At 33.8% G+C, this 72,089-nt stretch overlaps 6 protein-coding genes and 2 long non-coding RNA genes across 9 annotated transcripts; 6 read left to right on the top strand and 2 right to left on the bottom strand.

Moving 5' to 3' along the window:
- The first annotated feature begins 4,327 nt into the window (after positions 1-4,327).
- Positions 4,328-26,269, top strand: LOC123715448 (TWiK family of potassium channels protein 9). Of its 2 annotated transcripts, XM_045670456.1 has the most exons (8): positions 4,328-4,438; positions 6,694-6,886; positions 12,432-12,605; positions 13,781-13,904; positions 14,679-14,837; positions 16,322-16,522; positions 17,163-17,380; positions 26,007-26,269. In XM_045670456.1, the coding sequence occupies exons 2-8, from the start codon at positions 6,740-6,742 to the stop codon at positions 26,169-26,171; spliced, it is 1,188 nt and encodes a 395-aa protein (XP_045526412.1). In that variant the 5' UTR covers positions 4,328-4,438; positions 6,694-6,739; the 3' UTR covers positions 26,172-26,269. The 2 variants fall into 2 exon arrangements, with proteins under 2 accessions (XP_045526412.1, XP_045526413.1); XM_045670457.1 differs by lacking the exon at positions 16,322-16,522.
- Positions 7,562-8,896, bottom strand: LOC123715450 (cAMP-dependent protein kinase catalytic subunit alpha-like). The gene has a single exon (XM_045670458.1). The coding sequence runs from the start codon at positions 8,792-8,794 to the stop codon at positions 7,712-7,714; it is 1,083 nt and encodes a 360-aa protein (XP_045526414.1). The 5' UTR covers positions 8,795-8,896; the 3' UTR covers positions 7,562-7,711.
- Positions 9,177-10,546, top strand: LOC123715451 (cAMP-dependent protein kinase catalytic subunit 1-like). The gene has a single exon (XM_045670459.1). It carries the CDS (start codon positions 9,243-9,245, stop codon positions 10,305-10,307), a length of 1,065 nt encoding a protein of 354 aa, XP_045526415.1. The 5' UTR covers positions 9,177-9,242; the 3' UTR covers positions 10,308-10,546.
- LOC123715452 (cAMP-dependent protein kinase catalytic subunit gamma-like) lies at positions 10,554-11,684 on the top strand. Its single transcript, XM_045670460.1, has one exon. It carries the CDS (start codon positions 10,605-10,607, stop codon positions 11,664-11,666), a length of 1,062 nt encoding a protein of 353 aa, XP_045526416.1. The 5' UTR covers positions 10,554-10,604; the 3' UTR covers positions 11,667-11,684.
- An 11,706-nt stretch (positions 26,270-37,975) lies between the features above and the next one.
- Positions 37,976-42,045, top strand: LOC123714801. Its single transcript, XR_006754362.1, has 3 exons — positions 37,976-38,051; positions 38,344-38,401; positions 41,981-42,045. It is a non-coding gene; the product is annotated as an uncharacterized LOC123714801 (long non-coding RNA).
- A 9,213-nt stretch (positions 42,046-51,258) lies between these two features.
- LOC123715589 lies at positions 51,259-52,263 on the top strand. The gene is made up of 2 exons (XR_006754451.1): positions 51,259-51,346; positions 52,024-52,263. It is a non-coding gene; the product is annotated as an uncharacterized LOC123715589 (long non-coding RNA).
- A 3,599-nt stretch (positions 52,264-55,862) lies between these two features.
- Positions 55,863-66,619, top strand: LOC123715073. Its single transcript, XM_045669891.1, has 10 exons — positions 55,863-56,022; positions 57,333-57,544; positions 58,471-58,662; positions 60,367-60,434; positions 61,777-61,954; positions 62,352-62,529; positions 63,177-63,378; positions 64,418-64,550; positions 66,181-66,361; positions 66,475-66,619. The coding sequence occupies exons 1-10, from the start codon at positions 55,892-55,894 to the stop codon at positions 66,617-66,619; spliced, it is 1,620 nt and encodes a 539-aa protein (XP_045525847.1). The 5' UTR covers positions 55,863-55,891.
- Positions 66,611-71,250, bottom strand: LOC123714896 (cytochrome P450 4g15). Its single transcript, XM_045669547.1, has 9 exons — positions 71,130-71,250; positions 70,508-70,734; positions 69,910-70,110; positions 69,262-69,441; positions 68,244-68,440; positions 67,820-68,110; positions 67,503-67,740; positions 67,210-67,395; positions 66,611-67,105 (listed from the first exon to the last, which is right to left on the bottom strand). Exons 2-9 carry the CDS (start codon positions 70,716-70,718, stop codon positions 66,927-66,929), a joined length of 1,683 nt encoding a protein of 560 aa, XP_045525503.1. The 5' UTR covers positions 70,719-70,734; positions 71,130-71,250; the 3' UTR covers positions 66,611-66,926.
- Positions 71,251-72,089: the final 839 nt, after the last annotated feature.

The following is a 72,089-nucleotide window of genomic DNA, read 5'->3' as shown; positions in this document are numbered from 1 at the left end:
GACTTAGACTTTGTCATCATAGCCTTATGTCAAAAACGATTTTAAATACAGGAGTACGTTAGTTAGGAGTTTGTTCGTAAGTCCTCTCTAAATATCCTCCTAAAACAAGGCAAACTAACTATTTCAATTCCTCGGTTTAATACGAACTATTTACGTAACACAGTCTTGTACTGTATTCCTTCAGATTATAACATAAATATTGAAATTAAAAAAAAAACGAAATGAAATCATTTCTTCATATAGGCAACACACTTATGTACGTTAAAAACCGAAATGTATATGAAATACTTCTAATTTTACATTTACTGCTAGCTCTCAAATCAAAGGCTTAGAACGGAAGAGAAGAACTGGCAATAAACTCTCCGCCACTCTTTCTAATCGCCAAGTTTTTTTATTTGATATATTTAATATACCAAAAAAATTATAAAAATCGCTCTGGTATCCTTTGTTTTATTCCTCTTTTATATTAAATATATTATAATGAGCAATCCGTCTTACAATTTATTACACATTTTTTTGTTGTATAAGTAGGTAATAATTAATTGATAACTCTGTCTCGTGCTTATGTTAAAATGTGTATTCCGCTTTTGGCTTTTGTGTATAATTTAATTGTTAGGATATTGTATAATAAGTAGCAGTAGGAATGCCGATGAGCAAAAAAAAATGTGTGCGTGTACTAGTGGCCACAAGTAAGAAGTGAAACTTCTTTATGACCTTATTTTTCGAAAAATTATCTACTTTGTGCAACTTTACAGAAATTGGTTAAATGAAGTTATATTAGATTAAGTTTAACAAAAGGCTTTTATTATCATAGACAAGAATACAATTATTTCAGTTTACCTTATTACTAATAAGATTATTACAGAATGTCATTAATTGTAATACAATTATTATTATCATTGTTATTACTTATTATATATTTTTATAAATGGCTTCGAATCAACCGTGGTAGGGACAAGAAAACGATGGCGCGTAACGGAAAAATGTGACGCGTAACCGAAAACCTAAACAAAAGCTTTGACCACGTAGGTGCCGTGATCTGTAATCCACTATTGATAATTTCTGATAAACGTTTTCACCAGGAAATAATTTAGATATGTCTTTAGTTAGATGGATTATCTAAAGACGGACTACTTGTTTTTGTCTCAAGTCCTCAAGACGTGACCTAAAACGCTATTTCATTTTTTAGATTATTGTCTCCCCGATATTGTATTGTACAAAAAACACAGAACTGATTAGGATGAGGTGCATGCACAACGATTCCTCAGGAATTATCTTGATATGAATAAGTACAAAACGCATGTGGCGTACTCACTGAACCTTTTGGTATAGGTGCTCTTGCAAGGTCATGTGACCAAGCGAACCTTATGCGCTTTTTGCTGCACAAAAATTTCTGGTATTTTATTATATATTTTTTTATATTTATTTACATTCATTATAGATAAAAGAGTTTCTAACATATACCGTAGATTTCGTACTATGTATAATGAGGTAAACTTTAATAAATAAATAAACGCCAAAGTGTTATTGACCCTATTAGGAGTTGAGCATGTATAGCGAAATTAAGCCAATAAATATTTTTTTTATGAGACAGAAGGCAAACGGCCAGGTTCAGCTGATGTTAAGTTATACCAGCGCCCATTGACACTTAAATTGTCAGAAGGCTCCCCGGTCTTTTAAGAATTGGTTCGATCTTTTCTTGAAGGACCCTAAGTCAAATTGGTTCGGAAATACTTCAGTGGGCAGCTGGTTCCACATAGTGGCACAATCTTCCTTAAGAAAGACTCAGTTGTAGAACGACGGACGTCGAGAGTGAAATAGATATTAAAGTTAGGTATGGGACCTTCCTTTAAATATTCAGTTATTATTTATATTTTTGTTGAACTTCATCCCACGAATATATCTGCTGCCTGACATACACTGATGGTTTGACATGTAACATAAAAGAAAGAAAAAGTTCTTAAGTACCCTGAAGGCGCTAAATATGTTAATCCGCTAATATAGTACGTTAATTTAGAACCTCTCTTCCAGCTAGAATTGATGCTACTTTCAGGCATGAGGAAGAGCATCTCCTTACTCCACAAAACGCACCACCGTTTGTAATCGGAAGTTTGACTACTAACTTTGTTACTATGAAATATAGTTTTTATTAATTTTTAACTATTACAAATTAATGAGCCTATATATATCTATCTATGTAGCTTGTAATATATATGTAGCTACATAGATATTTAGAGTATAACTGTACTATAGAGCCAATATCATTAAAAACTTTATTTGGGTAAGTAGTATTATAATAACGCCTGTCGAAGGCAAGCATTTTAACAACGTATAGTTAATCACAGAGAACGATCAGGCGTTTGCGTGATCTAATGAAATAACCTGCAAAGCTTGTATATGGCGTCAGCTGTATATTGGTTATTTATGCTGAATTATATAGGTTCTAATTATTCTTCGAAAATTGCAAGTGAAGATTGAACTTAAATTGTATCAATAATCTACTTAGTACTAGATGTTACGGGAACGATCGTTATGTGTATATAAAATTCTTGCCACATGGTTTAAAGAAACTCCTGCGAAAAGGCTTTTTATGAGTACATGAAAACTGCCAGATAGCTCGTAAATGCGTGGCCGGCCTATTAAAATGGGTGTGTCCTCCTTAAAGCAAATTGGTATGAAAATATCTTGGTCCGTACAACAGTGGTGAGCGATTACTATTTTATTCAAAATTCACTCGACTAAGCATTCCTCAAGATTTTTGTACAAAAAACTATCTTTATTGTTCTTATACATTCAACTCGTCATATACCAAAATCAAATGTAGCTAATTATGTACAAGTAGCTTACTTCTCTCTTCAGTGTCACACAAAACGACTAAATACGTATTTACTGCCAATTCTCCAATCAAAGGCCTAATGGACAAAAAGAGTTTTTTTTCTTTGTTGGCAAGAAACTCTTCATCACTCTTTTTAATTGCCAAGTACTTTGTTTTGCAATCATAACTCCTTGCTCCACATGACCTAGAAGGTTTGTTGTAATACTGATTATATACATTTGATGAATAATCGAATTTATTTATATAAATATTAAACGATTAGACAATTATAATTCTTAATAAAAATCAGGCTGTTAAAGTTAAGCTAAAACAATATTCTTATACCTTAGTTTAAATGATAAATTTCTATATTTGTATACGAAGTAAAAATATCTCAATAAAAGAAAAAAAATATTTGCCATTGAACTCCAGTTATGCAACAATAGTTTTGTTCCTGTAAGGCAATCAATACTCGGACGTTGTCACAAAATCATGACGAAACCGACGAGACTAACCCAAACTTCGACGACAACTGTCTGGCACAGAACTCATGAAAAAGCTTCAATGACAGATTCAAAAAACTATTTACTCAAAGTCCTACATTTGTGGCTTTATATATAATTTAATCTAGTCAATATTATAAAGCTTAATAAATCAATATGTTAATCTAATAAAGACGCAAAAAAGGCATCTTTGCACAAACACGCAGATGGTTTGGAGTTAATAATTTTAGTACCTGTGAGATTTATGTTTACTAAATATTTCTGATATTTTAACGAAAACACATTGGATTTTTTCGTTTTATGTTTAAATTAATTCATAACTTGTCTTTTATTATTTCTGGTCCGGTATCAAATTAGTAATATACTTTATTTTATGTGACTTTTATTTATAATTTTGGACCATGTTTAAACGTTGCTAGGTTTTGAAAAAAGCGTTCCCTAAATGATATTTAAGTCTTATTGACAAAAGTTAGATTCGTAAATAAGTTTTTGAGAGATCCCAAGCAAGAGAGAGCCAGTCCCGACCTAGTTAGAGATATAGAGAGATAGTCATTTTTTATATTTCCGAAATACTAAACCTAATAATACATAGCCTTGTGAGTCTAGGTGTTTTGATGTTTATTTATTTCATACATAAAAGAACAAATATTTCTTTATAATATTATGAATGTGTATAGTCGATAGCTACTTTGCATATCACGGATATAACAGACGTTAAATTTAATGTTTTAATGTTCCTTTTGTCGATAGAAATATCTATGTGTATTATTTTTATATGGGTTTATAGTTGTGACTGTGATACTCTAACTGAAAACCAGTATTGCTGACGCAATGGAACGCTGAGTTGGACCTTAAGTTAATGTTCAGTTAGTTACTAACATAATTTTAACGAAACTATTTTTTTAAATATGAGAACCCCATTAACCCAGTGAAATATATTGTTGGATTTGGTTCAGTTTAGTAAAAGGCTTATGCAAAGCTTTTCGTTGCCTGAAACGCTTTCAGTACAGCGCTTTCCACTGGCGAGATTGGATGTTCCCATTTATTCGGTGACCGATTTGTTGGTTCGTGATACGAGTTTTTAGAATTGTGTTTATAGTGAAGTGATTTACCTGCTACGGTAAGAGATTAAAGCTTCGTACAAAATACGTTTTTTTACCAATTCCTGATTTTATGTTTTGTATACGGTTTACCATTTTTTTGAGTATTTGATAAATATTCCCAAAATTTTATTTAGAAACACACATATATACATAGTGATTTTATAAAAGTGTATTTAATAATATATATTTATTATAAAAACATTCTGATGTTGGCTATTGATGTTGTTACGCGTACATGGATAAGCGTTTACGATGATAAATAGGCTTCCAATAAAACCCTCTATACCAATAATTTATTGAAATAATAGTTTTCTATAGGCGCTAAAAATACTTTTGGAACGATTTTATAATAAATTTATTGGCTATACTCAAAGTGATGCGTAGGCCTAGTGCGTTCAGCTTTCTCTTTAGGTCTCTAATCCCTGTGGTCGCAAGGTTCGAATGCGCTGTGCACCAAAAAACTTCGTATGTATGCACTCCCACGTTGAAGAAACACGACGTGAGGAAACCCACATGTCTTATATCCCGGTAGAGAGCGTGTATCAGGCACATACGGCTTGAACACTTCAGAAGCAAACCAATGATCACGAAACATGAGGCCTAAACCTAAAAGTTTGTAGCCTTGATTTTAATTTGTTACTTTTTATATGGATAGATTGAAAATATAACGTTTACATGAATTTTTCTTTAATATTAAAGATTATCTATACGGAAGAGTGTCTACGTAAATATTAATAATAATAATTTATTTGCAAGAATATTGTACAAAAATGTTATGGATGAAAGTTTGTATATTCTGGCTTTTCGTTAAAGTTTTCTTAAAATAAATATACATAGAAGTTACATTATGAGTCTTATCATTATAGTCAATTCTTATATTATTTGTAGTGATAAAATCTCACATGGTTAATATAAATTATTACGTTACATAAAGTCGATGTCGAAACTCTAGTAAGATCTTATAATGTTCATGTTAAATTATTATTGACCTTGATAGCCATACAAAAGGTGTTTTTCCTATACAATTCCAGATTAATTTTGACACTTCATATTTTCCCCATGTCTACTTCGACAGATGTCTATTCCCGTTTACATTACCAGAGAGAGACGTTAGTTTCATTTAGGTGAACTGTCTTATTGATTAAAAAGACATCCTAAAACAAATTTCTTAATAATGCTTACGGCATTGCGGTTATATTAAAATATAACCTACTTTTATATCTAAACAAAGAATTTCTAAGCTCAAACGAATATAGGTTATTTGTTGACCCTCAAATATACAATTACTTACTCTAAAGATAAATTCTTATTGAATAGTAAGAATACATTTATTTAAAAATCTTTTTGATGATTATTCTGCCTAGCTACTTATAAATTAATTGTAATTTCCTTTTACATTTTTATTTATTAACACTTCGTTTTACATAATATAAAAAGTAAAAATAATTAAATTAAAAGGAGGGCAACTATGTTACTTTTACTTTATTTTAGTTATAGTTAGTGTTATATGTTGTTTTATGTTCATTATTTACGCACTTCTTGTACCCTTTGTAGGCGTTTTTTTTAATAACTTATGTAATCTGTTTTAAATTATGATTTATTAATAATCCATTAGCGCGACAAGCCAGCTTTCTGTTTGTACTTTTGATGGTGATCAGCCGTCTATGTCCGACACATGTCGTTGAGAAATACTTTTTAAACGGATTAAAGCTATGCCTTATTATTATAAACTTATAATTATTTACATAATTTTATATGACCATCCTCAAATAAAGATTTGGAATACAGCTTTTAAACCCTCTACAGGGCCACACGCGTTTACTGTTTAGCCTGGTCCACGCTGCCTTGTTTCATTACCGCACGAGCCAAAATAATTCCAGGATTCGGACAAACCACCTCGATGGCTGAAAGTCTTCCACAGTCCGGTTAAACATTTCCTTATGCAAAACCGCGTGCTGTGGAATCAGTCTCCAGTGGTCTTTGCTGCGAGATGCGACCTCTACAGTTTAAAAAAGGGCATTCTCCTCTTTCAGACTGGCAACATAACTTGTGTATCCATATGCTGCGACTCCTTTCATGGCTGCTTCATAAGCTCGATTGCCCCCTATCTTAAATTATCAAATTTTAGTTTCCTAGAAATTTGTGGACAAATATAAAGTTATTATCCGTGAATATCTAAATCTAAACTTCGTACTGAAATAACGCAATTCTAATGTCACATAAGTGCATACACGTTAATATAATATTAATTTACCCAAAAAAATTGTTTCAGATATGGGTGTGATTCATTAGGAAATGAAGGATTTTGAACTCTGACAATGTGTAAGAAGGTTAGTTGGGAGACAGAGACTTTGATGGGGACAGCACCGCCTGCGTCGCGCTGGGAAAGATATATACCACGAGCTGCTATACCACACGTCGGTCTGTTTGTTGCCCTCATGCTTTATACTGCTGGTGGTGGGTTGGTGAGTTATCTACCTATTACTAAAAAAAAGCTAGTTGCGTTACAACCTTTCACCTGAGGTTTCTCGACTTTAAAGGTCGACTTTTTGTGTTTATGGCGGTTTCATGACGATGTATATTATTTGTATCCGATTAAGTAAAGATATATGTTAAGTCTACCTTTAATCTTATATGAAGTTTCAGACTCTGAATTGGCTTTTAAGCTATAAAAAATATAAACACGGATGGATAGGCTTATACATAATTCTAGTAAATGCTTTAGTTACATGTTTAATGTATATCCTTTTCTCATAAATTGAGTTATAGGAATTGTATATTACAAATATGATGTCAGCTAATGTATAACGTCATTGTCTTTTAAATAATTGATGTATTGCCAATTGGCTTCAACAATTTCTTAGAAATAATTTTCATATGTTTACATTGTAGTATTGTTCAGTAGTTTTATGTCGAAGAAAAAGTGTCAGCAAAAGATATTCACCAATGCAAGAACAAAGCACAATTTGCAAGAACAAAACACAATTTTTTTATCGCCAAACAAACGATTATTACTGATATTTCTTTACACGCATTAACATATGGGATGATAACTATGAATGTCTAGCAAAATAGGATCGATAACTTAGCTCATAAAAACAGTGCTCTGTGGCGAAATGTTGATAAATGTTTTGTTGTAATATTTATTTATTGTAAACTTGACAACAGTACGGCTTTAAATGCACTTTAACGTTAGCCTAAAGTAACCTTATTTTTGTTATAAGTGCTTGCTTAAACTAAACTTCTTCTTTAAGTAAATAAAATCTTTAAAGTCGATAAAACGTTAGTCGTTAAAAGTCGGCAAACTCCTCTTCATATAAGCACACAGGGCTTTCCTTAACTTTCTCGTCATCGTAATTTTCAAAGTATGATGTGTCCCCCGGTGACCTTATTTTGGGGACAAACGGTGCTTGAAGCCGGTTGTTTAGCAAACTATCCCAATCAACATCTTTAAACCACTTATGATTCTTAAAATCTAGAGCCCCATCCTTGAGGTTCCCATAGCGCTTCGTTATATCCACCTGCAGTATATGAGTAAGAATATCTTTTAGATCGGTCGTAAAATGGCTAGGACACCGGTATTTACCAGCTACAATCTTCTCATAAATCCTCATAGGATCCGACGCATAGAATGGTGGATATCCAGCGCTCATTTCAAACAGCAAAATACCGAGGGACCACCAGTCAACAGACATACCATAACCTTTACTTAGAATTACCTCTGGTGCGAGGTACTCCGGCGTCCCGCAAAGAGTCCATGTTCTGCCCCGTACGAGCTTGCAAAATCCGAAGTCAGTTATTTTAATATACCCCGTTCGTTCGATAAGGATATTTTCTGGTTTCAAATCGCGATAAACTAGTTCACAAGAGTGCAAATACTCTAAAGCCAACACCACCTGAGCGCCGTAAAATTTCGAAGTTGTCTCGTCAAACTTGCCCAATTTGCGTAAGTGGGAGAACATCTCGCCTCCAGCAACGAATGGAAGTACATAGTATAGATATACATTGTCTTTGAAAAAATATTTCATATATACTACAAATGGAAAATTGAGCGCGCACAGAATCTTCTTTTCATAGTAGCTATGTTCAATTTGTTTCATCTTGACAATTTTTTCCTTTTCCATAATCTTCATTGCGTAATATTTACCCGTTCTGGTGTATTTCGAGAGATATACAACGCCGAAAGCACCGGTGCCTAAAACTTTAATTTTTTCAAAATCACCTAAACTCGCGTTGCATTCAACTTTTTCGTTCCACGAGTCTATAAAATTATGTTGTAGTTTTCGAAGATATATCTTGTACTGTTCTTGGCGAGCCGGCGAGTATCCTTCAGGATGCGGCGAATAAATATGTCTTTTGGCATCATCTGCCATTTCTTCTATTTCCTCTATTGAAATCAGCTTGAAAAATTATTATCAAGTTAGTGAGATGAATTTGGATAGACTTTGTCTTTTATTTATGACAAAAACAGGATATAATAGTGCAACTTCAAACACCTTTCAATCTAAAAAGTATTTTTTTTTTAATTTAAGGCGACTCATATTTGTAACTGACACACATAAATTGAATATTTAATATATGTTCGAGAGTTGTTCATATTTATGTAAATTATTATATATTTTAAGTAAAATCAACATTGTATATAAAGAAATAGATAACTTCATTTCTCTGTTCAAATTTGTATCATCTGTGTCATCACCAAATTGCCAATGTCTATTTACAGTGACACGATGATTTATATTATGTATTTATATTTTGATGCTTTTAACTTTTCGTAAATATTGTTATTAATTATGTAGGTATAGTAAAAATATTTAGAGTATGCAAGGACGCAATACATACTGTCCAGGATATACAGAACAAAACCACAAGGACCACCTAAGATACTTAGATATGTTGTGTGAAGAATTTACAAAGAGATACGTAGACCCACCCGCTCACGATAAAAACTGTGATGATTTCGATAACGTTAAAGCTATTGGAAACGGTGCTTATGGTGAAGTGTTCTTAGTTCGAGATAAAGGAACGTTTACATACCACGCTATGAAAGTAGTAGATAAGAAAGTTGTCGTTGAAAGGAGGCACGTAAAACATTTAGTACTGGAAAAGAAAATATTAGATAGCGTTCATTTTCCGTTCGTTATATCATTGGATGCTGCGTTCAAAGATAATGTCTACCTTTATTTTATACTTCCCTATATTGCTGGAGGAGAACTTTTTACATATATCCAAAAATATGGTGGGTTTTCTGAAGTTCTGGCAAAGTTCTATGCCAGCCAAGTGACCCTAGCCTTGGAATATATGCATCATTGTGGTATTGTACACAGGGATATTAAGCCTGAAAATATTCTAGTAGACACTAATGGTTATATTAAGTTATGTGACTACGGATTCTGCAAAGTATTAAAAAAGAAAACTTGGACTTTATGTGGTACTCCAGAGTATTTGGCTCCAGAAGTCATATTGTCCAAAGGATATTCTTACGGTGTTGACTGGTGGGCTCTCGGTGTATTAGTTTTTGAGATGGGTTCTGGTCATCCACCATTTTTTGCCTCAGAACCGAGTAAGTTATATGAAAAAATTTTAGAAGGCCAATATAAATGCCCAGACTGTTTAGCGCCAGACTGTAAAAACTTAATAAAAGGTTTATTGCAAGTCGATCCCACGAAAAGATTAGGTGGCCTTAAGAATGGGGTATTTGACATTAAAAACCATCCATGGTTTTTCGATATCTGCTGGCAGTCGATACTTCACCAAAGATTACCGGCGCCGTTCGTTCCGATATGTCCTTCGCCGGGCGACACGAGCAACTTTCCTGAAATGGAACATACAAAATTAAAAAGAAGCTCCAAGTGTTTATATGAAAAAGAGTTTGAAGACTTCTAATAAAATTTGCGTTAAGTAAAACTATTTATTTGTAGTATCACTTGTCTTTGAATACGGAATTGAATAAAAATTATGGATTTATAAATATAACATTCTGTATACAATGGAACATAATGACACAATTCGGTAGCATCAATTTTAAATCTGTCACGGGATATGTCACACATAATCTGAAAGATTTATGTCACTTCATTTGCATATTTGTAATTTATAGGAAAGAGTAAACACAATACTACATACACAGTATTTTATTTATATGAATATGTTGCGTCGTTTAAATCCTATCAGCGTAAAGCGATGATATTTGCTCACCAAGAAGATAAAGTCGTTCCATATAGTCATGAACATCAGTATAGCCACAAAAGATATTTAGACCTATTAAAACAAGATTTTCTGCAGCGTTACGCAAATCCACCAGTACGAGAGCCTAAGACTGTGGATGATTTTGATCCAGTTACAACATTAGGTGTTGGTGCATTTGGTACCGTTTTATTAGTTCGTGATAAATCCACATTTGAGTATTACGCAATGAAGGTTTTAGAGAAAGCAAACGTTATTAAGAAGAAGAACGTAAAGCAGCTTTTACAGGAAAAGAAGATATTAGAAAGTGTCTCGTTTCCGTTCGTTCTTAATTTAGAGAATAGTTTCAAGGACAACGTGTACGTCTTTCTCATAACGCCCCATCTAGCTGGCGGGGAGATGTTTAGTATATTAAAGAAGTTGGGTAATTTATCAGAACCCTTATCGCAGTTTTATGCTGCACAAATGGTACTCGCGCTAGAGTATTTACATCACTGTAGTATAGTACACAGGGATATTAAACCTGAGAACATATTTCTAAACGAATCGGGTTATATAACGCTTGGTGATTTTGGTTTCTGCAAAATAATACGTAGTAGAACGTGGACAATTTGTGGTACGCCTGAATATATTGCTCCCGAAATAATTTTATCGAAAGGTTATACGTTCTCCGTCGATTGGTGGTCTTTAGGCATACTTATATATGAAATGATCGCTGGATATCCGCCATTTTATAGCTCAGATACGATGAAAATGTACGAGAAAATCTTGGGTGGTTCGTTCAAGTCACCCGAATGTATGACACCTACTTGTAAGTCATTAGTCAAGAGTCTTCTGGATGTAGATCCGATGAAGCGTTACGGGTCTTTGAAAGCTGGTGTATACGATATAAAAAAGCATGCCTGGTTTATGGATATCGATTGGCATACAGTGCTTCATCAGAAAATGTTCCCACCATTTATTCCAGTGAAGAAAAACGTTAGTGAATCAGGTTTGAGAGACGTTAAGCTTAAGAAGTCGCCAGAGTGCTTATTTGCGAGAGAATTTTCAAATTTTTAAGTTTGATTGTATTTTACATTATACATATATAATATACACATTGATTTATGATCTTGTATTACTTATTATTAGATTTAAATATTTGTGTGTGTCATGGAATATCACAATGTAATCAAGACATATTTAATCATAATAATTATCCAGCAAAGTCGATGTTTAATTATCTTTTCTATAACAAGGGACAATCGGGCAGTAGGCTGACCTAAGCGATATTCATGGCCTCTCTTAATGCTCGCAAATGCGTTGCCGGCCTTTAAAGTTTTATAGTAGGTTACGCCTGACAAGCCCCTGATTCAGAGTTATATACCTAATTGGTCTACTAGGCTAACTTTCTTTATATATATACGATATAAGTAATGTAGCTTCAGCATGCGACTCTCATCCCTGAGTTCGTAGGCTCGATCCTCGGCTGTGCACTAATGGACTTTCTGTCTGTATATGTGCGCGTTTAACATTGAACGGAAAAGGAAATTTATCATGAGGAACCGGCTTGCCTTAGACTCAAAAAGTCGACGGAGTGTGTCAGGCTCAGAAGGGTAAACAGCTTCTGGCATATTAGCTTGACAATTAATCATGAAATAGATACAGTAATCTGAGGCCCAGACCGAAAAGGTAGCCTCTGATACAATACAGACGAATAAATAAGTATTTTTATCAAATACTTTTAATAAAATCCCTCCAATACATTCTAATATTGATGTTATCGCAGATCTTATTACGTATACCTTCAAGGATAAAGCAATTCCATATATTTTTACTCACTAGGTATTTCGGGCGTTAGAATATCCAGCTGAGATGGCGAAACAAGAGTATCTAAGAGACCGTTTGCTCACGCAACGGTGGAATTTGATACGTGCGGTGTCAGATTACAATTTTAATGGCACTGAAGTTGTAAGCATGGAGAAGTTGCTCAGCGACCAGCTATCTATCTACGAAAAAGTAAGTGCAAATTTGTATTTCCCTTTTTCCCGTTCAGGTTTGTTAACCCTAAAAAATAGCCCATATTCGATTACAGTAAATAAGGATTACGTTCAGCTTATTTTATTATCTTTATTTATTAACTAAAGCACACCAAAACAGAAAACACTTCGTTACATTAAAGAAAGAAATAACATAATACATAAAAATTATACCCTGCAACGGGTGGCCTTATCGCTAACAAGTAAACTCTTCCAGGCAATGATGGATAGAAAAAACTATAAAAAATAATATGATGGGTAAGTGCAAGAAATGCCAAATCTTATAAATAAAATAATGACAGTATTATCGACCTTCGTGAATTATAACGGATTCATGAATTGCGATAAGAAATACATTTATGTATAATATTCGATCTCCAAAGCCTCTTTTAAATCAAAACACTTACTAGTACCGTTTACTTACGACTTTAGTTTACTATAGCAATCGCAGGCGGCAATCGAGCTGGAGGCTTATCTGTTTTTAAGTGATAGATGACACAACACAGCCGGAAAGCTCGAAAGTTGCCTTTACTTAATTACAATTTTTATTATTATTTCACTGGTTTGCGCGTAATAATCATTAGCAAGTCACCATTACCTTGTAACTTCCAACTAAGATTTGCAATTAGATATACATAGTTCTTAAGATATTTCACGTCTGGGTCAAATTCTCTAGTACCGGTGCTCGCAATGAATTTAGTTGCTATGTAGAATTGTTAAATAATATCTACCATTAGGGGTAAATACCTCGGCAGGACTAACAGTACGTTAGTTACTATATTGCTATTTATTTACATCAAATAATCATAAATTTGGCCTAATATTTGGGCTTTGACTTGCTTAAGCTATCGCGGAATATGTTGGAAAGGAGTATTAACAATATTCATAGCGCAAAATCCACTGCATCATGAGCATACCCCATATACACACCTTCACGTACTTACCCTCACTTTTACACCACCACACAACACAGCCCAATTAGGTATCACTTCGTAAAATGTATTGAATAGTTTTTATTGTTTTGTGTCCTTTTGTAATTTTTTTCGGTAAATAAATTATAAATAATTTTTGTTAGCTATGGGATTAATAAGTAAATCATTTACAGTAAATAAATACCTTTACGAAGTTTCATTTAATATGAAATAATGATAACAGGTTTTAGAGGAAGCTTCCGGTAGTGGCCTGTCGTTGGAAATTGAAAATAATTTCCCACCATTAGAGGAGAAATGGAGTATACTTCAAGCTGTTTTCTTTGCCTCCACTGTGCTCACCACAATAGGTGTGTAATACATGTAAGCATACTATGTCATTAATCTCTATATTTAAGCTGTAAGGATCGAACTATAAATCTATCAGCCACGGTATTCTGTTACCCCAACTAGTGATGTTTATTGTACTGCACGATTCCAAGATCTACTGCTTGAAAGAAATACATCATGTATAGAAACTTCGACACCGAACTCAAAATTACTTTATTCATATAGGTAAACAAGTACAATTATGATCGTCACAGAAAAGATGTTAAAATAATTCTAAATTTACATTACTACCAGTTCACAAGACAAGGGCGTAGAGCGGGCAAGAAGAACTGGCAAGAAACGCTCCGCCACTGTTTTTAATCGCCAAGTTTTGAGTCAAGAAGAGTTTTGAATTTATTCAGTGATAACACTATAATTTCGCTTGGGAGATTTTTGTCAAAACGAATACAATTTCCTTATAAGGAGTGGTTTACCTTCTGGAGCCTGGTTGGTCGTAAGCTTAAATTAGTTCTATTTCGCGTATTATACACGTGAAAATCACCATTTGTGTTAAAATCGTTTATATTTTTTTGTAAATACAACAAGGTTTCAAGAATATATTGACCAGATGACCATCAGTTTGAAAGTTACAGAGTACCAACGCAAAACAAAATCATTATAAAAGGACGAATTTAATACCTGTCACTTTACATATCTAAATAACATATTATTTACATACGTTGTAGTAGTATGCAAAGTAAACAAAGATATATACAGTTACTTATTTAGAGGTTAAATTGTGCAAATTATTTTAGGTTATGGCAACGTTGTACCAGAAACATTCTGGGGGAGGTTGTTCTGCATTATTTATGCACTAGTTGGTATTCCCTTAACGCTCACCGTTATTGCTGATTTGGGCAGAGTGTTTGCAACATGCGTGTCCGTTATAGCAAAACATTTGCCAGAGATGCCAAGTAAGTGCCGGAAATTTGAGATATACGAAATAAGTTTAAAGATTATCTGTACAACCAGTGAGTTGGCCTACTGGCTTCAGAGTTCGAATCTCATCAGAGGTCGTAGGTTCGATCCCCGGCTGTGCACTAATGGATTTTTTGCGCATTTAACATTCGTTCAAACGGTGAAGAAAAACATCTTGAGGAAACTACTTGCCTACTAAATTGACAAATGATTTATTTGTTAATTTATTTACACTTCGTTACATTTATACAAAAACAAATAAGATAATACATAAAAAATATAAGGGATGCAACCGGCGGCCTTGTCGCTATCAAGCAATCTCTTCCTGGCAACCTTACTAAGGAAAAAAAATAAAAAAATTTCATGTGTTAAGTGTAAAAAGTATATAACCTTTCAAAAAAAATTTTAGAACTTTTTACAGTAGTTAAATAAAAACAAATGATGATAATGAAACATATAGAGATGAAGCCCAGATTAAAAAAGGTTGTAGCGCCATTGGTGATTAACCTGTAAAACCAATTTTAATTATTGACTTAATAATAAATATGGCAACCCTAAATAAAAAAATAATTTCGATTATCGTAATATCCGTAGCGCCGATGGCGTAAACTTAGGTACAAAAACATAATATTAAAACTGTTTACGTCTGACTGGTTTTGGTGTTTACACATTTATAAATTTTGAAGAGTGCCTTTAACTGATTAATCAATGTAAAAGGTTACATTTAGTTGAAAACATCGTGCGGGCAAAGTGCTATGAATGACACAAATTAATGTTTAAAGAACTTTATTTTCTCATAACAAAATTGTATTTTATTTACATGAGAAACATTATGTATATACGTGCGAGATACACGTCCCAATTTCAGTCTAGTAGATTCACTCTGACATGTGCCGCATAATTTCCTCAATTGTTAATAATTTCTTGGTTATATATATTAATTTGTTTTGAATGTAGTGTAAAAATATTTTCTTTCAAGTGAAACTTTATTAACTTGAGCAAGCTATTAATAATCCAACGCCGATAAAGAAGTTTCACTTCAATAAATGAATAACAAGTCGCGATTGAGCTGTATAGGATATGCTTAAGACTTGTTTTGACTGACATTTATAGGAGGTTTTTAAAAAGACATTAGAGCAGAAGGAGGTAGGCAGTCGTATGTGATCAAAAGAATTCCACTTTTTGGAGGCGATCCTAAGTCCGAGTCTTCTCTTTGTTGATTCAGTTCTATCTTCGATTTATTACTGCTCACACTGAATTTTGAGGTGTTAAAAGTGATTCCAGACGTTCTTTGAAGAGTTACGCCATCTGGAGGTGGGTTCTTTTGAACAGGGATAAAATAAAATTATGCGCAACGATGTAGATTTACTACAATTATAAAGCAAACATCTTTAAAAAATAAATCGAAAAAAAGAATGTCTTTACCTCTGTCATGTAATGAAATGTCTGTAACAGTTTTAATTAGCATTTTCTGTTCCAGAATGGTGTAGCCGCGTATCTGAAGCTAACCCAGCAAGCCAAAAATCGCTGTACGCCTTCTGGGCCGTAGGATTCCTATTTGTTTATCTATCCGCTGGTGCTGGTTTATTCAAGATGTGGGAAGACGATTGGACGTTTTACGACGGATTTTATTTCTGCTTTATTACTATGACAACTATTGGTTTTGGCGATCTTGTTCCAAGTAAGATATTAATGATAATTGTAGATAGAATAGAAAAACAGACAAATTTAAAAAGTTTGATCGCTGTGGCAGTGTACCTTTAACGCTGGCAACATTTCCTCGCTGTATTGCGATACTTATTCGTTGAACGAAAGCACCAGCTCTGGGGTCACCGGAACTATCTACCAGGCGCTATCTTAAATCTTTAATTAACGCACTTGAAACCCTACGGCCTCTCGGTCTCCTCCTCCTACGGTCTCTACTCCAACAGGAACAAATTTAATATTAATTGAAGTTTAATAATTAATTAAATATTAAGTAGAAAAATTTATTATCTAACAGCGTATGGTAATCATAAGCTTCGACGTTGAATCTTGCCCAAAAAGTGCGCAAAGTTCTAACGAGAAATTGAAGTTTTGTTTGATCGATATCAGGTAACGTGGTGATGAACTGATCCGCAGAATATGTTTTCGTTTCTCCACGATATTTCTATCTCTTTATAAAAAAAAGTTATCGAGTCGCGCGCCGAATCGCTGCAATGAACCTCCTTCAAATCCTATTATAAGATCAAGATATACATGTTACTTTATACCTAAGGAAAGACGATGTCACCAACGCCTTTATGATTCTTAGGAATATGAAAATAGGGATTCTTTTTCAGAAAGGCCAAAATACATGTTGCTATGCACGTTATATATATTAATCGGTCTGGCACTAACGTCTACTATTATCGAGCTGGTCCGTAGACAATACGCTCGTTCCTGGCAGCAATTACGGGCTCTCTCAGGTCCTTTGGCAGACACATTGCGAAGACTTGGCGACGCCGGTCGTGGAGTCGACGTGTCTGCGCTACACGACCTACGGAAAGTCCTAACAGTTGTGAGTAGCAAAAACTAATTTACTCTCGCAACGTGACGCCAAAATTCATTAAATACGAGAAGTTGTCTAAGTGTTACTGTTTTGCATGTTATTGTTTAGAAGATATTTTCCTTATAACTTATTCCTTTTATCTGTTCAGTAATATAAAATGTTGTGACATTTCTATCACATTATTTGATATCTATTTTAACACGCAAAATGTCCATTAGATACGAGGTTTGATTAAGAGTTTATTTTTTAGAAGTTTTAGCCTAGAATGTTCAATCGTAATCGTTGACTAGGCATTTTTCTGATGTAACCATTTCTTTAGATACACCATTGAATACTAAACGTGAAGTTTCTAGATACTTATAATTAGTTTTTGATCGATGCAATATGTACAATATGTACGAGATATAAAATCACAAGTTCTCAGCAACTCATGTTTTATTCACAACACCAGAGCTACCAAATGTGGAGTTCAAAGAAGCGTCTGATTAATCAAGATAAGTCTGGCGGACAGATCATCGATTGATCTCTTGCAATATAAAGCTCTTTGAACATTATATTCCTGTTATTACGATATGATGTATATTAATATCGCTCTCTATATACTACTACGGTGCAATAAGCTTTTGGCAAAGTGTTTGGGGAAAAACTTTTAGGGTCAATTTTAGTGACAGTGAAATTAGAAAACGTATATAAAAATGTGTCCGTGTGCTAGTGTATACACGTAAGAAGTGAAACTTCTTTATGACCTTATATTTAGAAAAATCTATTTACTATATGCAACTTTACAGAAATTGGTTAAAGAAAAAATTATATAAGATTAAGTTTAACAAAAGGTTTTTATTATCATAGAATACAAATACTTCAATTATTTCATTTTACCTTATTACTACTAAGATTATTACAGAATTCCATTAATTGTAATAGAATTATTACTATCATTGTTATCGTTATTATATATTATTGTTATTAATGACTTCGAATCTCTTCGAATCAACCGTGGTAGGGACACGAACAACATGGCGCGTAACGGAAAAATGTGACGCGTAACCGAATAATGTGACGGTATTTTTTTCCAACGCCGATAAAGAAGTTTCACTTCAAAAATAAAACAAACAGGTTATGACTAAAAATAAATATACATATTATAGATATCCCACCACGTCAAAACAACAAATTTGCTGGTATCTTGATTTCTTTTATATTTAGAACAAATTTAAATAGTTGAAGCAATCGATTTTTGGATGTCGCAACACCGTTTTAGTTTTATTATCCTATAAATTCGCTCTTTCAACACATGGAATGTTTATAGGCTTATTTTGAGACTGTAATTATCACTGATAGATTTTCCCAAACATTTGTCCAACGTACACAGATGGATATTTTTATATGTTTCCGATCCGGCATCGTAAAAAAGTGCGTCAGTGTTGTGACCTTCAGTTTGAACGTGAATGATTATAGTATAAGACCGTAAAGTATAAACCTATCAGGTTTCACATATGTTTAATTTGATTCTAAATGAGAGGCTTGAAACATAGTATTAATTTCCCATCATGACTGGAATGATTACTCTTTTATTCATATATAGACATAACATTTATTACTAACAAATCACAAACACATAAAATAACAATAATCAAAGATAAAAAGGAATGAGAGATAACAATTTTTTTAAAGAAAAAGGTAGGTTTTAATTGTGTAATGCGTGTGTGCTGTAGTTGTATTTGGCCCTGGCTCAGCATTTTGCTGAGGAGCAGATTGTTCCACAGCGCTGGTCATTCTGCCAGAAGCTAGTTATATAGGCAACATATTATTATAGAATTATTATTTCTGAAATTAAAATAATATATTATCGTTTAATTACAATTTTTACACGATACGGACAAAGGTTTTGTTTAATATTAAATAATTTAAAATCACGGTTATACGAGTAAAATGTAAAGTAACATATACAAACAAGCGAACAGGGACACATGCAAGTTACTAGTTGTGTTTATTAATTACTAGTGTGCTAATGGATTTTTTTCTGCGGCTATTTTCAACCTGCCCTAAGGCTATGATCTGTTCTGTACTGTCATGTTTAATGACTTCCCATTGGTAGCATCTACTCATCTTCTGCCTCGAGCTACAGCTGATCTTCTAGCTCTAGAATATGGTGACGTTGTCAACTCACATACTGTCTGAGTTGGCGAGCAAGTTCGTTGGGGTCACAACTGAACCGCTCTTTGTTTAGCTTCCAGTCTCCTTTCCTCCTTGATAGTTCTCATTTTAAGGTGTTCGTGAACTTTTATCGTTTATTGTTGTTTATGTACCTTTGCAATTGCTCTTAGGATCTTGTTCTGTTGTCGCTCGAGAATTTTTATGTAGGTATCATTGGCGCTGCCCCAGTTAGAGGCCATATGTCCAAATAGGCTTTAGAATGACTTTATGTATAAGTTTGTTCTCTACAGAAAGTCATGAGTTTCTTCCTAGCATCCAATAAAGGCTGTTAAACTATTTTTTTTTACATTTGATGCTACTGTGTGCTGATAGTGATAGAAAACGAAATGAATTCGCTTGTATTTGGTTCGTTATAAAAATAAAACAAATAATTGTTATGAGCAAATGATTTTTAATTAAATACATGCATTTATTTACTTAAAGTAAGTGCCTTATGTAACATAATGATTATAAGTCAATAATATAGTAATATAATGCTTAATAAGTATCAGCAAACAAATGTTATTCATTTACGGCTTGTCCTTCGACATTTGAGGACATGCGTAAATAGGACCCATGTCCCATGGACCTTACGTTATAAACATATCTATGTTTCCTCTAAAAATATTGTCCGCGTGTTCGTGAAAACATGCGGCCTCTTTAATGGAATCCTGCTGTTACCCTAAAGGCACTGGACAGCTCTGCTCGTTCTGTTTTGCCGAGCGTACATTGCCGGAAATGGGCATTTTCCCACGACAAACAAGAGCATCTCCTGCAAGATTCTGACCTCAGCTTGGTCCGTCATGGGGTGGTCTATAAAGGGCAGGACGGAAGTGGAACCGGAGTGGGTGAAGTTCGAGAACCTTTCCCCTACCCTAATACTCTAATCTAAGAAGTGTAACGTTTTTTCATGATTTTCTTTGTTCAGATATTTTCATAATTATTAATAAACTTATTATTTATTAAACTTAAATAGGTGTATGTATTGTCCATATTATTCATGACCTTGTAAATAAACGCGTCAAATATATTCAGCGTAGCGAAGCGTAACGAAGTTTGTATAAATTACTTAAATCACAGTTATTTAAGGATTAATAGCGGAGCGGTTTTAATTGAATTTACCGAAGCGAAATTAGTATAAATCACACAACTTAGATTAAGCTTCTAGAAGATTTAACTCGGCTTTAATGTGATTTTATAACCAACCTTTATTTTAATAGGCCTGTGACATGCATTGTTTAACTACGGTTGCCTAGCAACCAAAATATCAGGTCAATTTCTTCCCGCAAACGATAAAACCGCAAAACCGCACTGTACATTTAAAAACCCCAAATCGTTATGAACTTTCAGATAAAAGTGTAGCGTTATAATTAATTTTATCGTTTTTCTTTATGCGTATTTAAGAAGATGTTTTTACGAGCAGTAATAGTTGCGCTATCGAAATGCGTTGAGCAGTGCATTTTTCTTTGAAAGTCCATTGGTGCACAGTTGGGGGTCGAACCAACCTACTAGCTAACTACTACTACTACTACTAACTACTACTACGATGAGAGTCACACGCTGAAGCCACTATGCCAACACTGCTCTCGCTAAACTTGTAAAGTAAAAGTTTAAATTTTTATCCATCCTTGACATGTCCAAATATTCTTGAAATATCTTTCTCGAATATAGCCAGTCTCCAGGTCTTTGTCATATGTTCTACGATATCACGTCAATGTCGTCTGCATCTTGTAAATTTTCAGAATTGATCGTTAAACTTAAAAGTCTTCATTATTATTGACAATAGTACAGTTTCGTGGATTGATACATTTATGTTTACCGTAATTGTCATGAATTTTAGAAAAGTTCATATACGGTAGTTATAATATTATATATGTTGTCTTGAACGTTATTTAATAAATATTGAAAAATAACATTAAATACTCCAAACCCCCTTTCTTCGTTGTACCAGGAAAACATAAAATTGTAGTAGTATAGAATACAATTTTGGACGGTACATGTGTGTTACACACACTTTTAATCAATTTAACAATTATATCTCGTATTATTTGTTTTCACTCCCGTTTACTGTATTTTATAACAAACAGTTATATATCTTACACCTATTCCTCTTATTATATGTGTAACACTAGGATGATGTGTGTAACGCGGATTTAAAAATTAACCAACCTGTTTTTAAACAGTTAAAACAGGGTGAACTAATTACGCTTTCTGGAAGCCTAAGTCAAACACAACTCAACTGTATGTTCTTGCTTAATATAAACAGCTTCTCAATTCCTGGAACATTATAGTGGCCAGTAAGGATTTTATAGGTTTTGCAATGAGATTACCTGCTATTAGCCTACTTCCTACATCGGTAAGAGTGCTTTTAGACGCTCATTATAAGGTTTGTTCTTAAATATCTTTAACGTTGGTATATACAATAAATAAAAGGTTTTCTATGAAATCGTTAAATATCACAATTCAGCCGCAATGCGGCCTACACATGATATGTCTTATAAGTTTATATGAGTTTGTATAACATCGCGCATCGCGTAATGGGTAATAGATTTCGCAAACGACTTCCGAATTTGGATATATCTATAATATACGTAGTTCGTCCCTAAGTTCTGTCTCTGGCACATTAACCGCATTCTATTTTTGAATGTTTTACTTTTGTTTTAAAACAAAAAACAATTACTTTCCGTAATTTTTCACGATGTAGTGTACATTGAAAGAAAAGTGTAAATTGCGTTGCACCGCTGTAGGCAATCACCGAGTACCAATTTCAAGTTGTTCAAAAATTTTAAAATAACGCTTAGCTTTGTGTACCGTACTATTGATAGGTACAATGAGGTCTTCAGTGTTGTATAAATATATTATATTTACAACAAAAGAACTGGCCGGCCACGCTCCGCAAGAACACCAGCAGTAATCAAAGCTATCATGGCGCGTGTAGCAGGAAATCCTGTCCGAAAACAGAAGTTGATAGCTTTGCAGATGGGTGTAAGTAGGAAAACAGTAAAAAAGGTTTTAAATGAAGATCTTGGTCTACGAGCATACAAAAAAAAGAGTGAGCACTTACTAAATGCTCGTCTAAAAGCAATAAGGCTTAAGAGATACCGCCTTAACAATACCCGGGGTATTGTTAAAGCGGTACGCGAAAAACCGACATTGAAGAGAAGTAAAATAAACAGAATGATAAGAGTGTACGCTAGGAGTTCCGAAGCAGCTGGAAATAAAGTTCCGAGGGTGCAACATGGACATCATCCATCATCAGTAATGGTCTGGTTGGGAGTGTCCTATTACGGGCCAACAGGGGTTCATTTTTGCGAAAAGGGGGCAAAACCAGTGCAAAAGTATACCAAGAGACGGTTTTGGATCGGCTTCTCAAAAGCCTGCCTAGTCCGCTATCACTTCATGTTCCAGCAGGAGTCTGCACACAAAGCCAATACCACTCAAGCCTGGTTTGAGCGTCAAAACACCGACTTTATTAGACATGAGGATTGGCCTTCCTCCAGTCCGTACTTGTATCCTTTGGACTATAAAATTTAAATGTGGCAGGTCTTAGAGAGGTCTGAAGTCATCTTTAAAAAAAGCAGGCACTGAAATCGACGTGAATAGTGTGCGTATTGCGATAGACGACTGGTCGCGGCGCTTAAGGGCCTGTATTAAAAATAAGAGAGGTCATTTCAAATAATTATGCCATTTCTATTTCCTAATTAATGTACTTTAAATTGATATATCACTCATTAAAAACTGATCAGTACTTTTGTTTTTATCATTATTTCCATTTATGACAGGACTTTGGGACCGACGATGTATCTGTAGACTATTACTTTATCATCAATTTTGGTTTGAGGTAATCTTTTTTTGACTGAATTTGAAAAAGAACCTTAATTGAAATTCTCAAACGGTTTTATTTATTAATTTGAATCGTTTCATGTAGGTCCCAAATACATTTTGGTGTATAACATTTTGTAATAAATCACCTAATATTTTGGTTAGCACAAAACTCGAAACAGCTGTTTTCGAATAATTCGAGAAAGGTTTTTATGAAGAGAAAGGTAAATAATTTTAATTAGGACTTAGGTTTATTCCAGAATAGTGAACAGTCTGTATGTATGGCATAGTAAATGTTCAATATGTTGGTATGTTGCTACTAAAAGGTTAACCTAAAATCATATTAAGGCGAAAGGAAGTTCGCGGGGAAAGAATTAATATAATAACAGTGCAAATTTAGATACAACAATTTTATAACTTATTTGTCGCTGCTCCCAAAAGGGTTTTAAATTTAACTTAAAGTTAATATTCACGTGACTGTGGTTAATTATGAATAATTATTCTCTTTGCCTCCAAAATTAATATCAAGGGATTATCTGTTAAGTTAAATTAACGCATAAAATTATCTGAAATATAATTCTTGACTATATTGTCATCAATGTTATCAACATTAAAAATAAGGAAGTTGTTGCGAAAACGAAATCGTTTTGTTTTTCGTTGAGTAAACATCAAAACAAATTTTATTATACCTAAAGTACTTATTGTATCTTTTCATCATTGCATTAAAATAATTTGACAGTAAGAGACGAAATAGGACAGTTAAAAATAAAAAAATAAATGATTTAGTTATTATGGGTAAATCTGTAGAATGTAGAAAAGAAATTACTATGAATTTTCAAGCTAATACAAAACCACAGAGTAGCTTTAGTCCATTTGCAATTTTCAACATGAAACTTAAAACCAAACAATTTTTTCTGTGGCCAGTAATATTTTCACTTATGGTGAAGGTTCATCAGGATCTTTTACTTGAAACTGGCATAAAGTCAAAACTATTGCCATATATTTAAAAAAAAGGTTCACATCAAGCAGAACCGCAACTAGACCCTAAAATTTACGTATTTCAGCACCCAAATGTAATCAGCAGTTGTTATACTAATAATATAAAGAGCAAAGGTTTATCTCTTCGTATGCTTATAACACATTAAGTCAAAAACCGTTTTTAAATTTTTCCATTATATCCTCATATCTGAGTAACAGAATATATATAATTGCTAGCTGACCCGGCGAACTTCGTGATACGTAACATGACAGTTACCAATGACGAACAACAGTGGTTTTCTTTTCGAAAATTTTCCAATGTTATTGACGTCACGGAATCAAATGCAACAAATAGAAAACTTGAAGATCGCTCTAACCGTTCTCAAGTTATGAGTTCGAACAAGTCTGACGTTGTTTTATAATAATAATAATGTATATAACGTTTTAAAAACTTAAAATAGATATGTAAGGGCGTAACTTTAATAAAATAATTAAAAACAAGCCTTTTATTTTCTACTAAAATCAATATGATTAGCTTGATAGAATGATGATTATTATGTTTAAAAACCAGTAAATAACTTAAAATAAACCTTTTAACCAATAAAATTAATATACAAAATAGCTATCCATGTTTACTACACTCTATTATTGATATCGATTCGCTCTACGTGACCCTTTTTCTCTCACGTAACATTGGACGCTTTGTAATATATTTTATTACCTCGTAGTCTAGCCGAGATGTTTTATTCTGACAATTATTGCATTTTCATTGTTTGTCCGATTGATAACACTATTATGTTAAAATAATACATTGTTTGCTGTAACAAACTTGAAACAAAAGCATACATAAAAACACGGTTGTATGACCCCATATAACATGTTATGTACAAATGATTAACATTTAACTTTTGTCGTTAAATTGTATTTAAATATTAAGAAAAAACTATGTTATTAGTATTGTCTTTTGTGAACATAGCTTTTACACATTAAGAAAATATAATGTAGTATTATTAAAATCTTATAATTATTTACATAATTAATTAACATCTAATAACAAACAACTTAACCAATTTCTTATTGACACTGGAAGGAACAAGCGTTTAAGATACAGGCTGGGCCTCGTTTAAACGATAGTGCTCATAGAAGTATATTATGTATAACCAAAATGAATATTGTATCTCAACGTATCGTTGCCTATTATATGTTTACAACCTTTAAAATGTAAGTCGAAATTTAATGTTTTTTTTTGAGAAAAAAAAAACATTAAATTTTGAAATTAGTTAAACTACCCACGACACAGGGTATCCTAGCGTGGCGGATAGTGAACTTTCCTTTTAACATCCATTCCTTTCAACATATTATGTATAATGAAGGTTCCTTTATTTTTTCGACTAAAATAGCATATTATCAAGTTAATAGTCAATTAGGTAACCTTTGTCTCATTCCGTATTTTTTTATGTCTAAAACGATCTTATGGTTGCCCGGTACAATGTTTGCCTTTACATTACGAGCATCTGTTAATTGCGTGTGTAGAAAATTGGTGCACATCCAGGATGGAAACTAGTCATGATGATTTGCATGATTGGCACGTTTATTCCACTACGGCACTGCTGCTTAAATAATAAAATATTTTTTACAGGTAACAATGCCACGTATAGGTGGGGGTCGAAATTCCCTCGCTGACAAGCGACAGTTGGAATGGGAGGCTGCGCTGGAGGCTGTCATACGCAATATTAATAGCCCATCACCAACACAGCAGAAACCGCCAATAGTTCAAATAGTTATATATGAGTCTTCCGTATAGTTTTCATTTCCTGTTTCGAAGCTTTAAGCTCTTTAAAATTTGCTATTAAACCAAAGTTTAGAATTTGCGTACCATGAAGCATTTGCACATAGGTTAAGTTGCTAATATTTTGTAAATAAATAAATATGATATGAATTGGTTCCTTATCTTTATCCTATACAGAAAAACATCTAAGCGTACGACCAACCTGGTTCCAGAAGATAAACTATGATATATACAGAAATTGTATTCGTTTATACAGCAAACTCCCACGGGAAATTAAGGAATTATCGCTTAAAAAATCGTAAGCTCTCGTAAAACGTAAATTAATCAATAAACCTAACATTGCTTCGATGCGAAGTGGAATATATATTACGTTGGGATTTTTGCCCATGTTCAAAACTTAAAAAGAGTCGCGGAGAGATTTTGCCCGCTATACGCCTTTGACTTGCGAACTGGTAGAAAATGTAAATTTAGAATCAATTTAATACCTTTTCTGTTGACGTTCATAAGTGTACTTATTTACCTATACGAATAAAGTTATTTTGAGTTTGCGTATACCATATAAGTTGTGTTGGCTAAATTAAGGACCTCAAAATATATATTTTAATATTATATAATAATATAATCTCGTTTGGTTCAACCGAGGGGTCTTTCCTGTGAGATACAACCTCCAACGATTCCAAGTTAGAGTGTACTCCCTAAAAGGCCAGCAATGCACCCACTAAAATTGGGTCCATGGTCTGCGATGACTGTACTTTATGGGCCTTCCGTAGATTCGTTTGCGCTCCTATTATATAAAAGAACTTGCATACTCGTAAATTGTTGGCTTCGGTAACGCTATTGGAATACGGCGCAGTTTCGGGTAGTTATTTATAACTCGTTACTATGTTGGTAAGTGTTTTGAAGGTTGAGATTTAAGAGAACAGCACAATAAAATAGGTAAGGTCACATAAATCACGTTACGAATATATAAAGTACTTTTCTTCATTGAAGCTTATTTTATTATGCCTTACAGCTAAAAAATCACATTTCCTGAAATTGATTGTAAATGTCTACAACTTGTTTCTGTATGTTATAGCTACGGGTTTACATAAAACTATATGGCCCATTCCATTTAGGAAATCACAATTAATTACAGTTGAGGTTTTCCCGGCTGTGCACCGATGGTCTTTCTTTGAAGTGCTCATTTAACATTCGCTCGAACGGTGAAGGAAAACAACGTGAGAAAACCGGCTTGACTTAGACCCAAAAAGTCGATGGAGTGCGTTAGGCACAGAAGGCTGACCTCCTACTTGCCTATTATATTCACAAATGAATCAGAAATTTGAAGGCCAGACCTAAAAAAGGTTGTAGCGTCATCGGTTATTGTGGTTCAATAAATGTAATATTTACGCAAGACATAACAATACGGTAACATACATTTTAAAAATAACAAATACTTTTTTATTTTTGTTAATGAAAGCAAATGGCTGCGGTGTGAAACGCGGTATTTGAATTTTATGACGCAATAAAATATATTTCAATGTTTGTGTAATATTGGTAATTTATAGTCCAAACATTGCTTCAATGCGAAGTGGAATATATATTACGTATATATATACGTAAGTGTTCATAAGAAAAGCTAAAAACCTTCGATTGCATTTAGCTGTTAATAGCTGTACTATATTTACACAAAATAAGGTCACACGTGTTAAGACAACACAACAAAACACCATCTCAAATGTTTTTTCCTTGTCAGCCTTCTCACTATGCCCTAGGTTAACTTGAATAACCTCGACAATCAGGTGGTGGTGCTTTCGTTCGTGAAGTCCAGCAATCTTTTTAATTGTTCTGGCAACATCTCCATTAATGAACCGATAGAGGTATCACGAATATGGAGTATTGTCTAGTCCCCTGATCAGTTTTTAACTATATTTCTGTGTAAGGAGATTTTTTTTAATAGAACAGGGGGTAAACGTGCAGGAGGCTCATCTGATGTTAAGGGATACTCCCATTTGTATACGAGTATGTTGCCGGCCTTTTAAATTTGGTACGCTCTTTTGTTGAAGTTGCGAGGCGGCGTGAACAAATCCTCTGTAACGCGTAAACCGCGGTACCTTGGAATGTCCCAATTGGTACCACGGATAGAACAGGTATGGAGTATCAGTCGAGGAGGATATCTGAGTCTCGGTAAGAAAGAAAACTAAGAATAAGGCGGGATGTAGCAGTCTCATGCTCATCGCTGTAAAGCATCATTAAAATAAAGAGATATTTCATTCTATTACTTATTATTATATTATATTACAAAGATGTCAAAAATTAACCTTAAAATACAGAAGAAAACATTTTAGTTTTATTTATTGAAGTGAAACTTCTTTTCTGGCGTTGGAAAAATATTTACTGTCAGATTTTCGATTACGTGATTTATAAAATTATTTCCTTGTGAAAACGTTCATCAGAAATTATCGTTAGTGGAATTCAGATCACGCCACCTACGTGGTCAAAGTTTTTGTTTATTTGAAGTGAAACTACTTTATCGGCGTTGGAAAAAAATTACCGTCACATTTTTCCGTTACGCGCCATCTTTTTCTTGTCCCTACCACGGTTGATTAGAAAAGATGATAGTAATTTTTCTATAACAATTAATACGATTCTGTAATAATCTTAGTAGTAAGGTAAACTGAAATATTTTATTCATATTTATGATAATAAAAACATTTTGTTATACTTTATATAATTTAACTTTATTCAACCAATTTCTGTAACGTTGCATACAGTAAGATAATTTTTCGAAAAATAAGCTCCGAGAAGTTTCACTTCTTACGTGTGTACACGAGTACAACACGCACAAATTTTTTTAAAATTATAAATCTTCATGTTGGTATTACAATAATAATAATTTGGCCTAAAAATGAATTTTGATTTCGTACTAATATATCGTTATCTAATAAGCATTACCTCAATTCGTAGAGTGGAATGCAGGGTCAACATTTATCGGGCTTATAAAAGAAGCAATAAAGAATTATTTGCTACGCTTAATGGAATCCTAGACGATCTGCCGGTGCCTTTACGACTGTTTTCCCGTCGCGACGAGCGTTACGTACACAAAGTAGTGTACACCTTTAATGTAATATAATGTAAGTATGTGTATAGTAGGTATATTTAATATATATTTATTTCAAACACAAATAATATTTACTATATTCTTAATAATTGATAAATGAAAAGTTAAAGTTTGGTCCATACAATATTTGTAATTTCATAGAAATGAGTAATAAACAAAAATAGCCTATGTCCTTTAAAGAGACCTTATTTTTCAAAATCCATGCTCCCGTACGTCAAAACTGTCACTTACAATTTTGAGAAACAAGAGCCATGACGATGTTGCGACTGTAAGCCTAAGGAACTGTTGTAAGGTAGTGGTCGTCCATTATACACGAGTCTTTACCCCTCTTTGTCATGACTGTGAGGGATATTAATGACTAAAATGATTAATTATGTACGCAGTGAATTGCGTTATTGGCAAGCTATAGTTAGTCAGTTTTTACCTATTTTCATACTCATTATTTTCATTACTAATCAGTGTATGTTAATATAAATGTTTTAATAACAATTTTATACCAATATCTGCGCATTTCATTCGAAAATTGTAAACATGTTTTGGACCCAATTCTTGTGAAAGGGACTCCAAAACGTAAGTCAGAAGCAGAAAGCTACCCATAACAGAAAATTTCTAAAGAATTCTAGCTGTGGACTTATACAGGGTGGTAGATACTAGAGGATTTTTGATACAAAGAAGTTCATTGTGAGTCAAAAACAGATTTTCCGAGAACAAGATTTAGGGAAATGTGGGGCTGGATTTATGACTGGTGGCCTGTTATAATAAGAATATTGCTCTACCTTCTAAATGACCACGACACTGATTATTTTGTGACACTGAATACGCCTTATTAAAGTTATAAAAGATATTGTTACAATGGTTACTATTCCATTTATATATCCTTGTTTCCATAACATCGTTTGATGGATGTTAGCAAAAGGATGCAAATCTCCGAATATAATTTGTCCCATTCGGTGTCGAGACCATTGGTCCAAGGGGTAATAGCGCTGTAAGGCTTTTTAAAGGTTAGTCGACATCACAGCAGACCGAAGAGCTGACAGCTGCCTCGGACAAAGAATTAGTCTGGCTATTCACAGGGGGAACTCTGCCAGTATCTTCGGATTCTTGCCTAAAGGGACTCCTATATACTTTAGTTATTATACTTTTCGTTACATTAATTTATGTTAGCAGTATTATTTTATTTAGAATATTCTTAGTTAAAATTTGGACGTACAAAAGCTGTAAATAAATAAATATTTATCATCTAATGAATGTTTCCATTGAAAAGGGAAAATCAATACTATTCTTTCATATTAACCTCGCTCATAAACCACACTAAAATAAAGTACCGAGTATATTAAGGTCGCGACTTTTCAAATTTTAAGAAATTCTATATTTAGACGGATGTCGTGAGGTGAACGTTTGGCCGACATGTCTTAAATATCAAAGAACATTTATAAATACTTAAAATAATGTTTTCCTTAACAAAAATAACCTTGTGTCATTGTACGACAGTGTCTTGTACCAAATGCGGCTTGCTGCTGGCCTGCCTGCTTGCTTGTAAACATGCTAAAATCAATAAGGGAATAAAACAAATTTACAAATTTCTTTTCTAAAAATAAATAAATCAGTATCACTACAAACTGTTTCATGATCATTTGTTAATCTAATAGGCAAGTACTAACTACACGCCGTGGACTTGGGTCTAAGGCAAACCGGTTTCCTCACTATGTTTTCCCTCACTGTTCGAGTTATTGTTAAATACGAACATAGAAAGTCCATTGGTGTACAGCCGGGGATCGAACCTAAGACTTCATGGTTGAAAGTCGCACACTGAAGCCATTAGCCCAACACTAGCAATACCGGAGCCAAAAGGGTTCGTGAGGTGGTGATGTTGAGTCCTCTGTGTGAGTGATTTTTAAAGTTTTATTTAGCTTGTCCTGTTTGAGTCAAATCTAGTATTTGAAATGTATCCCTTCCTGTTGTTGGATTAGTCTCAAATTTTGTACCTATCTTTAGCTCTGATGACAATATAATTTAAGAATCGGTATCATTGTAATTCCAAGATGCCCGTTACAAAAGAGCGAATTTCGTATTAATTATTAACTTCAAAATTGTATTATTTCTATGTGCGCATTATTTATACAATGAACTGTGAGGACACCGGAAAGTTCACTGGTATTCGATGACATGTGTCAGGCACAGAAAGCATCTACTTCTCTAATATCGATTATCAAAAGAATGAAAGAAGGCATGTGAGAAAATAGTGAACGAATGAAAGAAAAAACGAATGCAATCATAGATCGTGACGGATTATTTTTATTAAAACTCTCGACATATCGTCTTATCATCCCATATTTTCCTGTAGATATATACTACAGCATTAGCTTCTAGATATTTATTTATACAAATATATATATATTGAAAGAAAACATTTTTTTAACCGGATTAAAGCTATTTGTATTATTATAACCAAAGACAAATATATATATTTTAATATATATTCTTTTCCTTTAGCTTTTATTTTATTTTAGCTATAGTGAGTTTTACACGTTATTTTGTATTTATTTCGTAATCCTATAGCTAACATAAATTATAAATAATAACAAACAGATACACCCAAAATACATAATACATTTAACAAGAAGTTTCACAAATTAAGAAAAGGAACAAACAAACAAAAATTATTCAATACATTTAACTACATGGTACCTAATTTGGCTGTGTTGTGAGATAGTGTAAAAGTGAGGTAACTACGTGAATGTGTGTGGGAACGTGGGATATGCTCATGATGCAGTGGATTTTGCGCTATGGATATTTTTAATACAACTTTTAACCATATTCCACGATAGCTTAAACAGGTCAATTCTTATTCTGTTTTGTTATTCTGTACTTTACCCTCTGTAGGCGTTTCTTATTGTTCCATATTAGGGTTGCCTGAAAGAAATCGCTTGTTAGCGATAAGGCAGCCCGTTGCCTAATTATTTTATCCTGCTTTTTATATGTTTGTATTTGTATAAGGTAACGAAGTGTGAATAAATACTATACACGTTTAAGGTAACAACATTTACAATCATGAAAGGGTGCGTCGAAACGATTAATCAAAGGCATTTCAATCATCCTAGGTGTGGCGCTAATATGCTCCCATGCCAAAGTCAATAGCCCACGAAATTCACTCGCATTCCATTTGCCAGGTTAAACATCATTGGAATCTATATATGTAACATGATATATATATAACGAGTGCTTTTTAGGAGTACTTTAATATTACTTTATATCTACTTAATGATATAAGTTCGGTGCTGGTGTGATGTTCGTATAAATTAAACTCTTTGTTTGAAGCTGGGTGTCAATAAAACATGATATAACTAACATAAAATTATGGGTTATGACGCTATCAAAAAACTAACATGGCTTTTTCAAGGTTCTTAAATCTTCAATATAAGTGTAATCGACTTTTTGGACATTATCGAAAACTAGAATGTGATATTATAATTTATGAGTGTAAGAAAAACTAAAGGGCTCATTTTGAGTTGAAGTGCTCGATAATTGCTAACATTTTGTTTGCGCTTCATAATGTTAATATTATATATATATATAGTTAATTAGAGTTACACATTACTCGAGCCTTTCTATCTTTTGTAAGAGTTTTGCGAAATATTATCTAATGTGACATTATAATTTTAATACTGTGTTTAATCGAATGGTAACTGAATATATGTATAATCTACTATTAGCTATCGTTTATATTAACTGTGGGATTGGAATTATATTTACAAAAAAAAGAGATTTTATTATAATAATAATATTTAGACATGTGTTTGTCGGGGCGGTGTAATAGTTGCCGCTTTAAGCATTAACGGATCGGGATGCCGTTAAACCTTGTGGATGTGGCGTTAGGACGCCAACTTCATCCATTGGGATATGGAAGTGAACTCCAGGTTGTGGTGGAGATCGACGTTCCTCACGTAGAAGGGCGAGCTTGTAGCCAGAGGGGGTACAATGCGTGAAGACTAGCGTAGACCTATCTGGTCGGATGCCATAGTCGTATACAGGCCTTGTATATCCTATCCATATACCTTATGTATTGTATGTACCCTTTTATTCTGGAATAAGTAGAGGCGAGCCCTAGTGGCAAAGATCGAGAAGTTGTCTATTTCTTTGTTAGCGCGTCTCAGGGGCTGACGTCATCGCACTCATTGCAGACGCAGTTTAGAGGTGTTGCTATATTTTAAATAATTTTTAAAGTAATTAGTTAGGTATACTCGTATGTAGTAGCTTTCCAAATCCTCGCAACCGACTCGCGTATACAAAGTACAAATTTTATCACCCAAACAACGATCGTTGTTATATGTATTAAGGCATATGATCTCTATTATGCGCCTAGAGGGGTGGAAATGATGAGGGTCTTATTTTACGTGTGATAAAACCCTAATAAGAACGAGATAACATTTTTTCCTCGTTATATTACAGAAATTTTGAATATAAATAGTAAGCTGCTCTGTTTTTATGAGTAAGAAACCAAAAAGTTTTCTTATATTTAAAGAAACCAACATCTATTAATATTGTCTTTTAACAACGTGTGATTCATCTCCACATTTTTAAATTTAAAATTACAAAATTCCTATAAGTATTATACATTTTTCTCTATCTATTGATTGAGAGAAGAATAGGATTGAGGTTGTAAGTTCGATCCCCATGTGCACCAATAGACTTTCTCTCTATGCGCGCATTTTCGCTCCAACGGTGAAGGAAAACATCGCTAAGACACTGGCTTACCTTAGGCTCCAGAAGTCGACGGCGTGTGTAAGCACAGAAGGGCGATCTACTTGCCTATTTGATTGACAAATGATCATGAAACAGAAACAGACATCTGAGGCCCAGACCTAAAAAAGGTTGTAGCGCCGTTGATTTAACTATATTGTTTTGAAGATATTAGACTATATTTGGAACTTGGTGAAGCGTGTATAAGTATGTTTTCATCGACGTTGGCGATTTTTATACTTCAGAATGGACATCAATTGATTACAGGTATATAGGTTTCTGATTAGAGTCCTTATCATAACGCATACAACGATTTTTGGGCTTCAATTAAAGAATTGAATAAATGATATCATTTACGACGTTGCCGCTTGAATTACTGAATCATTTTGAAAGATTGGCCACTTCGCCCGGCGTCAGTTTGTAGGAAGGATTTTAAAACCGGCAAACTAAACACATCAATCTATTAGGTAAACATCTCTTATCTTGTTACAGATTTTGACATTTAACGTCAAAATTTGAACCGTCAGATTTTCCATAGCAGTGATATGTTGTTTTTCTGTAAATTGGCAATAGAGAAGAACAAAAATAACGGATGATACATTTATCAAATAATAATTAAATATCAATTTTACTGTCGCAGCCAACTATATTAGTTAGCCGTTGAATAAACAGCCTAGCCTCTTAACTAAACAGCGTCGTTTAACTAGCGGCCTCAAAGATATTCAGCCGTAGCGTTTATTACATTTAATTAACTGGCTGGCTAATGCTTACTTCATTCATACGATAGAGTGACTTTGTATCAGAATTAAAAGAGATAAAACATCTGACATTGAAAATATTTCTTCCAAAATTAAATTGCTTGAGTCAGTCACAGCTAAATTCACATTATTATTGTCTACACTCGTGCTTTGCTGTACTTGTAATTTTTATTCAAATTAAATACATCAAAGTTGTGGTTTGCCGACGCCATATTGACAGTTTGAAGAGTTTTGTTTCGATTTCAAGAGTGGCAGAAATTAGAACTAAATTTAAATTAACAGTAACAGGCTGGGCAACTAATAAAACGTCATCGAACCAAATCATTTGCCTAGCTATTTGATCAACTGGCTGAAATCTTTCCGGCCGCTAATTAAACGGCGCTGTTTAGTTAAGAGGCTAGGCTGTTGATTGAACGGCTAGTTAAACTAGTTGGCTGCGACATTACCTATTTTACAAGACTATCTGCTACATTGTAAAAGCTTTACGGAATACATTTGTAGAGTGATTCCTGGCAATGAGAAGATTTAAAGGTATCCCACACTGCGTGCCAAATAGTAGGAATTCCCGAGGGATCATTCATCTTAAATGTATGTCGGCCTCAGACAATAATAAAATTAACTCGAATGACCATTCTGAAGCGATAAAGTTCAAGATTGATCACCATTGTTTACATTCATTCCATCCATTCATTGTAATGACTAGACTTTCCGCAATTTGTCACTTGAATGTATAGTCAACACATTTTAAACTGAGTCTTCGGGCAATAAATGTCACTGACAGAAGCAATGTGAACGCAAAGCAACTTGTTATAAATGCTTAGCTACCTGCACACGCAATCTACAGTTTCTCTATGATTAAGTGGAAATAAATATTTAATCTTACAAATTAAAAACGTTTATTTTCAGATAGCATAAAATTATTCCTGTCGTTCCTGTGATCGTACCTACTCCGTTAAAATATATATTTATTATCATGGAATATAAGATACAGGTATTACTTATTCCATGTAATTAAATTTAAATCAGTAGATATCCCTTCGGCAAAGAAGACAGAGGATGTAGGCCGAGAGAAAAAGTCGGCGATAAAAAACTCTCGGTACTCTTTTAAAATAGCAAATCGTACAAAATGGCCAAGAACAAGTATATTAAAACAAATATCGCAAATTAATTAGAAGTAGCCTGTCTAGCACTTGTCCCAGGCGCTTTTATCAACTAGACAATCGTTAACTATATAGTAAGCCTTTAAGCTATCGATATGCACCTCTACAATTCTTACGCACATCACTACACCTCTCTATTAGACCTGTAAGTGCGAGCGAGACAGTCAAATATGATTTATGCCAAAGCCTCGGTTCATATTGCGTCAACTATAGTGGGAAAACAAAATTAAAATGCGATACACGATTTTTCTAGAAGATATGAGGAAAAACCGAAATTCGCGGCTTAAATTCATCTAAATTTTCTTACTATAAAATACTTGTCCTAAGGAATATTTTAGTAAACCTGGTACGGTGCTTCATGAACTAATTTACATTTTGAAAAATCATTTATCACTATAGAACTTTACAAATAGTTGTTTTTAATTCTGTTAAGTATAGGCTTTATAATACGAAATAACTTGTAACCCGCCAAAAACACTTACCTAGACAAGATGGCGTCGTATTAGCCAAGAATGTACATTTTGCTTTGCTTTCTTAGTTTACCTTACCTAAATCGTCGGAGTTACGCCCCGAGAGTATAGCCAGACGTAGGCACTCTCTTTGACTGTGAAATTGCATTCATGCTTTACATACATATTAACATTTTATAATTTCGCTCATATTCTATTGTTGTACGCGAGTGGTTAATATAGAATATAAATAAAAATTCTGTATTATTTAAAGTCAAAGTCAAAAATCATTTATTCATATAGGTAACGCAATGTACACTTGTGACCGTCAAAAAAAGAAATATACATTAAATATATATGAAATGCATCTAATTTTACATTTACTGTTCTCAAATCAAGGGCGTAGAACGGAAGAGAAGAACTGGCATTAAACTCTTCGCCACTCTTTTTAAAAAAGCACCCCGATAAGCCAGGAATCGTACAAGTACCATGCTTGTAAACATGTAAACAAACGTCAAGTTCTGCGTGTTTGTGTTGTTTTCAATTACACAAATACACATATACATTTAAATTAAAACAATCTCCGATAAAATTATACTCCAATAAAGTATTAGGATGAGACAGGCGCCGTTATTGTATTCAACTAATTTGATAACAAAATCATTTTTTTAAAGCTGTAAAACGCTTTTAAAGTTTTATACGGATAAAATCTTAATAACAGTTTATTTTCATACAGCCAAATAGCTTATTACTGATTTTGAATGCTTTTAATTTTTCCAAACTTCTTGACAGTGACACTTGACATTAATAGATGATTGATGTTTGTTCAGTGTCCATATTTATAAATAGTAACTAGCAATGTTCCGCTTTTTCACTCGCGTAGATACCGTGGAAAGTCTACTAAATCGGACTACAGACATATTTTTGTTATAATAAAAGTTTTATTTTAGTTAGTTTTTAATTACTCCCTTCCAGATTTTTAAATACACACTTACATTCATAATCTATTCAATAAACAGGTTTTAATTGCAACGAATATTTATCTAATACATTTAAATTTAGTAAATTTAAAAATACTCCACAGGTGTTGGAAAATTCTTGATTTCAAGTAGCGAAAGTTTGTTTTTGATCAGTCTAGGAATTTTTAGCTTGATTGTTCGAAATCCAAAACTTTCTTCTATAATATTAAAGAAGAGATTTATTTGTTAACTTCAGTGTCTTAAAACTTCTCTAATCACAATATTCGACGTAGTTTTGTTTTGTGGCAGGAAAATAACTTCATGTTTTGCTGTTCCGACTCGGGATAGGCCAACATACAATTGCCCATGGCTAAAACATTCTTTTTGTAGATACTGATACGTTCTTTATTACTTTACGTCATTTTTTGTTCTATCGTCAATAGTTTCCACAGCATTTCCTCTTTACAATGCAACTGCAAACAGTACAGTGTAAACCGCAAAGTGATAAAACGTTAAACGTTTAAAAAAACTAGCAAAAAAAGCCGTACAAGGGTTATAGTATTTTTTTTCGTAACAACACGTCTACGCACATACAATGCTTGGATTTGTTTCATTAATAATTGAAACCAAGGTCGGCTCTATATGCCTAACACGCAATTTTTTAGGTTGATGATAAGAAAGTTGTTCTTCATCGTAAAACGAAGTTAACTTAATGAAAAGTACGTTTAGGTAAGTTATGACCATAATATTGGTGGAGTACAAATAAAATACGTTTTATATCTGGTAATGTAAACAGTATATAGGTTACATCGGTACTAATGGAAATGGGCTGATTAATTGGGAGTGTCAGGGAGTCTGATTTATTGATAACCGTATTAAGTAACGCGTGAAGTTAATTGTGTTATTAACATCTGTTGTTTTAGATTATAGTACAGTCTTACTAATTAAAAAAAATCAAATTCATTTGTTCATACAGGTAACACAATGAACCAATGAATCACCAAGTTTTTTTGATTTACAGAATGTTTGTAAGGAGCTGCGCTGCAACCATTACGCCATTATCCACGTGACAAACCTAGGTAATTAAAATAAAATTAGAAACAACGGTTTTACAACAATTTACTTTTCTTGATAGATAAGAGCATCGCTGTCATCGTTGTATTGCCGGTAAATAAAAATTTACCATTATACGGGGAATAATTCATTAAAGTCATGCAGGCTGACTTAATTTTGATTTTCTTATTTGGTGATCACGTTAACAGCAATTATTTACTTTTTATACATATTACCCACACATTGTCTATACTTGAAATCGAAATGCATTTTGCGAGGATTCTTACAAAAATGAAAACGTTTATGTTTTATTATTTTTGAGAGCTTTGCTTATTTTTGCTGGTAAGAGCGGGGGGGGGGGGATAAATTGCAGTAAATCTGCTTACGTAATACTTGAATGGACCCAAAGGTAGAGAAACTACACGCACGAAAACATTTATAAAGACATCAAAAGGACACAAAGGGACAAATTAAAAACAAAAAATGCACATAAACATATTAAATCTTCATATTATTGTTGATTATTAAAGAAGAGGATACATTATTATACAATAAAGGAGGATAAGGATGGACGCAGGAGTCGGAAACGGAACATCTAGTAATTGTAAGGAATTCAGAAATTAGATGCGGTCGTACTGGGAACATGAAAAGAAAATATGGTCGAGGTCAACAATCTTCTCCACACTCACAAATATTACTATCAAAATTGAAAGTAGTTTTAAGTTTAGCAAGATCGACCTTGTTCTCCTTCCAACCAACGTTGATCTATATTAAACACCTGCATTGGTAACTCAAAAAAGAAGATTCATCACTTCTAGTTGTACGTATCGCCTTTCTGTTGCCCAAGGAATTCTGAGCATTCTTCCAGATAAATGCTGACACCAAATGATATTATAAAAATGTGTGCGTGTACTAGTGTACACACGTAACAAATGAAACTTCTTCACGACCTTATTTTTCAAAAAATTATCTACTATATGCAACTTTACAGAAATTGGTTAAATAAAGTTAAATTAGATAAAGTTAAGAACAGGCTTTTGTTATCATAGACATGAACACAAAAAAAATCATTTTACCATATTATTACTAAGATTATAACATTTATTTTAATAGAATTATTACTATCATTGTTATTGTTATCGTTATTATAGATTTTTATTATCAATGGCTTCGTAGTCAACCGTAACCGAAAAATGTGACGGTATTTATTTTTTTCCAACGCCGGTAAAGAAGTTTCACTTTAAAATATTAATACGACATTCTTCGGTTATAATTAGGTATTTATTAAAAAATCTAAGAACGTGCCACGCTTTAACATTGATTAATAGCTGTAAGAATCAGCCACACGAGAAATAAATTCTTGCGTAAAACAAATTTTGTATCATTTCGTGTTAAATTGAGATATATATATATATATATATATATATATATATATATATATATATTGAGATATAAGGACTTTGTAATGTCTTTTTCGGGTCGGGACGATCTCACCTTTCCCTTTTTTTATTAGAAAATCTAAGATAGGTAATGATCTAAAAGCGTTTGTTACTGATAAAAACGTTTTTACGGGCATCGTCAAACAGAGAAACTAAACATTTCTCAGTCAAAACATCAGCCGTAAATTTATTAAAAATGGTATCACAAACAGGTAAATGACAGATAAACGTAATGTTATATGGTTAAGTATGATTATAAATTTAACAATTAGAAGTTTGAAGTTGTTCGGTTAATGCATTTATTTCGAGGTAGATGTTTTTTAATGTTTGACCGGACGTCGCGTCGGTCGGGTCTGCTAGTTAATATAGGTAAAAGTTAGACATATGTAGAAATTAAAATCGTATATAAAAACCTCATAACATTTTAAAAGCTAATTAATAGAAACGTTTGGTCCCTGTGGCAGTGTACCTTTAGCGCTGGCAGCATTTTCTCGCTGTATTGAGATTATTATTCTTTGAGCGAGGAAAGCACTAGGCTCTGGAGTCACCGGTCTATCTAACAGGCGCCAACATTAATCTTCAATTAACTGACTAGTAGGCAACATCAAGTTTTACATCTTTTAACTTACTAATACTACTATAATAATAATAATTTATTGCAAGAATATCGTTCAAAAACGTGTAAGGTGGGACAATAGTAAGTTCGCATATTCTGCCACACACAATGGCGCGCAAATTTGCTTTTGAAGGAGTTTTAGATTTAACATTATTAGTCATATGAATTGATCAATTCTTATATTATTCGCATCATACACATCATATCATACGTTATTAAATTTAAATCAACTACAGTGTCTCACGCAAATAATCATTTATTAAATAATAGGTTTTCCAAAATTCGGTTTTTTTCATCAAGGCGATTTTTAAAGAAGTCCGAAGATCTTTTTATTAATTTGGTAAATTATTGTAAGCCTTAATTGCCATACAAAAGGTGTTTTAGAGTTCCAGGTTGATTTTTGGCACAGCCAATTTCTCCCCATGTCTTCTTATTTCGACTTTATCACGGATCGCTAACGTCTCGTCTAATCGTTTGAGCGATTTTTCGCAAGTTTACATTTTCGGGTTATTATATGACATTTACAAATAACGAGGCTTTCTCTTTGTAAAATAATTCAGTCAAAACTGGTTCAGAGGTCCAGAGATTACCTCGTATCACCTAGACGTCCGTCGTTCCACAACTGAGCGTTTGTTAAGGCAGTTTTTGGCTCGCACCACCACTGTGTGGAACTAGCTGCCCACTGACCTATTTCTGAAGCAATTCGACTTAGACAAAAAAAGAGCGTATCAATTCTTAAAAGGCTGGCCACGCACTCACGAGCCCACAGGCATTGATCATCCATGGGCGGTGGTATCACTTAACATCAGATGAGGTTCCTGCTCGTTCCTGATTCTGCTTGGTATTTCATAAAAATAAAAAACAATTTCACACACTACCTATTTATAATATTAGTATAGATTAACAGAACTCGTTTCGTAATTCCAGAGAATAAGTCGATATACTGTTCAATATCATTCAAAGTCTATAAACAGTACCGACTTCAGATGCTTTTGATAATATAAACATTTGTACATGCCAATAAATAGCTAAAATACATCCAACATAACGCAGCTAATAGAATACTATGTTATATCATTACATTATTAAAGCATCCAGTTGAAAGAGGAATGGGACAGGGGCCCAGATGGCAGGTTTTCGTATCACCTTGACGTCCGCCGTTCCACTACTGAGCCAAAGGCAGTTCATACCACGCACCAACACTATGTGGAACCAGCTGCCCACAAAAAGAGTGCCAATACTTAAAAGGCCGGCAATGCACTTGCGCGTACTCTGGCATTGAGAGAGTCCATAGGTGGTTTTTAGGACACTTCTTAAGGCGAACCACTTAATAGAACCAGCTGGCATTCCAGGTATTTCTGAACCATTACAACTTAGACGCGTTAAAAAGACGAGTGTGCACCTCCTGATATTGTAGTTATCCATGGGCAGCGGTTAACTTTAAGTGATTCGCATGCTGTGTCCTGTATCCTATACAAATAACATAAATATATGTTGTTAAATTACGTAGTATGATCATGTATTCAATCAACTTTTTCCGGATTTCGCAGGTAAATATAAATCTCTGGGTTGCATACATTATTCTTTTGTGTGACACAATGAGTTTTAAATTGCCCCGTTTTGGAATAGTATGTCAAAATGTTATTATTGGGATCGACTAATCACATCTGCTGAGGATCACACAGACGATAAAAGGAAACAGCCCTTGTACAACCGTATGATGTTCAGTGACAGGTGAAGATTTAGAGCGTAAGATGTAATTTCCAGAGGATTTGTCTTTTAATTATTATTATTTTAGTACTTATAGCTTGTTTACAAATTCATTCTATGTATTAAATAATAATAAATAAATCGTTTATTTGTAAAGAGAGTTTAGATCATAAAAATCCGCATAATCAGAAATATAAAAATAGATATGCAAATAACAATAAAAAATGTTTATTATGGAACATAAGATACAATTATCGCTTATTCCACGTCATTAAATTTGAATAGGTAGACATCCCTACTCAGCGGCAAAGAAGACAGAGGAGGTAGGCCTCTGGGATTTTATTAAAGAAGAGTATCCCTTTTCCCAATAAAGAAATACTAACTTTAGATACCGTAAAATACTCCATCTTTGCCACCAGGGAAAACTTTGCCCAAAATACAATTTCTAAGGAAATCATCTCCTGTCAAATGTCAAAAAAAGTATCAAACTTATGACAACATTGATAATATTAACAGAAAATAAAATATACATGTGGCAACATAGAATAACACGTGTGCTTTCAACTAGACTCGGTTACCTGTCGGCACAGGCTAAAGACGGGGTGTGTTTTTGCGGGCAAATTTCCGTGGATATTTGGAATTGGATTGTGCGTCATGGCGAAATCACCGATACGTTTAATGGATTGTTTGACATGTAAAACAATTTGATGAGTATTTTGATGATAGTTTCGTTGCTGTAACTCATGCTTTACCAAAGTTATGATAGCGGGCAAAGTTACTCAGTAATGTGCAGCAGTATCATTGTCAACATTGACCGCCGTCAAAAAACATCTAGGGTTGTCAATTTAGTTTCATTTTATATGGCTGCCAAAAAATGAGAGTAATGTTTTCAGAGTATATGTCTGTATGTTATATTTCACCGCTCATCCACATAATATATTATATATAAATAAAATAAATCAATATTATTATGTAGGTATGATGTATCGTGGGAATCCTTACATCATCTAAATTCTCTACAAAAAAGAGTGTAAAACACTTTGTAGGTAACGTTCGTTCGATTAATTGTGTAAATAATACAGTAATTTATTTACGAAAATTTAAGAATCTAAATGTGATACAGGAATGACCTTTTCATATCGAACAGTTGATGACATTTGCACCATAAAACGGTTACGACGTGGTCAAAAATTATTTCCCGTGGATTTTAGTAATTTTAACATACAATAAAAGTTTACTCGACGGAATTTGTGTAAATTTTAAAATAAATAAATCAAAATTCAGTAAATAATGACTGAATAATTTGATTAAGACTATATTTTAACAGTCATTTAACATAAAAATAAAATTAGTATGTTAAATGACTGAAGTGATATCTTAATGACTGTACTGTCCAAACAATACTTTTAATAATAACTGAGAAAAAAATTGAAAATGCTCATTTCACCAACTCATAAAATTGTTTTTTTTTTATTTACGTACGACACAAAAGGAAAGGTACGCCTTGAACTTTTGAGGTGTACACCTCTAAGTTTATGTTTTGTTATAAGCACTTGTTTAATTTATTTTCAGATTTTTTTAATGTTGGTTTTTTGTCTTTAAAAAAAATTACAACTGCAACTATTTATCAATAAGAATTTAAGTCTTTAATAAAAAGAATATATAGATTTATATATAAATATAGATTTTTTATTTATTATATCTTACTTTCCTCTACTTATGTAGGTATTTTCTTATTCACTCAAATATTACAACCCTAGCACATTTAAATCATTACAAACTGTTTGTATGGAGAAGTGAAAATATATCAGGGTAACATTGCCCCATTGTATAATATTACTATACAGTGACGGTACTATACCATCTGGGGCCCGTGGCAATTTCTTTTGATGGGGCCCTATCAGTAAAAGTCGTCACGTTGTATACAGTTTAATTTTAATAAACTTCGAGATCTTCAGCGTACACAATTACACGTTGTATATTTCCCACTAATGGCACAATAATAACTCCCCTCTTAGGCGAGAGGGAATGGTTTGTAGTTCCCACCCAAGCCCACAGCGAATTGCATTCATCCATAGATCATAATATCTCAATGCATTCATCATCCATTCGCTAGCTTTTCGGAGCGTGAGGAAACCTGCATTTACAATGAAATAAAAATAATATTTTTTTGAGCTCGCGGCCTCTTGGGCAGGGGCCCTCTTGGGTCTGGGGCCCGTGGCATTTTGCCAGTCCTGCCACCCTATTGTTACGCCACTGAATGTTAAGTTCGCCTCACATTTTGAAATATTTTTTTCTTTAATATTCATAATTTTTCTGAAATGCTGTTTTTTTCCTATGAGTCACCAGTGTGAAGAGCATAAGCAAGTTTGTAAATAAAGTTTGCCCCTTAATAAAAAAAATATTTACATATTTATGCGCGTTATTACTTAATTAACCATTTACGTGCATGCAACATAGTTTGATTCGATGCGCATGAGATCTATTTATATAAAATTAAGACATTTACTCGTGCGGATAATTTTAATAGCCATAATTTTAATTACTTTTAGTAACAAAAATACTTTTCGCCTGCGAGTTATTAATAGCAATAATGTTATCACACGATATAATCAAGATTATAAAGGAAGTAATTATACCGAACATTTATATAGGGTGGCCAAAAGGTCGTGGATCAAATGCAACTAGGGGTTAGATGGGGTCATCAACTCCAAAAAATGTTCTACGGGATCTTCTTAAACTACCCCTGCAGAGTTATAATTTATTTTACGTTTTGTAAGCAAATTGACGTTTTTACTAATTCATATTAAAATTCGAAAAAATCTATATCCTGTATCTATTTTATAATATCCAATAGATTGGTACTGATGAGACCTTGCGTTAGACATACTATTTATGGTTGTTTATTGGGTGTATTGAAGATAATATTAAGTTTTACGAAATCAAAAGTTTCTCAAATCATAACTTCTTGTTTACTTCGGAACATACTGTGAAAAAAATCTCTAGAGAAAAGTGACCCTGTATTACAAGGTTAAAGGTAACAGGTACAGGTTCAAAAAGGTATTACACATGGCCATGAGTGACTTTAATTTCTTTCTTTACGCGATTTTATAGTTAAAAAACATTGCAACCTCGTTCGTATACAATATATAGTAGAAATCTCTAGTACGAAATATTGTTTGCGTTGTTATAAATAATTGCTAATGAACTTTTTTTGCCTCCTGCATTCATCCAATCTACAACTATCCTACTGTACAACACCAATATTCCACTTCAAGTCACGAGTCCGTCTAATTTGTTCATCCATTCAAAGTCGACTCCGGGAAGAAGCAGGGGAAGCTGAAGGGAATCAAAAGACTTAAAAAAAAAAAAGTTTGTTTATTAATATATCTAATTAGATATTAGTTTGCATATTGTCATGTAAACTGTCTATTGTGCAGTCAAGATATTGAAGTCTCCACTTGTTCCATTAAATTCATACTCTAGCTTTCGTACCTATTTTTATGGGCCCTACTTCCCACCTTTGACAATCTAGTTTGGCTAATGACGCCGTTGCTTCCCTAACAGATTTTACATATTATATTATAAATAAATCAACGGCGCTACAACCTTTTCAGGTCTACGCCTCAGATTTTTGTATCTGTTTCATAATCATTTTTTTAATCGAATAGGCAAGTAACTGATCAGCCTTCTGTGCCTGACACACGCCGTCGACTTTTTGGGTGTAAGGCAAGCCGGTTTCCTCACGATGTTTTACCTTCACCGTTTGAGCTAATGTTAAATGCGCACATAGAATGAAAATCCATTGGTGCACAGCCGGGGATCGAAACCTACGACCTCAGGCATGAGCGTCCCATGCTGAAGCCACTAGGCCAACACTGCTCTGTATTGTACTGCACTACTCTCATTATATTATACATATAAAAATTCTACGAAATCCTCGGGACAGTGAGGTCGTCGGTTCGCCGGTTCAAAGTGCCCAGTTCTGAGCTTCTGGAAGAAGCTAGGTTGGCTTTATTAGCCAGGACTTAACTTAGTCTAAGTGAGACCTAACTTTAGTCATACATACAAAATGTAGTGTTACGTCAAAAGTTCCGCTGTGGAATTTTCATTAATACCAAGTTCATAAAAAAACTAACAGTCATTTTTTTAACCTGTAATAGAGTAGGTAGTAGGAGGTTCGGACGTGAAAATAAGTACATATTGTATTGTCTTTTTTATGCAATAGCAGGCAAACGGGCAAGAGGCTCACCTGATGTGAAGCGATACCGCCGCCCATGAACACTCACATTGCCAGAAGGCTCGCAAGTGCGTTGCCGGCCTTTCAAGAATTGGTACGCTCTTTTCTTGAAGGACCCTAAGTCGAATTGGTTCGGAAATACTTCAGTGGGCAGCTGGTTCCACATAGTGGTGGTGGCTTAGAAAATGCTCAGTTGTGGAACGACGGACGTCAAGGTGATACGGATGGTATTTTGTATTTTGCCTTGACGTCCGATAATGAAACTCAGCTACGGGTATTAGACCGAACAACTCTTCTGAACACACTCCATGGTAAATGCGGTAGAAGATGCAGAGAGACCCAACATCTCTACGCAACGCTTTTGTTAACATAGCTTTAACACATTAAGAAAACACTTTTTAAACGGATTGAAGCTATGTATTATTATTATAAAATTATAATTATTTACATAATTTTAATTATGGAAATGGTTATGGTTACATAATTAAAATTATGTATGTAATGTAATTGTCACCGTGACCACGAAACGTCGGAAAAATTTAAATATACATATATACAACTTAAGTTTTCCAGTATTTTTGCGAACAAATTAATAACCTCTTTTTGTTCGTTCATAGACCAAGATGTAATTCTACAATCTAAAACTACCGCGTCAAGCTCTATAATAACAATAAACTTGAATATCTCCTGAATTTAAATTTAGACAGTCAAATTCAGAGATATCCCAAGAGTCTTGAAAATAGACTTTATAGCAAAATTTCAATCCAGAATTATGTTAATTCGAGAAAATAACGCCTGGTTAAAAAGTTTATGCAACCCAGTATCTTACACTAAGAGATTACTTAAGAAAAAAGTCACTAAGAAATTATGATTATTTTAAGTGGTTTACCATACGAACAAAGTTTATGATAAACCCACAATCTAATTTTTTTTTGGGTTCTGCGATAGTTAGATTTTTTATTTTAGTACTATGCTCTTTAGTAATCTGCTTACGTTATACTTTACCCATTAAGTGCTTTTTCATATATTAATAAAAACTTATTTATTTTATGAACTTTATATTAAAACTCTTCTGTACCATTTCCATAAAGCCTTATACTTTAAATGTCATATTTAAAGTAATGATTTTGAAAGTTTAAACCTAATATTATTAAGATTTAATTTTATTTAGTATTAGTACCATATTATGTAATGGTATATAGTGGTAGTGGTGGCAAAAAGTAATCTCATTCAGTCACATGCCGTAAACACGATTCTAAAACATTATTATGTAAAACGTCCAGACGAGTCCATATAGATTGCCCTCACAGATTCCTTTAATCACACGTTTAATACAATTTTTCAGAAAAAGCCGCAAGAGTACTTCGTAATTAGACTAATTAAAATTTTATGTATCCTCTATTTTAACCGTCATATAGTATGACGGTCATGGTAAAGGTCATTATGAAACCAGTGGCATAACGCTTGCTCTTGGCCTCAGATTTCTGTATTTATTTCCTGATATTTGAAGTTAAAATTCCTTATCGACGTTGGAAAAAAAAACGTCACATTTTTCGCTTACGAGCCATACATTTTCCTGTAACGCGTCACGTTTTCCCGTTACGCGCCATCTTTTTCTTGTACCTACCATAGTTGATTCGAAGAAATTAGAAGCCATTAACAACAAAAGTATGTAATAACGATAACAATGATAGAAATAATTCTATTACAATTAATGAAATTCTGTTATAATCTTAGTAGCAATAAGGTAAAATGAAATAATTGTATTATTTGTATTCATGTCTATGATAATAAAAGCCTTTTGTTAAACTTTATCTAATTTCACTTTATTTAAGCAATTTCTGTAAAGTTCCATACAGTAGATCATTTTTCTAAAAATAAGGTCATAAAGAAGTTTCACTTCTTACGTGTGTACACGCAAGTACATAGCTCATGTCCAACATTGTTAATTCAAACAAAGTTTTCCTTCACTTCCTGCCCTTTTGTCCCGTTATATATTAAACTCAAGTAGATCCTTGGGTAATGGACATGCCGGTGTTTGCATTAAACAGCCCAGCGAGTGTATATATAGTCTCACTGCTTTAGAATCTTACATGAGTTTAATTGTAATTACTTGCCTCTTAAAGGCCGGCTAAGCACTAGCGAACCTTCTAGGATAGTGAGTGTCTATGGCGGTATCACTTAACATCAGGTGAGCCTCCTGCCCCTGTATCTAATTGTACAGCTTGCTAGCTAGTGGACTGTAAAATGTATGTTTTATTTTATATGTATTGTATGTCAGGAGTATCTGCATTGTATATGTAATGTATGTATGAGCAAGCTGCAGTAGATGAAGTGAGATGTAAGCACCTAACAACCCTACGGATCCCTAAGCCCTACAGATGTACCCTAACACATAAATAGTGAATATACAAATAAGTACGGGATGTCTGCACCAAGAGACCTAAGGTAACTGACGGAGCCCTACGGGTAGGATCAAAGGTTCGAGGTGGTGGGATTATCTCAAAGCTATCGGGCAGGCTCACCAAGATAATTAAGGACTTGAAGTAATCTTCGCCACTGTGAGAGGAAGCGAGAAATGAATACGACAGAGCAATATTGAAATCTGATTTATTGTTTAAAGACAATATCGTAAATACTAATTACACCTATTCACACATAATTAATATTATTTTAGTGAGCACACGTGAGTCGTTTTCTCAATTGATCAATATTCGAATAAAATGTAATTCAAAATTTTGAACTCTTCAGCTTGAAACATACGTGAGCCGTGTCAGTAGTTGGTCAATATTTAAATGAAATCTGAACACTAATATTACATGAAAAAACCTTCAGGCGCAATCTTTTATCTGTACACAAATCATGCATTGTCTAAACAAAACTAACAATTACAAATCGTTTGCAGACTTTTAAGTTTTCAATACAGTAGAACACCACACCTCAACCATTTTAGAATATTGCGTTTTTTAACTGGAAAGTAAAAGGTTTTTAATTAAAACAAACTCAACTGTTAAATACTCACGTACCTAATGTCCTTTTGAAAGCGTCATTCATTTCAACAATTTCCATTTTCCCTTAAGGAAAATGTCATCTTCTCAAAGTCAAACTTGAATGTTAATTCCTGGGTCAGGAGATGTTTGTTACATTTTCTAAGTGAAGAGAATTGCAGAGTCACAAAAAACGTCAAATGGATTACGTTATTTTTTGGGATTCCATTAAAACTATAACAATTCATTAATTAGCTCGAACTTTGGCTGCAGAAAAATATATCATAATGTTGAAAATACACAATGTCTTGTTTAAAATACGAAAAAATCAGTGGCGAGTTATGTTCTGGGACGGTTATTGTATGGAGATGTTTAAATAAAACTCTTTGAAAGAACAAGAAATAGAACTCTTTAAATCTTAGTGATGGTTATGAACATTATGAATGTTAAAATACAATTTATAAGTGTGGTTAAAACTAAAGGGCTTATCTTGGCTTCAGGTGTGATGATTTTTTACGCTTCTAATTAGATACTAAAATATATATATGTAACTTAATTAACATTAGGTTACATAACTGGCGCTACAACCTTTTTAGGTCTGGGCCTAAGATTTCTGTATCTGTTATATGATCATTTGTCAATCTAATAGGCAAGTAGGTGATCAGCCTCATGCGCCGGACACACGCCGTTTTTGGGTCTAAGGCATGCCGGTTTCTTCACGATTTTTTCCTTTAGCGTTCGAGCGAATGTTAAATGCTCATATAAAAAGGAAGTCTATTTGTGTACAGCGGTGGATCGAACCTACGACGAGAGTCGTACACTAAAGCCACTAGGCCAACACTGCTTTTCATAATAACGATATGTAAAACAATATCTTTCTTTATGATTAAAGATGCTTTGAGAGAAACTTCCGTGAAACCTGACTGACTGAACGTGAAACGTGAGACCTGTCTTCCATTAAATATATGTATACGGATAAAATATTTCTTATTTTATTTATTACGTTGTTCTTATTACGGATAGAATGTTTTAAATTTAATATATTTCATCTATGCAAGGAGAACCAACCACTTTTTATGAGAGACAGCGTTATGTTAACAAAAAAATTATGTTGTAGTAAAAAGAACATGAATATTATTTTTCCCTCTAGGTAATCTGTTGCTAGGCTACCCGCTTGTTTACAAATTACAATTTGTTTCAAATGACATGTACTATATAATGTCCATTTTAAAAAGGAAGTCAACCAGAGGCAGCGCTGTGATCGGGATGTATGTTGCCAGCATCGATTAATTTAACTCCCTTACTAAACTAACTCCCAAAAATGATTCTGCAAATGTAACTATGAATCTCCAACTTAGTAATATAAAGTAATGCATGTAAATTCAAATAAAACACATATTTCAAGATAAATATTTATTATAATTATGAGGCATTTTAGTACTTCCAGATATACTGTAATCACTATCACTCACTGAAGTTTGCTGCAATTCATTGTGGAAAAATTAAATCAGTTTATTTCTTCATCTATATGACTATGGTTTTAAAATATTCATACTCTTTGGTCGTGACAGACAGTGTTTATTTGAAGAACTTCCTTCTCGTTATATTGTTGCTACAGTTATTTCAGACACGTTTGATAATCTTTTTAATTTAATACTTAAAGTATTTATAACTTTTTATCGAGATAAATTTGAAATATGTACTAGAAACTGCACTTTATGATTTACCTAAAAAAATATAAACTCCAATGTAGGTTACTAAAGATCTTAGAACTTGCAACCCTAAACTCGATCAAAATTTCTCTGTCACTAGCGACAGAACATAAACTCATAGACAACGACAAATATGGTCGATCTGTCAAAATTGTTATCTACGGTTCTTTCAAAGCTGTCAGATGTAACTGAATAAATTTGCAATTTTAAAGATTTAAGGAATTTACCAGGCACATTAAATGCCATTGTCAGCAAAATTTAGACGCGGTTTGTATATTTAAATTTGCGGGCTCGTGTCTATTAATAGGTTTCTTACAGGAAATAAATTAAATATATTTGAGACTTTATATTATGTTAATATAAATAACGGGAACAAACAATTAACTTACCTCGACCTTTGTACAAGGCCTTCTAGCTCGGAGAAATATTTGGATTTTTCCGCTATTAATGAACAGAATTAGTCGTGTTTTTTTACATTTAACTGGAATTTGCGTATAGTTAGCAAAGGTGTAGTTACCAATTTAATATAATAGCTATACGGCGGAAGTTATATATCTACTCAGTAACGCTTTCATTAGTAACGTAAATCAATTGATATAGAAAATTATCTAAGTTGCAGTTCTATAATAAATCTATTCTATTAATTTAATAAGCTAGAAATAAAATAAATATTATTACTTTATTGTTAATTTTAACATATCTATTTACCAAAACCATATTAAGAATTTAATTTAAAAAGCAATAGAATAATAAATAGGAAATAATTCAAATGTCTTTTGTTTTCAAGTACCTTTTAGCGTATTTTCACGTTATAAACACAATATAGAATTAAAGAATATTGTCGGATAATTGGCACAGTACCCGAGTATACCGTAGGACCGTTTCAGGCTTTAAAATGACTGAAATCAGGGGATCACTCGTAAACATAAAGATATATTTTACAGAAATGTTAACAGCAATGAAAACAGCAAAGAAAAAGAAGGAACAAAATGGATCTGATGAAACAGAAGAGATTGGTAATGATGATATTGTTAGAAGCGAATCGATTCTATCAAAACCTGTTGAATCGGCACAGCCCCTAGCTATAGAAGAAACATCTAACGAAAAGAACATAGAGTCAACGAAAAAGTGATTTGTTATTTTGAAGTAATTAGTATGAGTAAATGTTATAGTTACATTTGTTAGCTAATATTTATTTAATTAAATTCTAATCATTTTTATGAAACATATTCTTAAGAATCTTGCTACAAGTGCGCATGTGCAATAGTTATTCATTTGACTCGTTCGGTTTTTTACGAATTGCTACGAATTGACTCGACCATCTCCCCGAAGTGGGATGGTCGAGTCGGAGGAGGGAAGTTGTGATTATAAAAGAGGTTGTGACACATGCGCTCGGGCTATTCCTTTATACAAGTTTGAAGTTATACAGTTCACGTAAAATCAGTGAAGTAAATTATAGTGAATTAAGTAATCATAAGTCATAGTTTAATTTCCTAGCCTAAGAACTAGATCAACTACCGCTAACACATTTCAGTCGTATTTATCAAGTAAATTCGTCTCCAAACGACCGGAGCCCATGGACATTGCCAGAAGGCTCGCAAGTGCGTTGCCGGCCTTTCAAGAATTGGTACGCTCTTTTCTTGAAGGACCCTAAGTCGAATTGGTTCGGAAATACTTCAGTGGGCAGCTGGTTCCACATAGTGGTGGTGCGTGGCAAAAACTGCCTTAGAAAACGCTCAGTTGTGGCACGACGTGTCTAATGTCTTCGCTGTATTCTGCGTAGTATCACTCAGAAGATAAATATCTTTTGATGTAAACATCAAAGTTCAATGAAGAAAAATCTTACAGTTTGCGGAAAAAGAGTTATGTTGGCCGAGTGTCTTAAGTGTGCGACGCTCATCCCTGAGGTCCAAGGTTCGAACCCCAGCTCTATGCACCTTTCTGCGCATTGTTTCTTTAAATTTATTCTCACTACCGCACTGACGCACTCGCCAGGTCACGTTGAATTTTAAGCATACAATGCCAGTATTATATAATAATGTATTTATGGATAACACTTGTACTTTGCAATCGATTAAAATATCTCATACATTATTCCTTATTTGACCTAATAGTTTACGCAAAAGATTTAAATATAATCACAAATTAACAACAATGATAAGTAGTTTAATGTCAAACTTTAGTTATACAGCGCATTTGTTTCGATTTCTATTATACATTATCAATGGAACATTTTTATTTATTCCACGGAATCGTGTAAAAAATTGTACGCTAATTTATTATTTCTGAACGTTTTAATTTTACGACATCGCCTGGACCTTGATTATTTAATTAACGAAAATAAATGATACTTTAAAATAAGATTCTTTCGTTGTAGTATTTTCAATTAAATCAAATTTGGTTTAAGCATAATTAAAAACGAAACGTAGACATCATGAGACTGTACGTTCTGGACTATTATTATTAACAATGTATTCGGCTCGCACTGTCCAGCGTTAACAAGATCCCATTCCCCGGTTACTCTCGCTGCTTAATGGGTTTCGCGACTCTTCATCGAAAAGCGACCTATATATAAAGCGTATGGGGTTAAGATAAATAAAAAATAAAAATAGCCTTTATTTGAGTACACATAGTTACACTAAGTCCATGTCATTTATGTTTTCAATAGACCTCGACCTCCGACGGAGTGAAGGCCTCCTCCACATTACATTTGTTTTGCAAAATTGATTTGGTGGGCATCCTCTCTTTTTTCTCCCCACTGGGCCATTCAATTTAAAGGTCTTTTGACCGGCTCATTTCCATTTTAACTTTTTTGTATATGTTACAATGTCTTTTAATTTTGTACGGCTTCGTGTGACATAGTTTAGTTTCAATTGAAGAATCTAGCGCTCCATAGATAGCCCTTTGGCATACTCCAATCTTCTTTATTTAAAAATTATATACTGTGAATTAAAAATATATTTGGAAAAGATTAGTGGAAATTTAGTAAATTTTGTAAAATAACTTAATTGTATAATATTTAGTTTTATGTAATTTTGTTAGAATTTTGCCATGCATGGGCTGTAAATAAATAAATAAATGAACCTTGCGTGTGAACCTGTGATATAAGTAGATCACATAATTGCATACTGTTGCGTATAACTGTTGCGTAGATTCTATAATGTTCTGGACCTAATTAGAATGTAACATCAATATAATAGATATTTTAATGACGTTACATTATACACAGTGTAATAGTGTTCTTGATGGTAATATGGATGGATAATAGTTATTTATATTTTTAGTTAAAGATTATAATGATGTAAAACTGTGTACACCCATAATAACAAGATTTTAAGTGAGCGGTCTAAGCAGTTTGTCTATTATTTATTTCTATATCCTTAAACAATTTTTTTATGTTACAGGCGTCAAACAGACAGGAGGCTCACCGGATGTTAAGTGATACGACCGCCCATGGACACTCACATTGCCAGAGGGCTCGCAAGCGTCGGCCTTTTAAGATTTGGTACTCTTTTTACTTCAAGGACCGGTACGAGCCTTTTCTTTTATTGAAGAGCCCTAAGTCGAATTGGTTCGGAAATACTTTAATATGCAACTGGTTCCATATAGAAGCGGTGCGTTTTTGAAGCCTTTTTCTATTTCGATCCATTCTTCAACTGACTGACTTGTTCTATGACGATGTATGGCTGTCATCCATCTTCTTCCAACGTCTGTTATGTCATGGATCACTAAGTAGTTATAATATGCAGCAGCGAATACTACAGCAGCAGCAGATATTCTTGTGACGTCCATCTCGTGTGAGCGTTTATTTTCAACTGAACATGCTTTCGCCAAAGCTTGTACTGTACAAAAGTTTTGCCTCTCGGCAACCTCCGGGAATGAGGAGCAAGCTATACGGCTGGAATTTCGAATTCTGCCTCCACGTTCGATGAAACCCAGCTGCAGGTATTTCTACGTTGGTCTCATAGCTTTTCTTTTAAAGAGTGCTGAGTGTAGTTCCTTTCAACCCAAATGTGACGTAAATCTATCGATTTTGTTCTTGAATACAATCAAAAGGATTTGAGTTGTACTACTCTCTATCAACTGACTTCCAATATTGGTTGGAATCAAATAATAATTGAGAATGACGTCATTACGCTTCCAGGAACGTGTGTTAATATTAGTAAATATAATGAAGAAATTATTCCTTTTCACTACAACTTGTCAACAGATCAGATCAGAAGTACAGAAATAAGAAACAAAACAAAGGCAATGCAAAACATCTAAATCAGATGGGCGGCACTCTCACGCACACTCACTCATGCACCTTTACAACTTTATTTATACTAACTTCCAACTAGTTGACTGTTTTGATTTGTTTTTCTTTCCTTATTTAAAATAAATGAGACTTAATAATTATTAATTAATTATATGATTAGAAGGTTATTATAGTCGAATTTTTGAGATATTGAACCACGCACTTCTCGACGTGCGAAATAAAAGAACTTTCGTTAATAATATAGTTATAACGTATTTCTTATTTTGTAAGTGTCAGGTATTTGTGGTAACATACACGTAGTTGGCTATAAAACACTATTAAACAAAACAAGATTATAGTTACCATTCACAGATCATATCTATTCAAGGATAAGTATAAAAACTTATTTACGAATTTGACAGTTGACAACATATGCTGTTGTCAGCTACGTTAACCAAAGACAATAATAGTTGACAACATATTTATGATCCCAACAAATGTCAACGTGAATTTTGCATGTTGTTAGAACGAACATTTTAAGTTTGTAATTGTATTGAAAATAATATTAATAAATAATGGACTCTCAATTACCAAAGAAACGGCAGCTACCAAAGCTCATGGCATGTATGACGAAAACAAGTTTGGAGAATCTAAGAAATCGTGCTCTGTTTAGTTTGGAGGCTCTAGATGCAAAAGGGATCCGGAGGTATAATTGTTTAATCAGTTTACATTATATTATTATTAGTCAGAATACTAAATTCCACCCGTATCATCTCGACGTACGTCGTTCCACAACTAAGCGTTTTCTAAGGCAGTTTTTGCCACGCACCACCACTATGTGAAACCAGCTGCCCACTGAAGTATTTCCTAACCAATTCGACTAAGGGTCCTTCAATAAAAGAGCGTACCGATTCTTAATTGGCCGGCAGTGCACTCGCGAGCCCTCTAGAATTGAGAGTGTCCCAGTGCCCATATCACTCAATATCAGGATTGAACCCTGTTCTGTAAAAAACATTCGAACAAAACTTCCACTTCCCGCTGACAACAGCTTTAAAGCTCTCAAAACGTTGTGTTACGTAACTTTTAAACGTTGAAGCGCTTAATCCCGATAAAGAAAGAGTTTTTCAAAAGCCTTAAAACTTTTGAAGTGGGAAGTAATGAGGTGACTCCGATGTATATAAGTGATTTAGAGTCAATTAAATTAAATTAAAATAAAATGTAAACAAGTCTTATTAACTTCCGTTAACAGTTATATAAATGTGTAATCATTAACCAAAGGCTAAATTGCGTGGCGTGGAATTTTTGGAACAAATTTATCATCGAAACAATATTGCAAATATAAACAGCATTTTTAAAAATCAACCGAAATATCGAGTTATGTAAATTTAATATAATTTACATTCGTGTTTATAGCCGTTAAAGTTATTAGTGAAATTAGTTGACTAGTTTTAAAAACTTAACTAATTTAACTTTAAACAAAAACTTATTTATAAAAAAAATATCAATTATTTTACTAAATCCTAGGTTCAAATATGGTACTGAACCATTGATCAGAACACCTTCGTGGGTAAAGAGCCCCTTCCAAATATTTCTGTCTTTCTTTATCGTTCGCTTCCTGCTATCGCTTTTATTTCTTCTATCTCCCTTTTTTTGGAAGGACAAGACAGCGTCTTCTTCTCCGTCTTCCCCTTGGTCCTTTCCAACTAGGGTTATAACTTGAATACGCCATGTACGTCAACCATTTAACCGCAAAGACGGCCTTTAAACAGCAATATTATTAAGAAAACACTTTTTAAACGGATTGAAGCTATGTATTATTATTAAAAACTTATAATTATTTACATAATTATAAGTTTTTTTCCGACGTTTTCGCGTGATTTTCAGCGTGCGTGGTCACGTTGACTGAAGACAAAAGGTGTTGAATAATAATACATAGTTTCAATCCGCTTAAAAATTGTTTTCTTAATGTGTAAAAGCTATGTTAACAAAAGACAATACTATGAGCAATATTTTTAGGCGAAAAAGGCCATTACACCAATGCTTGATCCTTGAACTTCGGGAATCTGGTTTCTTTGAGTCATCTGACTATCTTCAAGACCTGATATATGACAATATACAGCTGGTTAAAAACGATGATATTGGTATCGTTGTGGATCTGAGAAAGAGAGAAGATTATCTTGAACATATTTGTGCTGGACTCATTCAAGCTGAGAAATATCGAGACAAGGGTATAGACCTGATTTCAATAGTTGTAGAATTGCATAGTTTAAAAACGTTATTTGTAAGAGAACAGTTGTATTGTCTTTTGTTAACATAGCTTTTACACATTAAGAAAACACTTTTTAAACGGTTTGAAGCTATGTATTATTATTAAAAACTTATAATTATTTACATAATTTTAAATTTAAATTTTTCCGTAGTTCGCGTGCTTTACAGCGTGCACCATGCACAATTCCATTTTGTAAAATTTTATTGTCACTGTTGTAAATGGTTACATAATTAAAATTATGTAATAATTATAAGTTTATAATGATAATACATAGCTTCAATCCGTTTAAAAAGTGTTTTTTTTAATGTGTTAAAGCTATGTTAACAAAAGACAATACAATATGTACTTATTTTAAAGTCCGTACCTCAAATTACAGGTAAAAAAACGTCGGAAAAAATTTAAAATTATGTAGATAATTATAAGTTTTTAATAATAATACATAGCTTCAATCCGTTTAAAAAGTGTTTTCTTAGAGAATAGTTAGTTGGCTAAACGTCCTTTTAGAATTTATTGGAGTCAGGTCGAGAATTGAATCTAATTGAAAACCAAAAGAATTCCTGAGGAGATGTTTCCTATCTGAACACATTTGAAGTTATTGCAGTATACTTTACAGTCTCCTTGGCTGTCAATAGAAACCTTACTAACTAACCAATAGCGATACTGACAGCGATTCCCATCACAATTATCGGTTTGGACCGTCCCAAGCTTGCGACATCAGCGCATCAATATCCGTAATGAGAGAAATACATCTTACATACAACAACGTCAAGATAACTGTTGGAAGTTAGGGAGTAAGGGCACAGACCACGTGGTCTTAGGATTCTATTAAAAATATGCTGAATATCGTTTCAAATTTAATTTTAAAAAGTTTATCCATATTTTTAGGAGACACGAAAAAAGAATGTCTCGAGCTACTTGTTCTTGCTATACATTATGCGGAAAAGGGTAAAGGCATACTTTGGCTCGCTGAGAAGTTTTTCCTGGCTTCGATTGCGGTGTCGAGCCAGTATCTCATAGATGGAGGACGGCAGAAGGGTTGCTGCAAATACCACTATGCGAAATTTCTACTTGACAAGTGTGAATAATGATTTTTAATACCCTTCGTTTATAACTACTATAAGAATCTTAGTACATCATCGCGCCGTAGGAACGAACTTCAAGAATATATATAATATAGATATACAAATAATAGAATACAGACCAGTAAAGGATATTTTAAACTGATTAACTGATTAAACTGACTAAAAAAAGGGTAACATTTAGTATTTACGCTCCATACATGAACAAAATTTCGTTAGTATGTTTGTCAAAATATTCCTCGAAAACTCAGTCACATCCAAATGATCATGTGTGATCTTTATTATTACTCATTAATCAACAATGTCAGGCTCTAACATGTGTGCACAGACTACTTACAATGTTGTTTACATTAACACAAGCCATAAAACTGTAACTAATGAACATAGATAAATAAACTTAATATTTTATGTGTAGGTACAAGTTTGTTTCATAAAAATTGATTCGGATTCATACAAATGCTTAGTATGTCTTGTTTATTTTAGTTATGGCTGTAGCGTATGGCTTATTATTATGGGGTCATGCTGCTGAGGTCGAAACATTTTTCATCCTACAGAAGAATGCTATTCTTGCAATCTATTTAATATTTAAAATAGATTGCATCATATTTAAAATGTAGGGAATCTTTGCAAAAGCAAATTAATATACTTACATTTCCCTCGTTATATGATTATAAAAAATATTATGTATATAAAATATTAATAAGTTTACTAGAATAAAACATACACATAATGTCAATAATGGGAACAAACGCAGGCTGCAATTTCCGCTTGCTAGACTATCTAAAGTTAGTAATTCTTTTTTGGGAAAAGAATACTCTTCATAAATAAAATCCCAGAGGCTCTTTGATCTCTGCGTTTTAATAAATTTAAGAAATGTATTAAAGAAAAGCTGTATTAAAAGGCTTACCATAAATTTAACGATTATCTAGTTGATAAAAGGGCCTGGGACTAAAACCGATTCAAATTTAATGACGTGGAATAAGTGTATCTTATATTCCATACTAAATATTTTAGTTTATTTTACATATATTTGTATACATATGTTTTATTTAGCATCCGAACGTATGCTTGTTTAAATCTTGTCTAGTGGCTTCAGTGTGCGATTATCATCCCTGACGACGTAGGTTTGATCGCCGCTAAAGGAAAACATTGTGGGGAAACCGGCTTGCCTTAGAACCAAAAAATCTACAGTGTGTCAGGCACAGGGGGCTGATAACCAACTGACCTAGTGGTAGATTAACAAATGATCATGAAAAAAAATACAGAAATCTGAAGCCCAGATCTAAAAAGAATGTAGCGGCACTATTTTTTTGTTAGCGGGACGATCTTCAACTCAAAGATGCGTTTTAACTGTAGTGTACTAGGATACAAATGTGTTTTTTCTATATTTAATCCGCTTGATATATGTATCAGCCACATAGCTAGGCTAGATAATTTTCTATTTATCAATTTAACAAATTTTGAACACTGGCAACATAACTATTTAACAGTTGATTACCAATGCGATAGTGTGTCTTAAAAAAACATTAAATACATATACATAATTAAATACCGTAACATATAACATTTATAATAAATATAACAAGTAAACATAAAATTACAGTAAATATAAGAATTATATAACACAACTCCCACGGTTCTTTTTCCGAACAGATTAAATCAGATTAACGAATACAATTAAAATAACCATTATAATTTGTAGTTCCAGGAGCGGATCCTGAAGAACCTTTTGTTATTCTGACTGAAGTACGAGACAGTGCGATCGGAAAGGTTTAGTACAATTTATAATTCTGTCCCTTAAACAGTAATCTTACCAACACCTTGACACGCTATTTAGAGCGAGTACAAATGTTAGTAGAAGCGCGGGCTTCTTTTAGGCGCGAAGAAGAATAATAAGAAGATTCTATAAGAACTACAAAGTCTTATGTAAGTACACTTTTTTTTTTTTGAATGGGATCTCGCTGTTGGCCTTAAGGGCCTTTACAGCTCAGCTCGGGCTGTTTTGGCGAGCGGAGCTCGGCCAGAATGGCGTTTTATCCCGCGGCTAGCGCAACGGCGTCTCCTGTGAGACTCGAACCTCGGCTTGGGCCGTCGCGGGGGGGTCAATCGCCTGAAGGGCAGGACGGAAGATCACTGGAGTGAGCGAAGTGCGACGAAGTAAAGGTTCTCGCCTTCCCCGGTGAAGGCGGTTTTTTACCCTAATTTGCGGTCTATTACATGCTGCTAACGCACGTCAAACGCAACGCCGAGCGCCCAATGTGTACTCTTAAACTGATTGGACAGCTATCAATTGTAGGCACATCATATATAATAAACTTTATCTTAATACTATATTAAGTGACATTAAACCTTAATCTAGTAAGTCAATCTAGCCTTCATAAACTTCACGAACTTCGTTTCGCCTTAATATGATTATTTTTACTTAGCCCACCTTTATAGTACCGACAACCGACACATAGAAAATTTTGCTATGAGAGAGAGACTACCTCATAGAGACTTTTCCGGAACAAAACTGTTTTTCGCTGAAACCGTTTCAAATTTTCTTGAGATAAATGCCTAATATTTAATTTTTAAAAAATGTTTCGTCTGAACGCAAACTAAGTGTCTCTGGCAGAAAAAACAGCGCTCTGGAACACGTCTGCTCCACATCCACAAACTTTTTGTCCTTTGCATGGTGTTTTGTTGATTATTATTATTATATTGTGCGTTTCTGTGTGTCTATTTCGTTAATAATAAATGTTATGTATATGTCTAATTAGTGAAAATGTTATATGTTATTGACTGGAAACTATATTTTATAGTCAGAGGACCAACTCGTCTGCGATATAACATTACTTCTAATTGTTACACACAATATTAATATTACAAATTCGTTTACATATTTATTGTTGTTTTCTGCTGATATCGGGAAAAGAGTCTCCTGAGTAGACATGTCTCTAGAGACCGCTATATTCATGGTTTTACAAATTTATTATAAATCAAACCAGGATTTTTCTTGTTGGCGCATAGTATGCTGTATGACACGAAGTCTCGACTTCGAATCTTACAGAGAATGAACCAGCGTAAAACTAGATTTTAACATATTCATGATGGGATTTCTCATCTATTACAGGATTGGCCGCTTTACGAAGCAGTTGAGGGAGAAGAGATAGTATCATCTGAAATGTTATTTTCTGCAACAGCAATTCAGTTACATAGGGTTCTAGTGAATAAAGCCAGGTTGTGTAGAACGAAAGAAGTGGCCAAGTCCGAAACTTTGGCCCGGTTGGCCGAGAGAAGAGCTAGAGACGGTATTTTATAGAAACTAAAAATTTCTGTGTTTAAATAAATTATTTAAAATTACATAAAATGTTTACCACATTTTATGGACCAGAGGACACACTTGTGCCTCCGCCTCATTGGTTACTTACTAACCAAGTAGTCCCATATGCTAATCTACAATATCATCTGCATCAAGTCCAGTACCAGTATACTATGCATTAACCACCTCATGTAGAATTCAAAATCTGCGGTAAAATTGGTAATTTTTCCATAACTCACATAACATTTTGTAGATCCCCGCAAACAAAAGAAAATGGTCACGCAAGTTCATCAATACTTGAGCGATGATAAATCCAAAATCTACTTCATTTGACTGTACTTTACTAATATTAGATATAAAGATTATGTTTTAGTAATTCCTTTTAGCTGACGATGTACCAAAAACAGCTGAAGCAATTATTGAGATTGGGATCAGCCAATTAATGATGAATAATTTAAATAACGCTCAAAAAACCTTTGAAAAGGCGTATAGGATACATACAGAGAGCAATAATAACGAAGGCTTGTGCGAAACAAAAATGCATATGGCCGCTGTCATGCAAAGGTTAGTATGGCGATTAAAAATGTATTAATCGTCGTCCGCAAAAACGGCATTGTTATATCCTCTCTCAATGAGGGAAAGCGTAGGAATCTCTCCCGCAATCACTACAGAACATAAGCATTAAATAATTTTTACATTTTAAAGTAGGGAAGTAAGTGAATAATCGTGGTCCGAAGGCCCGGAAGGAAGGAATTTAATTATTACTACGGTAAAAGCCCCAATAGATGATTATGTACCAGTATATGATTTCTCCATGTATATCTATATTCATACTGTTTACACACTATACGTGCTAATGATAATGTAAATAAACAAAAAATCTGTGTTTACTGCACAAGACGTTATGCGACAGAAATGCCAATTAAAGTTCTAATTGTTAACTACTAAACGAATACATCAACCAATAGCGAGTACTCTTTCTCGATCTCCCTTTCTCACACTCTCTCGATCGGTCTCTATAGCTCTCTCCCTTTTCTTTGACAAAAACGCTGCACTCGTGATGTTTCCGTCAAAATTTTACCCTCATGCCTAAAGCCTAAAGAAGTTTCACTTCAAAAAAAAATAACAACTGTTCATTATTTATATCTAGTATATATTGTTAAGGATTTAATTAACTCATTTCTGAAATAAATGTCGGTTGTTTTGTTTAGGCTGGGTGAATATGAAAAAGCGACCAAATTACTCACGGAGATGGGTGCCATGGCTATGGAGCATAACCTTCGTCGTCAGCTGGGCCAAGCACTCCATCTTCTAGGAGAGCTGCATTTGAGGAGTGAACGCCCAGAACTTGGTACTCAGCATCTTACTGAAGCCTTCCACTGCTTTCTGGGTGACAGTTGTTTGTCAGATGCGGTAACAGGTTTTATTATTTATTTGATTTATGATTCCATAGAGTTGCCGTAGAATTAGTAATCTCACTCTGTGACTATGACTATTTCTGTGTTATTATGTTATGTTATGTTAATATTATATTTATTCGATTTCACACACATGATAAATTCTTTAGAGACTACAATATTCGTCATACACTTTTGCAAGAAAACGAACACTTTATGAAATTTATCTTCGTAAGTTTCTCCCTACAAACGAGTTATGTGAATGTAATTAATTTGTCTATTTTCAAAATAACAAAAACGTCTTTACTTTAACCTAATTAAAGACTGCCTTTAAAGACAAAATATTTTTTCTTCAATAATTTTCGACGATAGACATCAAAAATATACTTATTGATATCGATAACTTACTTGCGAGATATAGCACGCCTGATAACCGCATTCCTAAGTGATCATGTTGTATTCATAATTAATGTATGACTTTGATGTACCTAAATATACATAAGATAGATATGAATTCTTTTCATTGGGGCATTGGGCCTTGCCAAACGCGGTAATTAGTGAGTAAAAAATATATTTTTATAAAATAAAGAGCCACAATGATTCTAGCATCATGATTGCGTGTACGGCCTTATATATAATGATAATATATAGTTAACCTTATTCAATGCCGCATGAAACTGTGGACGGTTTTGGCATCTCATTTTGTCTTTTTCTTTTTCTTGTACCTAATATAAATAAAGTTTGAATTTTTTTTTGTTGTGTTGGGTCTGAGCGTGCGGCACTCAGCCCAGAGGTCGGTTTCGAACCCCAGCGGTTGACCAATAACCCTAAATGCTTATTTAACGGAGAGGAAATCTTAGATCAAAAGTCGACGGTGTGTCTACAGAACCTGCTTATTAACAATAAAAATTAGCACAAAACAGATAAAGCGAGAAAATATGAAGCGTTACTGGGTTTTTTAGTATTTACACAATGAGGATAATTGAAAATAATGACTAAATTTCTCTTAAAATAGTACACTAAGACATTTCTTAAGTGATTTTTCTAAATTATAGGAGTCTAAAAGACAAGCTGAAACGGAAAAAAAAAGTGGCGCTGATATTGATGTGATTTTTGTAGAAGAGACGAAAGGTATCGTTTATGAGGTGGAAGCTGAGCAGTCACGACTAATGATGTCTATATCAGCAGGTAAACACAATGCATGTGTTGGCCTAGTAGCTTATCCTTAGACTCTCATCCTTGAGGTTATATTACCGCTTTCTTTCCTTGCGCATTTACTAGTCGCTGGAACGGTGAAGGAAAACATCGTGAGGAAACCGGATTGACTTAGACCTGGCAGAGCGTGTGTCAAGCACAGGAGGCTGATCATTTACTTGCCTATTAGATTAACAAATGATCATGAGACAGATACAGAAATCTTAGACATAAGACTGGTCTGGGTCTAAGTGGGTTGTAGCGTCACTGATTTTTTTTTGTACTATCAATACCCGGTTTCACTAGCGTAGATGCCGATCTCGTGGTAATGGAAAATCTACTAAGTCGGACTATAGATATATTTTTGTTATCATAAATGTTGAAATTCACGTAGTTTCCTTAATTTTTAATTACTTCCTTTCATGTTATTAGTTGACGGTTTAACATCCTGTAAAGATACCGGCAAACTTCTTGAGCATTAAACAAGGGAGTGGGACAAAGTTTGCGCATCATACACATCGCGGGACACAAACGTCTACTGATTTACCAATCACGCCGCCCCCCCTCACACCGCCTCTCAGTGATACCTAAAAATCGCTTCTGCGCAGGCTAGGACATTTGTTCAAGATGTTTGCCGGTATCTATAACTGGATATATCCTTCTTAATGGAAAAGGCAGAAATATGGATAGAATCACGCACCCATCACAGAATTTGCACATACTTGTTATCGTGAATATTAAAGTGGGCAATTGTTTGTAAATTAACCAAATTTATTTGAATTTAAATAACATTTAACTTTGCACGTGTTTCATAGAATATTTCTTGTTATAAACGATATAAAATCTCGTGTATCACGTGGACAAAGTCAAGGGCAACGTCCAGTTTAAGTTTTTTTGCAAATTTTAAATCGTCCATTCAAAACTGGTTTAAAAAAAAAACGTTACGTATATGTTTTTTTGATATTTTCAAATATGCTAATTGATGTTATAAGAAGTTAGTTCATAAATTACATTTTATTGCTATATTTATGTGAGATTTTCTGCGTGATAAAAATAGGTTTCAATTACTCAATGACAGTATATATATAATATATACATTCAGATAAGAGTATATACATTTATTATTATTGATTTATTTATTCACAAAACTCTATCGTTACAGTAGGAGCCAATACGATATTGTTGAAATTAAAAATATAATACATAAGATACACAATATCGCTATGGTAAACTCACTCACTCGTAAAGATGTAGATATTGTCGGAGAAAGCATTTAGTTAGCGCAACGTCATTGTTAACGGGGATATGTTCCACAGACTGGGTCTGGTATCGAAAACAACCGCGGCCCTCGCTGTCGCACATATCCTCTACCAGGTACAAAGTAATCGAGTTCTTGGAGAACGATTGGGTTGCTCATCACCCCTCAGCACCCCCTGCGAGACTTTAAGTAGATTGTAGGCCAATTGTCAGTCCCGTTTTGTTTTTAATTGTACGCCAACCTCCCTAAGAATAATGTTGGCTAATAATAGAACCCCTATTAGTAGGGATAGGTTACTTAGTTTCATAAGGAACTCTATTTATTATTCGAGTTATAACCTTATTTAAAGAATTTACATTTTAACAGGTCAAGAACTAATGGCGTCGTATTTTAATCTTATAAGAGAGTCTCGAAAATGTTCAATTTCAAAAATAAAGATAATTGAATGGAAGCTATCGAAATCTGGCTGGTGGGTTGAAAGGCACCATCACGACCTTCTTCCGTGTCTCTGCCCCATTCATCAACGATCACCACTGGATATCCTTCGGTGAGATTTTAACCTATTTCTCTCCAATATGAGTAAGTATTATCATGCATGTAACGGCTCTTGACAATTTTCGTGCAATATCGATCAGCACTAACTAATTTTGTTTTCAACAGTATTCAGCTGATACAGAGGTCTACAGCGTTGTCACAATCAGAGATTGATACGTCTCTTGGGCGAACAGGAGTTATTGAGGATATAAGAAAACTTCGAAGCAGTTTTGGATCGGTCGAAGGTAATAATGAAAATAAATTTAATTAATATCCATTTATTGCATCAAAACATTCCGATTTGCATAGACATTATGTACCACTATTTACAACTCTAATTAATATTAATATAATGCTAACACGATTGAGCAATATTAAGTTACTTGCACCTGATCATCCCATTATAAATCTGCCACCCAGATTATTTCTTCATATTTATAAATAACAAAATTAACAATAATTTAGTCAGTACTGGTTTCACAAATGCATGTAAAGATACATATGTACTGCAAAAATGTGCACATTTCCTACAGTTAAAATTATGTACCTATTATTTCAGTAAGTACCTATTTCATTTACTAACATGCTTTGGTCATTCGCTTGCGGGGCGTCAGTCGTACCTTGAAGCCTTCAGCTCGTTTTAAGATGATATCGGCCTGCAGTTTGAAATCAGATTCTTTAAGGTCGGAGTGAACGCGGAAGTTCCTCAAAATTGTCGACAGAATGATCTTCAACTTCAACATGGCGTACTTGCGGCCTGCAAATTATCGAAATTAACAAACCATACTCTGCAAACAATACTCTAAATCAAAACATAGATGACGTCTTTCAACTACGATAAAAATCATAGTTTTCACGTACCTACACAACTCCTGGGTCCAGCAGAGAAAGGTACAAAAGCGTAGTAGTGACGGTTAGCTGAACGTTCAGGCAAGAAGTTGTCAGGGTCGAATTTGTCTGGGTTGGGGTAGATGTCTGCACGTCGGTGAAGCTTGTAGGTAGCAACAATGACGGTAGTACCAGAAGGCACCACCTTGCCACTGGATGCTGTTAGATGAAAAAAATACAACATCGTAATCATTCTATTTTAACGGAAAGCTTGATAGCCTCAATTATTTCGTTTACAAATATAAACGTTTTCAATAGATACTTACGCATAGTGACATCTTGTTTCAGTTGCCGGGCAATAATGGGTACAGGTGGGAACATACGAAGGGTTTCCATCAAGCAACGTTCCAAGTATTTCATCTCCAATGTATCCTGGAAAGTGGCTGGACGGTCGGAGTCTCCGAAAATATTGTCCAGTTCTTCAACTACTTTGTCTTGGATATCTTGATGGATACCCATTGCTGATAGGAAGAAACTGCTACCAGCAGCGGTAGTATCATGACCCTAAAATAAATTATCGTGTGAGATCTAATCATAAATAATCATAAATTAATTTCTAATGTTAATATTAAAATAAATTTACCTCAAACATAATAGTGTCGACTTGTTCTTTGATTTCTTCGTCAGAAATAACAACTCCACCCTGAGCACTTTCCAATAGAAGGTCGAGGAAAGCTAGACGTTTCTTTTGTCCAACAGCGGCATCATCGTCAACATCCAAATCATCCTTCAGTCCACTGGACTGACCGAAGGAAAGACCTTCGACGGATGTGGTTTGGGTATTTTTGACGGGATCTGAAGGTTCAGCAACTTCGCTCTCGAAAGAAGCTAGTTTCTTCCCTGATTTGAACTCTTCCTTCTTCCTCTTGATAACCTATTAAATTATTGAGTGCTGTAGCTTTCGTTGTAATTACAAATAATTTAAATTATAGTATTTGTATTTTTAAATTTATTCCACATTAGATAATATCGAAATCTATATAAAAATATAATTAGGTTTTAGGAACCTTTTTGGTCAATCCATGAATGATGTCAAGAAGATTGTTCTGCAATTTGGCATACTGAGTAAAGTTAAATAGGAGATCCGGTCTCAGCCATATCTTGGTATGTCTCAAATGGAGTATATCACACATTTTCATAACAGCCATGGCGTATTCGAATCCGCTTCGGTCCTGCGTACTTTTACTTACACCCATAGCGGTTTCTGCAAATAAATCGATATATATTCATCGTGGTGGACCGATACATTAACCTCGAAAATTACGTAACATAGTTTTCGACCCGTTTTAGTGAATATTGCCCATTAATGTTACGTGCTATGCGGGGGGTCGGAACATACGGCCTATTTAGGTATAGTTTTCCTTGTACCATTATGAGTCGCATGTTTTAAAGGCATGAACGTGGTTGACACTGACTTGTTTATAAACAACGCAATTGCATCTATAAATGTCGCGGTTGTGTTGATTGCCCTATTTATTTCCTTCATATTACATACGTGGTTAAACTAAGGCTTTTTATATTTCCTTATAAGATGTTAAAGACAATCCTTCAAATAAATGTAAATTCGTTTTTTATACTTTGTTTAAAAGATTTTTTCGTAATGTTTATATATATAATATTTATAAACTCATAGAAATATTAACAAATTGTCCATAAGTGATTCTTACCATGATTCACATCTGCTTGATAAAGTCTTAAAAATATTGTTGTAATTAAAAACGTCGAACGAGCAAAAAATTACGCGTCAATGTAGTTTTTGTAAATAATTGAATATTTTTATTATTTTTAATGACCTTAAAAGTTTTTCCATTTATAAAACTATTTAATTGGCTATTTATATCTCGGGATTTTTTTTTACTGTTTTGGTTTATATTTCATATTTAGATTTAGAATTTTTGGAAGTTTTGCGAGAACAACCTTGGGCATTTTTCAAAATTTGCAACGATCAGAAATATTCACGATACTATTGTGGAAGTGTAGAGAGTTAAAAATTTATGAAACATATATAACTATCATCGTACATACCAAGTAAAATTTCCACAGTGCATTCACTCATGTAGTCGTGACAGTCGAATTCTCCAGTTTCTTTTTTGAGCTTGTCAACAACAGCTCTCGAGTTGGCGTTGAATAGATCGATAAAACTCTTCAATACGTTCAAATGGAAGGTGGGAGCAATGAGTTTTCTGTGAGAACGCCATTTTTGACCTAAAAGTTCAAATGACCTTAATTCACTGTTAATATTCAACGCGTGTAAAGCAATATTTTTACGCCCACCTTCAGACGTATAGTAATTCTAGATGTAGAGGCGATTTGAAGATAATTTTTTTGTTAGACATACATAAAAGTATTTGGTAGTTATTTATTACCACGTAAATATAATACAATTGACATAATAAAATGAAAAGGATGCGGGCGGGCGTATCGCTTTCGAGCGATCTCTTCCAGGCAACCACTTTTATTTTACATATATTTAATTTCTATCTTAATCAAATATAGACAATGTCCAAATGGCCCGATTCAATATTGTGAAAAAAATTAAGATAAATTTCGGTCGCAATCTTTTGATAATCTTACTTTAAAAGTTAGTTGTAGATTGAAATAGTTTTAAAAATACAATCGCCCTTGTATATGACATCACTTCTCTGAATCTATCAAAGATATGTTTCCACCTACCAGTACTGATAAGTAGACCATCTCCGAGCCAGGGCTTGAAGAATTTGTATTCATCTGCCTTATCAATGTGAACGTGGCTGCTCAAGATGAGCTCAACATCACTTGGGTCATACAAGAAGACCAAAAGACGTGGTCCAATCCATACTTTAATGATGCTGTCCGAGAACTCTTCACTACGTTTTATAATTCGTTTGAAAATGTCTGAAAACATTTTCTTTATAAATAATTTATTTTACTATTTATATATATTGTGTATCTGGTAATTATTTGAAGTTGTGAATTCTCTCATTCCTTAGGTCATAGGTTCGATCCCCGGCTGTGCACCAATGGGCTTTCTTTGTATGTGCGCATTTAATATTCTCTCGAACGGCTAAGGAAAACATCGTTAGGAAACCGGCTTGCCTTAGACACAAAAAGTCGACGGCGTGTGTCAGGCATAGAAGGCTGATCTACTTGCCTATTAGATTAACAGATGATCATGAAATAGCTGCAGAAATCTGAAGTCCAGACCTAAAAAGTTTGTGGTTTATTTATTTTTATACTAATCAATTATAACATCTACAGCAGATAAGTTTTAACTATGAATTAACACGCATACCATCAGATCCACCAGTAAAATCCAGGGCATTTCCAATCAAAGGTAAGCCCTTTGGTCCCGCAATTTTGTCAGCTAATTCATAGAGATGCCGTCTGGACATACGCCAGTAGGCGTACCAGAGGACAACCGCCGGCACCAGAAGCACATAGAAGAGGCTTGAAGCACCCCAAGTGCTGGCTTGAGCCACCGTCTCAGCAGCAGCGTAACTCATCGTGACGTCCTTATACCTGTCAAGGGTAACGTAATATAAAACAAGCTTGTTAAGTTTCCATTCACCTCGTAATAATTATAAAAAAATTTAATATAGTTTAATCAACAAAATATGATTGCCTATAAATAAATAAAAAATCGCTAAATTGTGTTGAAAAAATTAATCCGCTTTGTAATTAATTGATCACTCGACGATGAATAATTTAATTGCAATGGATTTTTCTTATAACACGTATTACTCGTTAGATAATTATTAATCCTTTTGAAATCAATAATTTTTTAATTTTAAATCACTTATTTCAACGCTTTTAATATAAAACCGTAATAATAGAATATATCACAATCACTTTTGAAAATATTAAATACACACTGTGAATTAACCAAGTCACATCACACACAGCACACTGCCTACCTTCCAAGCCGGCTCCTAAGCCTGCTAGCACGGTTCCCGAGGGGTGTTTAGAACGTCTTTTTGACGACTATTTATGAAACTCACGCGCAACAAGCTATATACACGCCACTGACGTCACTGTGCTACACTGAGTGTGTTTATCGAGTCGTTATGTAAATCGAGCTTACGAGATTTGAAGCCGGCTTTGGTTTCAGATGTTGGGTTATTTAATTATATTATTATGATCCTTATATCAAAAATTCCATTAATTTGACACAAGTCAAGCTTACCACGAAGTGCTAGTGTAGCGAAAACTATAGGCACAAATATAATAGTACATTTAAGCAATACCTGTTTGCCTCTTGCTTTGAAAACTGGCAGCGTATAATCGAAACGGTGTAAAGAAGTTTGTTGTAAAACGACTTTAAAACAACAATTTTAAATGTTTTAATCTTATAACTTTGCACCTAAACTATGTACAGTTAACAAAATTTGGTATAAAGAAGTTTATTCTCATTAAATGCAAACATGTCATGCCACTTAAACGGCCTTACATGCCACCGTCAAATCACGCTACCGTCGTACGCTGTCATTGCATTAGAGTCCATATACCAAAAAACCTCACGAATTCGAAACTGGATCACTGCTACTATTTCCTGTATCTCCGTAAGCTCTGAAATTTATTTTAGGTAGATGTATATGATTAGTTACTTACCAACGCGTTGGACTGACCACATCAAGATAAGAAGAAGAATATGATTTCTATGAGATTTTTTGAGACGTGTGAGATCTACTCGTATGTTTTAGCTAAGTCTCTGAGCAGTTACTCGTGTACACAAATATGGATAACACAATGTGGAGACTTAATACTGAAGCTTACCAAATTGGAACCTAATGTAAAAAAAAATTCAGTAACGAGAGCAAGGATCTCACTAAATTAAAAAAAAAATATTAAAAATTATGTATATACATATGGTATAA

The sequence above is a fragment of the Pieris brassicae genome, chromosome 10, assembly GCF_905147105.1.
Source record: "Pieris brassicae chromosome 10, ilPieBrab1.1, whole genome shotgun sequence".
Taxonomy (NCBI): Eukaryota; Metazoa; Arthropoda; class Insecta; order Lepidoptera; family Pieridae; genus Pieris; species Pieris brassicae.
Note: the sequence above shows the minus strand (reverse complement) of the source record. Positions and strands in the feature narration are given on the sequence as shown.

Excerpts from the sequence above, each read along its gene's own strand:
- LOC123715448 (XM_045670456.1), top strand. The coding sequence starts at position 6,740 with ATGTGTAAGAAGGTTAGTTGGGAGACAGAGACTTTGATGGGGACAGCA. Across the intron at positions 12,606-13,780 it reads AGCTATCTATCTACGAAAAA|GTTTTAGAGGAAGCTTCCGG; the intron begins GTAAGTGCAAAT and ends TAATGATAACAG. Across the intron at positions 17,381-26,006 it reads TACGGAAAGTCCTAACAGTT|GTAACAATGCCACGTATAGG; the intron begins GTGAGTAGCAAA and ends TATTTTTTACAG.
- LOC123715450 (XM_045670458.1), bottom strand. The coding sequence starts at position 8,794 with ATGGCAGATGATGCCAAAAGACATATTTATTCGCCGCATCCTGAAGGA.
- LOC123715451 (XM_045670459.1), top strand. The coding sequence starts at position 9,243 with ATGCAAGGACGCAATACATACTGTCCAGGATATACAGAACAAAACCAC.
- LOC123715452 (XM_045670460.1), top strand. The coding sequence starts at position 10,605 with ATGATATTTGCTCACCAAGAAGATAAAGTCGTTCCATATAGTCATGAA.
- LOC123715073 (XM_045669891.1), top strand. The coding sequence starts at position 55,892 with ATGGACTCTCAATTACCAAAGAAACGGCAGCTACCAAAGCTCATGGCA. Across the intron at positions 58,663-60,366 it reads GAAATTTCTACTTGACAAGT|TTCCAGGAGCGGATCCTGAA; the intron begins GTGAATAATGAT and ends TATAATTTGTAG. Across the intron at positions 64,551-66,180 it reads AATGATGTCTATATCAGCAG|GTCAAGAACTAATGGCGTCG; the intron begins GTAAACACAATG and ends ACATTTTAACAG.
- LOC123714896 (XM_045669547.1), bottom strand. The coding sequence starts at position 70,718 with ATGAGTTACGCTGCTGCTGAGACGGTGGCTCAAGCCAGCACTTGGGGT. Across the intron at positions 67,741-67,819 it reads TCGACACTATTATGTTTGAG|GGTCATGATACTACCGCTGC; the intron begins GTAAATTTATTT and ends AATTTATTTTAG. Across the intron at positions 67,106-67,209 it reads TGGACCCAGGAGTTGTGTAG|GCCGCAAGTACGCCATGTTG; the intron begins GTACGTGAAAAC and ends GATAATTTGCAG.